The 57618-nt window shown below is 33.7% G+C and overlaps 9 protein-coding genes across 12 annotated transcripts; 6 read left to right on the top strand and 3 right to left on the bottom strand.

Annotated features, from left to right (window-relative positions):
- Positions 1-278: 278 nt before the first annotated feature.
- Positions 279-4232, top strand: DND1 (Cyclic nucleotide-regulated ion channel family protein). Its single transcript, XM_022278573.2, has 8 exons — positions 279-755; positions 838-1396; positions 2156-2371; positions 2453-2766; positions 2840-2951; positions 3038-3274; positions 3357-3443; positions 3524-4232. The coding sequence occupies exons 2-8, from the start codon at positions 857-859 to the stop codon at positions 4007-4009; spliced, it is 1992 nt and encodes a 663-aa protein (XP_022134265.1). The 5' UTR covers positions 279-755; positions 838-856; the 3' UTR covers positions 4010-4232.
- Positions 4233-4448: 216 nt separating this feature from the next.
- LOC111006569 (PPR containing protein (DUF179)) lies at positions 4449-5587 on the bottom strand. The gene is made up of 2 exons (XM_022278574.2): positions 5402-5587; positions 4449-5330 (listed from the first exon to the last, which is right to left on the bottom strand). Exons 1-2 carry the CDS (start codon positions 5493-5495, stop codon positions 4594-4596), a joined length of 831 nt encoding a protein of 276 aa, XP_022134266.1. The 5' UTR covers positions 5496-5587; the 3' UTR covers positions 4449-4593.
- Positions 5588-9036: 3449 nt separating this feature from the next.
- Positions 9037-11744, top strand: CM1 (chorismate mutase 1). The gene is made up of 6 exons (XM_022277818.2): positions 9037-9576; positions 10126-10348; positions 10434-10520; positions 10868-11011; positions 11099-11191; positions 11290-11744. Exons 1-6 carry the CDS (start codon positions 9395-9397, stop codon positions 11524-11526), a joined length of 966 nt encoding a protein of 321 aa, XP_022133510.1. The 5' UTR covers positions 9037-9394; the 3' UTR covers positions 11527-11744.
- A 279-nt stretch (positions 11745-12023) lies between these two features.
- Positions 12024-14882, top strand: LOC111006745 (glutamate NMDA receptor subunit epsilon-1, putative (DUF3598)). 2 transcript variants are annotated; one of them, XM_088123100.1, is made up of 7 exons: positions 12024-12366; positions 12635-12729; positions 13083-13200; positions 13299-13417; positions 13932-14124; positions 14194-14349; positions 14495-14882. In XM_088123100.1, exons 1-7 carry the CDS (start codon positions 12097-12099, stop codon positions 14783-14785), a joined length of 1242 nt encoding a protein of 413 aa, XP_087979226.1. In that variant the 5' UTR covers positions 12024-12096; the 3' UTR covers positions 14786-14882. The 2 variants fall into 2 exon arrangements, with proteins under 2 accessions (XP_087979226.1, XP_022134524.2); XM_022278832.2 differs by having other exon boundaries at positions 12026-12366; positions 14206-14349.
- Positions 14883-24231: 9349 nt separating this feature from the next.
- Positions 24232-29334, top strand: LOC111006496 (putative WRKY transcription factor 3). The gene is made up of 5 exons (XM_022278472.2): positions 24232-24745; positions 26314-26987; positions 27093-27251; positions 28405-28708; positions 28818-29334. The coding sequence occupies exons 1-4, from the start codon at positions 24341-24343 to the stop codon at positions 28685-28687; spliced, it is 1521 nt and encodes a 506-aa protein (XP_022134164.2). The 5' UTR covers positions 24232-24340; the 3' UTR covers positions 28688-28708; positions 28818-29334.
- A 1784-nt stretch (positions 29335-31118) lies between these two features.
- On the top strand, positions 31119-35640 carry LOC111006328 (cyclin-dependent kinase C-2 C). 2 transcript variants are annotated; one of them, XM_022278195.2, is made up of 9 exons: positions 31119-32239; positions 32949-33233; positions 33329-33646; positions 33749-33976; positions 34130-34227; positions 34309-34414; positions 34489-35007; positions 35099-35234; positions 35308-35640. In XM_022278195.2, exons 1-9 carry the CDS (start codon positions 31859-31861, stop codon positions 35313-35315), a joined length of 2079 nt encoding a protein of 692 aa, XP_022133887.1. In that variant the 5' UTR covers positions 31119-31858; the 3' UTR covers positions 35316-35640. The 2 variants fall into 2 exon arrangements, with proteins under 2 accessions (XP_022133887.1, XP_087979167.1); XM_088123041.1 differs by having other exon boundaries at positions 31120-32239; positions 34495-35007.
- Positions 35641-37678: 2038 nt separating this feature from the next.
- Positions 37679-43545, bottom strand: LOC111006557 (DUF1336 family protein (DUF1336)). Of its 2 annotated transcripts, none has more exons than XM_022278563.2 (10): positions 43060-43545; positions 41634-41999; positions 40970-41053; positions 40309-40761; positions 39833-39965; positions 39556-39718; positions 39248-39376; positions 38831-39025; positions 38360-38482; positions 37679-38096 (listed from the first exon to the last, which is right to left on the bottom strand). In XM_022278563.2, the coding sequence occupies exons 2-10, from the start codon at positions 41914-41916 to the stop codon at positions 37986-37988; spliced, it is 1674 nt and encodes a 557-aa protein (XP_022134255.1). In that variant the 5' UTR covers positions 41917-41999; positions 43060-43545; the 3' UTR covers positions 37679-37985. The 2 variants fall into 2 exon arrangements, with proteins under 2 accessions (XP_022134255.1, XP_022134254.1); XM_022278562.2 differs by lacking the exon at positions 43060-43545 and adding an exon at positions 42539-42696.
- Positions 43546-50452: 6907 nt separating this feature from the next.
- LOC111006028 (transmembrane protein (DUF872)) lies at positions 50453-52677 on the top strand. The gene is made up of 3 exons (XM_022277764.2): positions 50453-50612; positions 51069-51390; positions 52463-52677. The coding sequence occupies exons 2-3, from the start codon at positions 51120-51122 to the stop codon at positions 52540-52542; spliced, it is 351 nt and encodes a 116-aa protein (XP_022133456.1). The 5' UTR covers positions 50453-50612; positions 51069-51119; the 3' UTR covers positions 52543-52677.
- A 147-nt stretch (positions 52678-52824) lies between these two features.
- On the bottom strand, positions 52825-55052 carry LOC111006577 (uncharacterized). Its single transcript, XM_022278583.2, has one exon. The coding sequence runs from the start codon at positions 54703-54705 to the stop codon at positions 53455-53457; it is 1251 nt and encodes a 416-aa protein (XP_022134275.1). The 5' UTR covers positions 54706-55052; the 3' UTR covers positions 52825-53454.
- Between the last annotated feature and the right edge of the window lie 2566 nt (positions 55053-57618).

Raw genomic sequence — 57618 nt, 5'->3', positions numbered from 1 at the left:
GAGAGAGGTGAGGTGATTTGACAACTAGGTGTAAAGATTTAAGAACTTGATCGAGGCTGTAAAAATTTCCAAACTAAAAATGTATTATTCTCTTACAAATTTCATCCCAGAAGTTGGAGGCAATTTCCTACCAACCACGTGTCTACATTCTACAGAACAATAATGTTAAATCACCATGAAGGAAAATACATTCAAGTGATTGCACCTCTAAACCCACCAAAGAGTCCGAACCGATACAAAAGACCGGTCGAAATCTCCATACGGACGCTTGAGTTAACAGTATATCTGGCACACTCTACGATAATATGTTGAGACTTTTGGTCGCTTATACGAGATTATATTCTCTAATCTATTACTTGAATGTCGGACTACTTATGATAACGATATGACATTGTCCGTTTTAGATATAATCTTCGACTTTACTTTAGTTTTCACGGGATCTCGTACCAGTAAAGATTTATATAAGGCAGATCATGCTTTGTCTTAATCAACAACCAATGGTGAGATTTAAGAAATGAAATATAGAGGATATGGGAAAAAGGTAGAAGGTTGGGGACGGAAGCGACGAAGGGTGTGTACAGTGCTGTAGTGGACGGTAGCGGGCGAGTTCTTGAGCAGTGGACCCCCATTTATGTGAAGCCACAGCCACAGCACCGCCTCCACCTTCTTCATTTGATCATCGCTTTTCCCTTTACATCCAAATTCCCATGCTTCCTTTTTCTTCTCCTGCTCGCCGTGCCCACTTCTTCTCCCAGGTCTCTAAATCTAATCTTAATTTCTCTCTTCTCCCACCTTGGCTTTAATCTAGTTTTGAATCCCATTATTTTATTGCTGCAGTTGGATCCAGCTCCCCCTCATGCCTCCACCGCCGAATGCCGACGACGCCGCCGTCGAATGCTACGCCTGTACTCAGGCCGGCGTTCCCGCGTTCCACTCCACGAGCTGCGGCCAGTGGGAGGCCTCCGCCGGCTCCTCCCTCGTCCCCATCCAATTTCGCCCCACACAGACCAATCCCCCCTCGGGTCGATTCGGGGGCGTTCTCGACCCGAGGACCAAGCGGGTCCAGACATGGAATCGCGCTCTCCTCCTCGCACGTGGCATCGCCCTCGCGGTTGATCCCCTCTACCTCTACGCCCTCTCCATCGGGAGAGGCGGCTCGCCCTGCCTCTACATGGACGGCGGGTTGGCCGCCGTCGTCACCGCTGTCCGTACGTGCGTGGATGTGCTCCACCTGTGGCACGTGTGGCTGCAGTTCCGGCTCGCCTACGTGTCCAGGGAGAGCATGGTGATTGGCTGCGGCAAACTCGTGTGGGACGCACGTGCCATCGCTTCCCATTACGTCCGCTCCTTCAAGGGCTTCTGGCTCGATGCCTTCGTCATTCTCCCAATCCCTCAGGTTTACCTTCTCCTTCCTTTCCATTACATAAGTTAAATAATAATAATAAAACAAAACTAGTTCTCACTAACGAGGATAATATAAAATTTTTAATATTTATTATGCACTTTATAAGAAAAAATTATAAAATATTTTTTTGAAAATGAAACCACCAACGAGAGAGAATATTTTGTTATTTCCCAAATTTGTATATAATTTTCGGAAGCTTCTAAAAAATAGAAAAATAAACGGTTATACATAATGCTTAATTTTCAAAAACTGAAAATAAAAATAAGAAACCAGAAACATAAATATTAACTAACTTTTAATATAAACTCGGTAAATGATACATATAATTTTTTAGAAAAAAAAAGTGCCATTTTTTTCTTACTAATCCATTCATAAATATTTTAATCACAATTTTGTGTAATTATATCCTGTTGTCGCTCTTTCCCCAGCTTTAGAAAATATATTTCCCACATGAAAGCAAAAAGAAAACTGGTTATCAAATAATTTTATTTTTCTCTCTTGAAGTTCTTAAAAACCAAAAACATGATGAACAACAGAGTAATTAAGCAAGTTTCATATGTCTCGCTTAAAAAAGCTAAAATTCTGCCTAAATTCAAGAATTACCTTTGTGTCAACTGAATGTTAAAAAAAAAACTGAATGTTCTTAAATCAAAAGCTCAGATGTCTGCATCTTGCTTTGTTTAGCTCTCTGCCATTCCAATCTGAATTTGCTCTCTCTCTTTCTGCTCTGCTCAACTTTTCTTATTGCAGATTGTTTATTGGTTGGTTTTACCAAAACTGATCAGAGAAGAGAAAATCAAAGTTATAATGACAGTAATCTTATTAATGTTCTTGTTCCAATTCCTCCCAAAAGTCTACCACTCCATTATTTTAATGAGAAGAATGCAGAAGGTCACTGGTTACATCTTTGGCACCATTTGGTGGGGCTTTGGCCTCAATCTCATTGCCTATTTCATTGCCTCTCATGTAAGCCTGCCAAATACTTATCATACCCACTTCTTTAAACTCTGTCTTCCTTTATCCTAAATTCGCTTTTCCCGCTAACAGGTCGCTGGGGGCTGCTGGTATGTTCTTGCAATACAGCGAGTTGCTTCTTGCATCCAGCAGCATTGTGAGAGGAACAAGTGCAACCTATCTCTGTCTTGCTCCGAGGAGGTCTGTTATCAGTTTCTTGCAACGGCTACGACAGTTGGAAATCCGTGTGGTCGACATTCGACCGCAACATTTAGGAAGGCGTTATGCTTGGATGTTAATGGTCCGTTCCGCTATGGTATCTACAAGTGGGCTCTTCCAGTCATTTCTAGCAATTCGGTTGCAGTCAAAATCCTTTATCCCATCTTTTGGGGCTTAATGACTCTTAGGTAAGCATGGAAGCAATGGTAGAGATTTTTGCACTGTATATGTTTCTTGATAATGATGCTTTGAATGTTGCAGCACCTTTGGCAATGATCTGGAGCCGACGAGTCAGTGGCTAGAAGTATGCTTCAGTATCTGCACGGTGCTCAGTGGATTGCTGCTTTTCACTCTTTTGATTGGTAATATCCAGGTGAGTTTGGTTGTTAATATGTGAAATGTAGCTGAAAGTTCTCTTCATCTGTTGACAACAACTCTTCCCATTTCTTAAAAAAAAAGGTACTTTTGCACGCCGTCATGGCGAGGAGGCGGAAAATGCAGCTGAGATGTCGAGATTTGGAGTGGTGGATGAGGAGACGACAATTGCCATCTCGTTTGAGACACCGAGTTCGACACTACGAACACCAGCGATGGGCAACCATGGGTGGAGAAGATGAGATGGAACTAATCAAAGACTTGCCTGAAGGTCTTAGAAGAGACATTAAGCGCCATCTTTGTGTTGATCTTATCAGAAAGGTAACTGGAAGGATAGGTATTCAACCAAATGTCCTGTTTGAGGTTCTGTTTCCTTATTTAACTGTCATCAATATATGTATAGGTACCTCTGTTCCAAAACCTGGATGAGCTTATTCTCGACAACATCTGTGATCGAGTCAAGCCACTTGTATTCTCCAAAGATGAAAAGGTACATGTTCGAACCAAGTCGTCGGTGATCCGCTATTGATGTCGAGATAGACTTATAATGTTGATGTTTCCACACAACAGATTATTAGAGAAGGAGATCCTGTTCCAAGGATGTTGTTCATAGTGCGTGGATGTGTAAAGAGTAGCCAAAGCCTGAGCAAGGGCATGACAGCGACAAGCTTGATCGAACCGGGAGGGTTTCTTGGTGACGAGCTGCTATCGTGGTGTCTTCGACGCCCGTTTCTCGAGAGGCTTCCAGCTTCATCAGCGACATTTGTTTGCATCGAACCAACAGAAGCATTTGCCCTGAATGCAGACCATTTGAAATACATAACCGATCACTTCCGCTACAAGTTCGCCAACGAGAGACTTAAGAGAACGGCGAGATATTACTCTTCCAACTGGAGAACATGGGCGGCCGTGAACATACAATTTGCCTGGCGTCACTACAGAAAGAGGACGAGACGTCCAGTGATTGCTGTGGTGGAAAACGGAAGCCATGAACGTCGACTTTTGCGGTATGCTGCAATGTTCATGTCGTTCAGACCACACGACCATCTTGAATAGTAAACTTGCCTCCAATTCTTCAATTCTTTTCTAAAGCCATTCATCCATATCATTTTCATATTATTCTATCTCTATCCATGTCTCTCAGGAAAGACATGGAATTGAAAATGAATGTTTAGAGAGTAGTGACATGTAGTTAGGTGTTTCTCATTTAGTTGGAAAATGAGATGTATTTTAATGCCAAGATGGAGCTATCTATATATATACAAACATTTTCCACCTCGATTATCTCTTATGTTTTTCAAGAAAAATATAGAGTTTAAAATGAGGTGAAAATTCGAACCCACGACTTTACCTATATCTTTAATTAGTTGTTGAGTTATACTTAAGTTAGCCAACAATCTCAATTTATCACATCACAAGTTTAACATATTTTTGCATAGTTATTATTGTTGTTGTTATTATAGTCATTGAGGGTAGAAGGTTTCTGAAGATTGCATTAAATAGAACTGCTTAGCAAAATCATATGATAAGGGAAGTGTAGATTTTGACAAATAATAGTTTCAAATTTATACATTGGTCCCTCTTTGTGGAAAATGTTAGAAAATTTAAAAGAAGCAGCAATGCATGAATTGGGCCTCACCTCACCAAACTTTTTTGGGCCCCACAAGGCCAAGGACATCCTCCCAAAGGCCCACACTTGACACATCCAATCCAATTACACTAGGACTACAAGCTGCCACAGTCCAATAACCAGCTCTGATTTCATCCTTCAATTGGACCTTCTCCCACCCACAGTAGCCATCAAAGAACCTGAAATCTTGAGGCCCAACCAGATTTCTCTTCACCATTTCTGATGCACACCCAACGCTCTCTTTGGTCCCATAATACACTCCTCTCATTACTTCCTCAAAAACCCCACTCTTCCCAACCCCATCTTCCTCTCCCCTCTTTGGGCTCACCAAAAACAGGCCCTCTTCCAATGGCCCACCGAAGTACAGAGGCCGGTCCGAAAACGTGCCGGCCACGTCCAGCGCTGTGGACCTCGCTTCCTTGATGGACATGAGCGATGGCCGGTTCAATATGATTCCCAATGACCCCAATGGCCCGTTTGACAAGAGAAGGACCACCGCCTGTTCGAAGATGTGGACGCCGTCCAGCTTCTCCGTGGCAATGAGAAGACATCCTCTTTCAGGCTCGTGGATGACGTGGGCCCACTTGTCGCCAATGGAGATGGCCGGTGGAGGATCGACCACCGTGTCAAGACCTATAAAAGAGGAAGAAATCTGAGGCGTCCATAGATTCTGTTTCTGCGTGGCGATCAGCTTGGCTCTGAATGATCTCCAATCATCACCATCTACACTAGCCTTGAATTGGCAACCTAAAGAAGCAAATACAGGAAACGCTAAGGATATGAAACTAAAAGAAAAGACAGAGAATGAAGGGACTTACATGATACTTTGAAAGATTGGGTTGGGGACTTCGTGTTGAAGAGAATTTTGGGCTTGATTTCAATGGGTTTTGAGGTGAGAGAACAAGCTTCCATTTGGATTGAACAGCACCTTCAAAGTTGAAACTTTGAAATTGAATTGGGATGAAGGAGAAGAGAAGTGGAAGAAGCATTATAAGGATGGAAGAAGGGTGAATTTGAACCACATAAACAGGAAGGCCTCTTCTTTTGGACACCCATCTCATCCAAAAGTTGATTGTCCACGCTGTGGGCCCCAAAAGGGTATGGACAATTGGATATCATATTACACGTGGCTTGATTACAGACTGCCATGTCACGGCCTTTTCTGGCTTCTGGATTGGTGAAACCCTTTTGGATGACGTGGCGTTTTGGTTGCCAATCACTGTTCTTGGTGCAAGTAACTCTATGCTGCCTCACTGTTAGAGCCCAACAACTCAAACTTGTGAATGTTATAATTTTGATTTTTTTTTTTTTTTGTATTTGTTAAAATTTTAGAGGATTTTCTGAGTTTTTTGTTTTTCTTCTTTGAGTACAACATGTGAAAGTGGTGATTCGAACTCTCAACGACGTCGGGATGCTGAGTTATGTTCTAATTGGCATTTCTCTTATTTTTTTAGTTTAACAAGAGATTGAGATTTTTTAATAAAATTATTAATGGTTTGATTAGCTGTCCTATACTCGTGTGGAAGGTTCAATTTTATATATATGGTAGTATGTTGGTGAATCCATTTTAATCTTAAATTTTTAGTTTCATTAATTTTAAATCCTAAGTTTGAATGTGTTTGCAATTAAAATAGTTAACTTGAACAACTAGTACAACACCCTTAACATTTTTTTCCCTTTTTTTGGTGGATTCATTATTTTTATGTGATACCATTTGAGCATTGACATGATCTTCACTGTTTTGGTGAGTTGAATTTTGTATGATTTGTTTGTTCGTACATGAGATTTCTCTTTTAATTTTAGTTTTGAGTAGATATTAAGTGTCGTACTTATTCAAAATTTTAATTGACGAAATTGAAAGCTTACGGTATGAATTGACTCAACCGTCTAAGTTTAAGGTAAAAATTGAACTTTACCCTAGTTTGGGAGTAGTGTTTCTTATATTTAAAAGTAAAAAATTATTTTTTTATAATGAAAAAAAAAATGTTTGGTAGAATATTTTTTAAAGAAAATCTTAAAGAAAAAAGGTTTGATAAAAAGAAAATCATGTGTGTTTGTTAAGATTGAACTAAACAAAATTTATAAATTAATTAATAATATTTTTGATTCAACTACATATTCAGTTCGTAATTAAATTTACAAATATATTACTAAAAAAACAATTATTTAAATTGAAATTTAATTCTCACATTTGTTAATACAATTGTTTTCATTGAATTAATTATTTTCAGATTTCCAAAATAAAAAAATCATTAAAAGAGAACGCTAATACAACTGAGGACTGAATTTGAATTTTCCCACAAAAAGGGAAAAAAATTGAGGAAATCGACGCTTCGTTTGGGCTGTGGCAACCCTAGAGAATTGGACTTTTATTGAAGGGTTGCCCAATCTAGCCTTCGGCAATTTTCTACAAAAAGGCAATTGAAGAATTCAGGTTTCGGACCATGGAAGGCCAAAGGAAGTTGGAATTTCACGAGAATCATGAGATAATAAATTTTCTATAACTTTCCTTTCAACATTTAATTGATTGAGATTTGATGAATCAATATGTTTCAAATTCCCTTATTTCCCTAGATCAGCTATCAGGGACTGAAATTGTGGCTCGACTAAATTAATCACATTTAATTTTGTTGGATTCCTATGAACCATTAGAAGTTTCCGACGATCGCTCACTCTAGTTACTGGAAGCTTCGCTAGTTCGAATTGTCATAGATAGTTTCGTAATCTTTTATCGTGTGACTCACATTGTCTCAGAAGTGCAGAAATTTGGTAACGCCTCCTACTTGATTGAGATCCAACAACCTTCCATTGGACCAACTTTCACCGAGCAAAAATTCCAAAACATTCTCAGTCAACGTGCTGTCAAACTAGGTTCTTTCATATTTGGGATGGGAGTTTGAAGTTTGACGACATGTCGACTGCAAATCTTAATCTTTTGAAATTCTCGATTTTCTCACTAATATATCAAAATTCTAATTTAGGTTATTTTCTATAAAAAGTTTTTATTAAAACTTTCATATAAAAAGTTTAAGTTGATGTATAATTAAATTATTAATTAATTAATATATTTGGACACGTGGATATATTACATTTATAAATAAAACTTATTCATCAACAAAGTTCATTTCTTAATCTAAGTTGCATATTTAAGTGGCATGTCCACATATTCAAATATATTAATAAAACAATAAACTAATAGCACGCAAACTTTCGATTAACATTTTCTAACCAATAAAAGAAAAAAATCTCGATATATTTTTTCTACCACATGACCTAATTGAAATTTTTTAATACATTAAAAACATAATTATGACTTTTTGTTCTATTGAGTGAGGTACATACATAATCCTTGAGGTCAATAGTTGGTTTGACTACGGTCTCGTACTTGTTATTGTACTCATCTGTGTCGCTTTAATATATGTTCATGTCAACGCATTAGTATGCATATATTTAGAGTCATATTAATCTAAGTATAGTTTAATTTATTAAAAAATTTATATTTGGAAAATATTTAAATTTTGACTGGTGAGGACTTATTTTTATCGTGACTACAATTGGTAACTCATTATATTTTTAAAAATTTATTTACTTTCATATTTCTTTCTTTTAATTGTCAAACATTTAATGGTAGTGAGCACAATATAGGTCATTAGATAGGATTAAGTATTTTTCTTTATATTTATCTTATTTTATTATTTTTTTTTCAAATGTTAGATATAGTGCAATGAAAAAAATTGGATCTCATAGTTTGAGGTCAAGGCTCAACTGGATCAAAGAAATCTGGCAATAAAAAATTAGTAGGAACACAGAGTTCTCTTTAAGCTTTGTGTGTGCGTGTCTATATATATATTTGTAAATTGAGATGGATTGATTTTCACTATCGTACATTTTTTAACTACATGTTGATGCTGCGGTAGTACCTAATATGAGTTTATTCCTGCCTCACACAATTTCAAAATTTGCATCAATTGATTACAAAGGTGGAAACTACTAAACTTGTTTATACTTTCAAGTGTCATCTATATAGAAAAGATTGAGTAAAAGAGAATGAATTCAAACTCATGATAACCACCTCGGGATATTCACAGATATCAATTATAAAAAAAATAAAAAAGATTGAGTAGGAAAACGTCAAAAATTTCTTTGGCTTATGAGGTACATAAAAAATCAGCCTAAACATCTTTTCAATCAAAACTGCAATCCAAGACAAAAGGTCCACCAAATTCGTATGTGCATCATAATTAAAAAGTAAAAGCAACTTGTTAAGAAAATAAATCTCAAACGCAAAAGTAGACCTTATCAAAGTACCTGACAAGTTGGAATTCAAAGTAGGAAAGCATTATTTAAAAATTGAAAAAGTTGAAGAATTTGGCTCCACCCCCAACAACCGAAGCTTATAAAATTACTCCCGAGATTGAGACCTCATTCGTGGTAGGCAGGTATGTCGTATGCGTAAAGGTGAGGGATTCGGTAAAGGAAAACGAAGAACAAAATTAGACGACTTGGATTGGACCGACGGCGGTCGTTGGCTTCCCTTGCCCAAAAATTCCTCCTTTCCAGATGCCAATGGGCTCCGCCACTCCGTGACTGTGTGTAAAGTCTTTAATTCACCAACCCAATCGACCCCTTTTCTTTTCCCCTGCCTGCTCCTTCCAACTTCCACGCAACCAAATCAAATACTACATTTCCCCTCTTCCCTCTCATTTCCCCCCTCAAATTCCCCTTCTTCCCCTCCCTCTTTCATCTGGGTCCTTTCCCCTCTCTCTAGATTTCTTCTCCATCTCGTGTTTTTCAGCCGTGTTTGTCCAAAAATGGAGGCCAAGTTGGTTTTTACTGCTGCCCCTGCTTGTTCTGCTACTCGTCTGTCCAAACTCTCGAGACCCACTTGCGCTTTCGTCTCCCATGGTGGGAAGAATCAGGGATTTTCGGCCCTGAGTTCCAGTTTGCCTGATGGGGGCGTCCGTTCTGTTCGAGCCTCTGTGGCATCCGTTGGGTATCTTGCTTCCGACCCTTTTTCTTTTGCTACTGCTTCGATTTCTACTCTTTTTCCTTTCGGTTCCTTTTGGCGACTTCTGTTTTTCAGCAAACTGATTTTGGACCGAACGTTCTTGCTTTTGTCTGATTTCACTACCATCTCTTAAACTTATTGTCTCTGATAGATGCTGTACTCATAATGCATTGTACTTGTTTTTGGACGGAAACTTTTTGAAGTTTGGATCAATTTTTCATGTTCTGATGTAGATGATTGAGGGTGTCGACAAAACATTAAACGTATCTTTTAAGTTCTCGAGTCTCCCTAATTAGAATTGATAGTCTACTCATTGGGTCGTGTCCTGATTTTTGAGTCACAAGTGGAAAGTTCTGTAGTGAATTTAGCAGTAGTTTATAGAGGGATAGTGTGGAAATTTTCTGTTTACAATTGTGTTTGATTCCAAAATTTCTTCTCCTGATAAAACGGTTTATTAATTAGAATTCCAAAACTTTTCTGCCAATATCTTGTGGAACAAGCTGTAATTTTAAAGGATTTGTTTGTGCATTATAGACCATCTCCAAAACCAAGAGTGGACATAAGTGAGAACTTGACCCTAGAGGCAATAAGACACTCATTAATCTCCCAAGAGGACAGCATTATCTTTAGTCTTTTAGAGAGAGCTCAGTACTGTTATAATGGAGATACATATGACCCCAATGCTTTCTCCATGGATGGCTTCAATGGTTCTTTGGTGGAGTACTTGGTCAAGGAAACTGAAAAGCTTCATGCTCAGGTATTTGAATGTTCTGAAAGGAGAAACAAAAATGGGAGAAGGCTAATATTTTAGGTGTTTGACTGACAATATTTTTGCACTTCAGGTGGGAAGATACAAGAGTCCTGATGAGCATCCTTTCTTCCCTGATGACCTACCTACTCCGATGTTGCCTCCGCTTCAGTATCCGCAGGTGAGCGTTAACTTCCACAGATGCTGAGAAATGTGATTCATGGCTTGTATGTTTTTAGTCGTTCTTTAAAATGTTCAAAAGTTCTAAAGTCGATGTCTATTATGAGAACAACTCGACTAGAAACAACTATCACAAAAGAAACTTAATGGTTGGAATTAGAATACTAAATGAAGATTAGTCTAACATAGGGTTGATGTCTCAAATGTGTAAAAGTTGTTTCTATGAACCATAATCTATCCTCTTCAAAGGTTTCGGACAACCATTCTATCTGTTGTGCTTTCTAGCATGTATGAGCAGAATGGCGTACCGGGTGACATGTTCTGATCCTCGATTTTAACTGAAAACAGGTACTGCATCCCGTGGCGGATTCCATTAATATAAATAGCAAAATATGGAGCATGTACTTCAGGGATCTCATACCAAGATTAGTCAAGGAAGGAGATGACAGCAATTATGGATCAACTGCTGTCTGTGACACCATTTGCTTGCAGGTCTGCATCCAAAACTTCCTCAACCATGTAAATATTTCTTTAGCAAAACGATCAAGTTTTCCGATTAGTTTCTTTCGATCATCGCAGGCACTTTCGAAGAGAATTCATTACGGTAAATATGTAGCAGAAGCCAAGTTTAGAGAATCACCGGACGCTTACGAGGCTGCAATTAGAAAACAAGTAAACCTTCTCCTGTTACTATATATTACTTGATTCTGGTGTTAATTGTCTTCTTTTGCAATCAAAGATTAATATGATTCTGGTGCTGGATTTTAAAGGACAAGGAGAAGTTGATGAAGTTGCTGACGTACCTGCCCGTCGAGGAGACGGTGAAAAGGAGAGTCGAAATTAAAGCCGAAACATTTGGGCAAGAGGTTCCTGTGAACATAGAGGAAAAACATGCTGCCCCAGTTTACAAAATACAACCCAGTTTGGTTGCTGATCTTTATGGAGAGTGGATCATGCCATTGACAAAGGAAGTTCAAATTCAATACTTGTTGAGAAGATTGGATTGATTTTGGGTCAGTCTCCATAGTGTCAATGTTTAAAATGGTAAATATAACGAGGGAATTAAGAAAGTCCTGTGATTATTAGTGAACAATGCTACAAGTTCACTACTGTTCCACTAGAATAGAATCAAGTATGAATTTTGTTGATAGTTAAGTGTTGTAATCTCTGATAAGAAACAATCCCATTATTTCCTTTGAATATATACTTCTATAATTCTACTCAAGGACAAAACAATCTATTCTTGTATTATTATAGAGGTTGATTCTTTGGTTTGTTTACTTGCCAATAAATTATTCAATCGGTTGAAATATTAAAACTTCAATACTAAAATTATTCATAATTTTTTACCACTATAATTTGGCCGAGTGATCATTAAAAACCAATGAAAAAAATAAAAAGCTTGGAATGAGTTGAAATCATGGTAATTTAAAATTAGAGTTCAAATCAGAAAATAGTATAAATATATTTGGTTCTCTATTTATTATATTTTTAAAAATAAAAAATGTGTTGGCCATTGGGAATTGGGATAAGATATTAATACTCTATCGTTCTTCAAGCTTTGGGGAAATCCGGCAATGGCCTCCATTTGCCATTCGATTTCGCTTCCTCCTTTATCCAAATCCACAAAAATCTGTAGACTCCGACCTATCCACGCGCTCCTTCGCAACTCAACGCCGCATTCCAGTTCTACGCTCTCGTTTCGGAGCTGCAGAACTCAAGCCACCAGCTCAACGCCGTCCACCGCCGTCGGAGATGCTCGGGGATCTAACGAGGAGTCGATGAGCATCGATAATCTTCGCCGTTTCTTCGAGCTGAACTCGGGGAAGTGGAACGGTTCTTTCTTTGTGAGTTTGAATTTCTTTCGCTTATGCTAATTTGTTCTGCTTCCGTAAAGCTGATAGCTTGATATTGTCCATGGGATCAAAGAAAATTCTTAGAAAAGAGGTGGTTGTTCTCGATTTATTTGAGATCACTTGGTTTCAGCTCAAGAACCAGTGAGCTTTTATTTTCGGTTATTTCCCTTTTTATGCCTTTTTGTTTCCAGCAACCTATGGATGTGGGATTTATTATTTGGTGATTTGCTTGAGGTTGAAATTTGATTTACTTGTCCAGCAATTTGACGCTCGAGGGAAGTTGCTGCATCAGATAAGTACAAAGATTGCTGCGAGCTCTTATGGAGAGGATGAACTTATCAGTCTCATTCAAACGTAAATTCAAATCACTCTTGCATATAAGGAAAAAAAGAATATCTAATCAAGTAAGACACGACTATGTGATTAATCAATGGTTGTTAGTCTAATGATTACTAATTTAGGCTTCCAGCCCTTTCCAATTTCACCGTATGATCCCTAAAGTAATGGAAGGACAGAGAGAATAACAGCATATCTGACATTTATTTTCATTCTTGTAACCTGCTTTTGTCTGTATATATTCCTACATGATTGAAACTGAAGTCAAGGCTTGATAGTTAATGCAACTTTTTTACTCAATGTCACTGACTTACCATAACAAAGACATGGGCTAATATTGTTGTTCCCCCTGATCACACCATGCTTTATAGATTATACATTAAACAGCCTCCATCAAGCTTTTCATTTTCTGGTAATGACGATGAAGCCGAGTGGGCGGAGTACAAAATAAAAGAAACCAATATGTTCACTGTGGACAAATACCAGCAGGTGAGTTCACCCTTCCAACCCGAATAGAATAATTTCTTGGCATTGTTTTTTGTAGTGCTATTATTGTTTCCTGAATGTCCATTACAATTAGCTTGCAGATTGGATTTTTCCCCAATGTGAAAGCATTTTCTCTAAGGTACCAGACGGCTGGGATGTTGGAAACTGTGCTGAGGCAAGGGGTGCTGGGTGAGGATGATACTGGTGAAGAATTTCCGAAGTAAGAGTTCATCCATGGTCTTTCTTTGCACATAAATGGATTAAATGCAACAATTTGCTACTTTCTATGTATTCATGTGATAATTTATCTACATCTGCATGAATTGAATACGCTGGAGCCTATCTGCTCTAAATACCGTGTCATACTCATTTTAGTCCCAAAAATAGTGAAGGAGTATTGAGAAACCTTGATAAGTTTTTTTTACTCAGTATTTGCCTATGGGTTTAGACTCCAATTGGGTGCCTGGTGCCACCTTCCTGTCCTGGTTCGACCAACAGAAATTATTTTATTGAACGTTCATAATCATCATGAATGTCATTTTATATGAAGCCCTTTATCGGTTTCAATCATGTCTCTCATGAACTGATGTGGATATTGCTTTAATCTTCAATTTATACTTTTGCCTCGGCCATTTTCTTTTCTAGTTCTCTGTGTATTAAACTTTCTTTTCAACCGTTTAAACTTATACAAAATTCTTATTTATAGTTTCTTTTCCACCCTCTTAAACATGTAGAAACCTCAAACTTCCTTCACGCCGACCGTCCATTGTATGCGAGAATTGCCTGTATATTCCAGACAAAGATCTGAGGGCAAGAGCTTTCCACATAATGGACCCAAAAGGAATTATTGAAATGCTTCTTATCTTTCTTGAGGAAAGGACTGACGGAATAACTTTTCAGCCTCCTCCTAACTCAAATTTGGTAAATGTAAGTAGCAGTATTGGTCGAGTAACGTGATGGACTTGGTTTTCCACTATATCCTTTCAATTTCTATAGTGTTTTTTGCAGGGTGAGGAAAACAGGCTTCTGCCATTTCTTGGTGACTGGAAAGGCCATTCTAGTACAAAAAGAAGTGGTGTTTATGGATCCACGATTGCTGAAGCGGACACCCTTTCATCCCTTCAAATGGATAATAATGGTCAGATTGTCCAGGTATGGTTGCATTGCAATGAAATTCTCCCCCATCTTCAGAGCATCAACCAAAATTCTCTCTCCACCATCAAATGAGGTCTTTAAATCCCTGATTCATTCTTTTGTTTTGCTTTTTGAAATCTGGAACCTGTTCTTGTACTTACAGGATATCAGAACAACATCAAGCAATGGAGATATCACCACATACGTGCACTGGACTGGTACTAAATCAGAAAATCTGGTCACGTTTGATGGAGGGTATCAGATGACATTATTGCCCGGCGGAATGTATATGGGATGTCCATGTGATGTAGCCAAAAGTGTAGCAGAAAGCAAGTCCTTTCACTTGGAATTCTGCTGGCTCGAAGCTCCAGGCAGAAGACAGAGACTGGTTCGTACTTACGATGTGGAAGGTTTGGCTGTCTCATCGACCTATTTTTCTGAGATTAAACTGTGAATGCTCCTTCCATCCATTCCAACTACACTAGAACGAGTGAATGTAATTTTTCAAACAGAAATAAGAAATAAGAAATAGAATCGTTAGGTTCTTCTTATCTATAAGGGTTGACGTGACATTTTTTATATTGTTTTTTATTTATGTGACAATAACTAATAAATTTTATGTTTTGTCAAAGCGAGCATACCTCACTGTAATTAGCATATATCTCCCACCAAGAGGTTGTGAGTTCATTGTCCTATCTCTACATGTTATACTAAAAAAATAAATTTTAGGTTTTAACTCAAAACATAATAATAATAAATTTTGGGTTTAATTGCTATTTTGATATTTGTGCTTCAAAAAGTCCATCTTTGTTCTTATATTTTCAAATTTTGTTTGTTTTATTGTTTGCTTCCAAATCCATTTTAGTCCTTATATTTTTTAAAATGACAATTTTAGTCCATTCAATTTCATTTTTATCTCATTTCTTCTATCACAATTTTAGCATGATACTTCATCCACTAAATTTTTTCAAACGCAATCAACAATTTTGTTTTAATGCATTTTTATTGAATATAAAAATTTATGTTAACATTTTTCTTAAATGTATAGGATCAAAATAGACATTTTGATGATAATATAAAGACTAAGAAGTACAGATTTTAAAATCAAACCATGTACTAAAATAGTATTTAAATCTAATTTTTTTAAAATTTTCATAATAATTGAGCATAAAGATCAAATGGTCAGTAATAAAAAATTTAGCAAAAGAAAGTTTAATTCATCTTAATTACCCTCCTCCCTCGTCTTCCCCCTCCTCTCTACTTCTCTCTCTTCTCCATTCTTCAATTCTTCTCTTATAAATATAAATAAATAAATATATATATATATATATATATTTTAATACTTAAACTATATTATATATAGATCATATTCTCTGGAATATATGAAACACTATCATTTTATTCTCAAATTAATTTACATTCTCATTCTCGGGACCATCATGAAATAAAAGACATTCCAAAGATGACGTCAGAAATATGATTGGCATTGGCCAACTATTGTGTCACGTAACCTAAAAACAATTGACATTAAATAAACTTTGGTACACCACAACACAAAACTCTGGAAATTTATTTATTAAAATTTTTGACTTTTTTTTTCCCTTTGTTCTCCTCCCAATCTCATTTGTTTACTGCCCAACTTGGCTCATAGTTGAGCCCACGTACTGTCCTCACAACGCCAACCATGGGATCATAAAAGGAACAAGTTCACTGCTCATCAATCAAGATTCTTATTGTAGATTTTGTTATATATATGTGTGTGTAAGAAGAAAAAAGATAACCTAAATCTCCTATGATCCTATCCATCTTAGTTCATAGATTGTAGAAGAGGTATGACGTGCTTAATACTTTCACTAATGAGTTTAACTTAGCAATAATTGACATCTGTTTCTGATTACGAAGTTTCAAATGTTAAATATATCTACACGTGTGACAGAATCAACAAAACTAAACTTTCTAAAATAACATTGATTGAGAAATACGTAACTCCAATCAATGATTTCAATAGTAGTTGTTTTTAAAATTCTATAGAATTTTGTTTCCTATTTTTAGATTTATTAAATGCTACTACTTTTGTTGATCATAAATGGTATGATTTAATAAAATCCACAAAATTCAAATAAAATGGGAGCAGTTATGTAACTCCTCCTTCCCTAAATCTCTCCGCTCTTCTGAAAAGAGGGATATTCTTGAAAAAACACAGAGAAAGAACCTAGAGTTCGATTGTCTCAAAATTATTCAACACTTGGTTCGAGATCGGCCAAGCAACCTCGAGGGTAGGAATAGTGAAAGAAAGATGAGAGGAAGAAGCAGGGTAGAGGAATTGGTCGACTCATCAAACCCATAACCTAAAGACTGCAGGTTCGAATCCTATCCTCGTCTAATCACTTGAGATGCATTTTTTGTAACGGTGGTACTTGACAAGGAGAGACGGTGAATCGTGAGATTTTTCCGTTGGTGATCGAGTTTCGACGTGACTCGAAAAAACCCAACATAAATCATAAATTTCATTTCTAATATCAAAAAGCAAGCAACAACATAAATTATTTCTAGAATATTTTATCCTCAAACTCAGACAAAAAGAAACCAGAAATATTAGAAAGTCTTAGCTGTTTTATTTTAAAATAGAAAGTGAGATATATACAAAAACATTTTCAAAATGCTATTATATGGCAAATGGGGAAGGTGGGTTAAGCTTGGATATTTGATTTTTTCTTTTTTTCTTTTTCCTCTTTTTGCAACTATAAGAAATATCATCTTTTAAGATGTTGACTTCAAAACATAAAAATGCATGAGCCTGCCCTTTAAAGCACCCACTTGACATTTTTTGCATTTTGGATAGTGATGGGAAGGAGAGGGTGCCCCAATGTTTTTTACTTTGATCATTGCAACTACTCCTTTTATTTTAACCTCATAATGGAATCGAATAAAGTTTTAGATTTAATTCAAATGTTCGGGAAATGTAATTATATTCAATTAAATGAAAATAGATAGATTTTAGATTGGATCCAAACTAATACAATACAAGGTGTCAAGTATAATATTTTTAATTCAAATAACCCTTTAATTATTGGTTTGACTTGGATTATGAATATAGATCTAATTGACTAAATTTATTGATCCAAATCATCCGCATTGAGTTGGATTTTTCATGTTTTTCAATTGTCGGTTATTTTGGAATGTTTGTACCCATGATTCTTTAATTGATGATGTCACAAATCACGTTCTCACCATATTTAATAGAGCAATAAAAATACACGTCCTATTTTTCAAATTTTATTCATTTTAGTCTATAGTTTCAAAATTTCTATTTTAGTTATTGTACTTATAAAAGTGTTCCTTTTGCCACCTTCATTTTCATTTTTATCTCACTTCTTTCGACCATATTTTTAACACGGACACTTTACTCACTAAATTATTTTAGATGCAGTCATAAATTTACATTAAATTAAAGGATTTCATTATATATAAAATTCAGGTTAAATTTTGCAAATAGAGAAAATAGTGATCACTTCCTAAAAGTATAAGAATTCGACCCTAAATAAATACAAAGGGATGGAAATGAACTAAACTAAAAATAAAATTACATGAATTAAAATAGAATATTTAAACTTGAAAATGATTGTTTTGAACTTAAAGAAATCTTGTGAATGCTTGACAAACCAGGAAAATTGTAGCTTAAATTTTGTTTCCACATTTTTTTTCTCTCTCCAACCACAAACAAGTTTTCGTTTCATTCTATTTCTTTCCCCAGCCGTCAAGAACAAAGCGAGAAAAATTAGGAGAAAATAAGAATAAAAGTCAAATAAGGTTTCATTTTCAAGATTCAAGTAAGAAAATGATCAATTTCAGATGGGGGTATCTTTGGGAAAATGAATGGGAGGCGGGACCCACATTCCCTAGAAAAATAAAAATAAAAAATCAATTTTAAAATTTTCTGAAATCTGGTATACCAACGTACACGACACGTCGTCCCGCTGGTGAATTTAGATTTCTTGTCTGTCGTAATTCTAATTTCTGCGGTTTCAATTATACAATTTGAAAAAGATATTCCATAAAATGTAAGATTTTTAAGGCAGGGTGGAGATTTTAATTCACGATTCTTTGATTAGACTTTTAATTAGAGATAGTAAAAATGTTTATTTTCTTTATAGGAATCGGCCCTATAGACTCACCCCAAACAGGATAGGAAATTCGTGTTTAGATTTTCGAAAGAAAGGGGATGGGGGACATTTTTTTCCTATTACCTAAACAGAGACAAGGATAGGAAATGCATTCTCCATCGTCCTTCTCCATTTTCTGCCTCGCCACAATTTTTTTAAATATATATTTATATATTTACTAAATATTAATATACATTTTTTTCTCATCATTTGAACGGCGGGAAAGAGGATGTGTGTGAAAGGTTCAAACTTGGGAAATTAAATAATTAATAAGAAAAAATTTTTAAAAATTATTTCATTGAAAAATAGTTTTGAAAATTAAAAAAAATAAACAAGAAAAAATTCTTCGTGGAGAAATCAATCCCCCTGAAATGGAAGAATTTTGCGAGCATGGGGAATTAAATAGGAGACAATGACAAGGATGGAGAAGGCTTCCTCGTCCCCATCTCATCGATCATGTCACGAGAGTAGATTCAGTTGGTTTCATCGGTCATCCTGCGAACCTGACAGTTCGTGAACATCTTTATGTATTTTAACTAGTTGAACTATGTTGGTAGATAAATTTTGAATTTACGACCTATAATATTGTAAAATTGGTTGAATATTAAAAATAAAAACAATTTAATGTAAACTTTTCTTTTAAAATAAGAGACCAGTAAGATTGATCATGAAATTGGAGTGCCTTCCATAAAATATTAAATTTCTAGTCAGTTGAACTAGGTTAAATTTTTCATCCAAGTAACTTCTATGAGGGTAAGATACACAATTTATCATATCATATTTATGATATTTTAGAAATAAAATAAATTTATGGAATATATTTTATTAGTTAAAATGGAAAACTTATCTTTTATCAGAATTTATGAAGTAATTTATTTGGTAAAATCAAGATATGCACCCATAGTCCATACCATTATCTCTCAATAAGGGATTTAAATTCGACTAAAAACAATGAATGATATTTTTTCGTTGAATAATTAAATTAAATTTTTATATTTGAAGTGATTTTGAATATAATTTAATAAATTAAGGCATTAATAACCTCTCATAAATTATATTTTTCATATTTTATCAGGTATTATTAAGATAACTTATTTAATGGTCGATAATCTAGAGCAGTCAATTTCAAGTTTTGTAAATCTAATTTATAAATTGTATTTTAAGATCATTTCATACTTTTGTAAATAAAAATTTTCATTTTATTTTAATAATAAGATTTAATTTCTAATCTTTTAACCCATCAAATTCATAAACTCCAAATTTATTAACTTTACTGACATATATTTACTTGAAAGTTTTTATTTTTCAAAATTCACAATTTTCAAATATTACAAAGAACAACATAACACGTTAAGAATAAGATAAACTATCAAGTAACCGAAAGAGAAAAAAAATAAACCTAAAAGTCAACATTGATGGGCTCATTTTAATATAAATATGTCTTTAACTTAATTAACATAACCTAGCTTAACTTATAAACAAATAATGATGAGATAATATGTGATTAAAATTAAATAAATGTCGCTTCCAAGTAATTCAGCTGCTTTGCAAGTCAGACCAGTTTTTGCAATTAACTATTTATATTGCAATTAATTACTATAGCTTTTTAAAATAAAAATTGTGAAAGTTGAAAATGTTAATTCATTTTGCTTTCTTTAATAGAGATGTCATCCATATTTGAAAAATAGCAAATTAAAGACAATAAATTATCACTTTGGTCTTTATAATTTGGGAGTAGTTTCACTTTTGTTTTTATAATTTTATTTTTTTAAAATTTAATATCTATATGATTTTTCAACTTAATCTCCATAGTTTCATAAATGGTACTTAAACCATTTTTTACCCCCTAAAAAATTTATCTTTTTTCTCTTATTTTTTACTACACCTTAAAATTAATTAATTAGCCAGTATTAAGGGTAAATAAATGAGTAGTTGTCTTAAAAGTAAATCAATTGAAATTTTACACCGAATGAAATTTTGAACTTATAACTTATAAGAGAGGTATTTATATCAATAGAGCTATATTTTGGTCAGTCAAAACTGTAACTATATTTCTTTAAGAACAAAAGAAAGCGAGAAAAAATTAATATTTAAACATCAAGTCACATTTTTTTAGTACAACATCTGAAGTGGGGATCGAACTTACAATCTCTAAGTTGAAGATATATGTCAATTACCGCTAAAATATTCTTATTAAGTTACATTTAATAGCAACTAAACAACAAATTTCATAGTTTTATAGACATAGGGTTAAAATCATATTTTTAAATGAAAACATAATGACGTCTTCATACCCATAAAAGTAACTTCCACGTTGGGTCTATGTATATATTTCATTGTGTGTGATAGTGCCTGATTATTTACTCAATGCAAAATATATATATATATATATATATATATATATATTAAATTAAATTAAATTAAATTAATAATTAATTAATAAAACAATACAAACCATCAATAAGAAGCCACATAAGCAAAGTTACATCGTCATAAATACATGCCTAATTACGTTTTCCCGTCATTAACAAAACTTCGATTGCATCCAAAAACAAAAAAAAACTTCATATTTAAAGACTTAATTTTGAACCATTTTTCTATAAACATTGCATAAAAAACTAATGTAGTAATTAGCGTTCATTATTAATTATTCAAAATCTAAAACCACTCGTCATGAAAAAAAGAAAGATTATTTACACCCATATATTTAATCTCACAGGCGAATTTCTATAGGTTCGAGCTCGAAATTTCTTCAACTTTGAAATTATCTATTATTACTTAATAGTTTACTCTAAACTTGTCCCTTTGCCCCTTAGTTCAGTGACACGCTCAATCTAGTTTGAGTTTTCTTTAGTTTTTATTTATTTTTATTTTAGTAGAATTTGCTAAATATACAATATACAATTCTTTTTATTCATTACAACAAATATATGAAAACTTTTTTATTTAAAGTAAAGAATTTAAATTTTTATATTTTGTAAATTTACTATATTTCTTTTAAATAATTGCATTATATCCTAAAGTATTTACAAATATAAAATAATAATTAATATATAATATTATATTTTTTGTTTTAATTTTTATATCAAATATAAATTAAACATAAATATTGTAAATTTTTAATAAGTTATTTTTTACAAAATTACTGGCATAAAAACTATGACTCAATTTGATAAGATATATAAATTATATTTCATATATATAAAGTTTTAGATCTGCTATGAGCATGATTTCATAATATGAAAATTCGTAAAGAACAACTTCATTTTATAAATTTTGAGATTGTTAGCTTACAAGTTATTTCAATTAGGTTTTAAGTAAAGTCTTCATGAATTAAAATTTTAGATCCGTCATTGCATCACTTATTGTGATGAATGATGAATTCTAAACTTGACACATGTCATTACTGAAAGAGCACAATTATGTGTCTCTAAACTATAAACTAAATGACGGAATTAAAGCCTAGTTAGCCGAACTCTTAATGCCTTGGATGGAAACTACCCAACTGCACTGTTAACCACTAAGCGGATTCTACGTCGAGTATCCCGTGGTATGGTAATGTGCGTGATCTTCGAGTGGTTGCAACCAAATCTATCATTTTTATAAATATCAAAGGTAACAGTAAAACGAGGTACACGCAAATTTGATTATTCATTTGAATTTGACAACAACGAATAACTGATTGAGACATTGCAATGCCAATACTCTATTTTGGAGGAATCTAATTGCTTACTACTTAGATTAGGTTTGAGTGCTTTGATCAAAATTTGGCCGAAACATATTGCACAAAGATTGAAACAAATTTTCATGTCGACATCTATTTCCTAAGGTAAATGAACAGAAGACGGGTTTCTATAATATATTTTTAAATAATTTATTAAAAATTAACTACAAATAACTTAAACAATTATTTTAATATAAAATGAAGATATTAACGAATCATTTGTAGAGAGAGAGAGAGCATTAAAGATGAGCAGAAAAAAAGTCATATGGAAGAATAAATGGGCACCGGAGTGGGCGAGTGTGGTTGTATATGGCCCCAAAAGTCAAATTTACTTTTTTAACCAACCCCCCCAAAAAAAAAAAAAACTACATTATTTTTTAATAAAATAAAAACAAGTTCTACAACAAAACTTATATGTTATGGTTGAAAAAATGAGCTAAAATTACAAATTTAGGGTAAATTTTCAATTTTATTTCTATGATTTGTGTTTAGTTTTAATTTTGTTTTTATGGTTTTAAACCTTTCAATTTTATCTCTATAATTTAAGCTTAATTTTAATTTGATTATTGGACTAAATCGCATCTCTATATTATGTTTTACCTACTAAAAATGTCATTTTTTTTAATTTTTTATATAGTCATAAATTCTAATATAGTTAACTAACCTGGTTTACTCAGATAAGATAAAAAATTGTCATGTGAAAAAAATGGTCAATATGGTAATTGAAATGACGATGGGTAAAATTTGACTAAATCATAGTGACTAAATTGAAAATTTTAAGATCATAGAACCAAGTTAAAACTTCGAGCCAAATTTGTAATTTAATAAAAAAAATTACATAACATTTGTAATCTTTTTAAATATTACGCAAATGTTGTTAATGGTTGATATAGTCTTTTTGAAATATGTAATTTCATTACGTCATTTGGTAAAATTTTCTAAAAAGAACCCCCCTTTTATTATTTTTCAATCTTCATATTTGAATGGGGTGATTATTCAATTTTGTTATTGGACCACTTGAATGACTACAGTGTTATATATGATGTCATAAAATATATAAACAGTGACAATTAAATTCAAAATTTTCGATAAATAATGCTCTTAAATATACATCGTCAAATCCTTTCTTTTTTCTTTCAAAAGAAAAACCATTTTTTCACTTATTAGAATTTCAGCCTCTTCATCATAACACAAACATTTTTTTCCCTCTTTTGTTGGTCATTTTTGTCATTAATTAAAAAAAAAAAGTAGTCTTCGGAGTTAAGCATATTTATTTATTTTGTTTGGTTGAAAAATATTTTAAAGGATTCGTCATAATTCTTATTCTTTAATTAAATAATATTCTAAAACATTCATTTTGTGACATTAGGTTGAGACAACTAGTTGACATTTAGTTTAAAAGTTGTGTCAATAACCAAATAGTTGACTATTAAAAATTTAAATTAAGTAAAACAATGGAGGGGATCACAATGAAGAAATTGAATTTTTAGGTAAAATTATAAACAAGTTTGGATAAGGAGGATAGAATTTTACGGATTAAGATTTTTCAATAATAAAAGAAGTATTAGTATTGAAATGTCATTTGCTATCTACTTACTTTTTAAGAAATCAATAAAATACATATATTTCTTTATACAAAGTTGACAGAACTTGTCCATTTTCTTCGCGAGATTGAATAATTTTAAATTTTTTTCCTATAAACTTTTATCTTGCAAAGTAAATTTTTATCAAGATGAATCCGCGCTAAATTTTGAATAACACTGCATGAAAAATCCAATCCTTCAAACCAATTTATTATCAACATATCATTAAAGCCAGTGTCAAGTTGCCAACTTATTGCCAAGTTGGAAATATGATGGGCAATAAATTTTATTCACATCTTGTAGCTATATAAATGTATAGGAAACAAAAATTAAAATTAAAATATTTTATTTCTGAGGAAAAAGAGAAATGTAAAAAAATTGAGATTGTAATAAATTAAAATGATATAAATCGTCAGCTACGTGGACTTTCCACTGAATATGAAGATAGCACGAAATGTTCCGCAGCTGAAAAAGCCCCAAATACGGAACTTAGAGAGAAATTCAGACAAGACACACACAGATACGCTCCAATTTTATCAATGGCGAAGAAGGAAGACTCTGCCAGAGCTCCGCTGCAGCGCCCCACCATTACTCTGCCGCCGCGCCCTTCCATGGAGGCCTTCTTCTCCGGCGGACCTACCGGGGTTAGCCCTGGCCCTATGACGCTCGTCTCCAGCTTCTTCGCCGATGGTGCCGTTGACTCTCCCTCCTTCTCTCAGCTTCTCGCCGGAGCCATGGGGTCGCCGATGGCTATGGGTTTCTTGGGGAGCGGGTCCACCCCCAATTATTACGCCAAGGATGGGGGCGCCTCCGAGATGGAATTCGGCTTGAACAAGCACACCAAACCGCTCAATTTGGTGGTTGCTCGCTCTCCTCTGTTCACCGTCCCGCCTGGCCTCTCCCCATCCGGATTGCTTAATTCGCCGGGGTTTTTTCCTCCTCAGGTATAAAAGTACCAATTTTCTCTTTATCGAGGGCTTTTTCTGTGTTCTGCGGCGGGAAAATTGGTCTTGAATCCTTCATTATTTATCTGTCCTCTTCCTAATTTAATGGTGGGCCTGGTTAGATGAACTGGGTATCTGTTAACCAGTGGCGAATTGGTAAAATATATTGTTCATGTTTTCTTTTCAAAATTGAAGTTCCTTTTGGAGGGGTTATTCAATCTCTCATGTTGAGGTCGATTGTTTGTTGAAATTGAAGTTCCTTGTTTTGAATTGAGGTGGGATTTTTGCAGAAATGAAATTGCCGAAATTTGCGGCAAAACTTGTTGATTTATCCCTCTCTCTCTCTATATATCTTTCTACTAAAGAAAAACATGTTTGGATAATGTTTGAATTCATGAAATCTTGCATATAGGTAAAATGTTTTATTATGGTGGTAACCTTTGAGTTGGATTTGGGATTATGAACAAAAAAACGGTATCAATGGAGCTTAGAGAGTCTATTAAAACTAACCTTCAGATATCTATATTACCTCAACGATGTTAATTTTTGTTTAGTTAAATTACAATTTTGGTCCTTTAAAATTTAGGAATGAGTCTATTTAGTTCTTGCACTTTAAAGAGTTACTATGCGTGAAATATAATCCCAAATTACCCGCCCAAATATAGTAAATCAAGAAGGCGGTCAGATTGAAGTGAAGTTTCCCAACAGCGTAAAGCTTGGGAATATGCCCTTAAGCTTTGAAGGTTGTATCTATACTTGTATTTAAAGAATTTCATACCAAGTTTTTGAGCTTTTGATTATGTATCTGATAGTTCTAGGTCGTTAACTCCCTTAGTTTGACCCTACGTGACACATTGACTATATTATTTAAAGATTATGCGACAAGCTGATTTTAGGTAGTTGGTGGCGTAAGCGATAAATTGATGGAGTTAGCAACAATGACATATTGGAGACATAATAAAATTTAAGTTCCTATTAGAATCTTTTCAAAGTATAGAGACTAAATAGACACACCTTTAAAAGTTGAGGGGTCTATTAAATTTTTTTTAAAATATAGGGACTAAATAGACAATCTTGTAGTCTAGTACATCTTTTAATTTAAGCATTTTTTTTGTACTTCTTTACGAGTATTAATTTCTTAGGTGCTTAAACTACAAGAGGGTAATCACTTTAAAACAACTTTTTAGATAATCATCTTGTTTCTTCAAAAATAGATTTTAAAGCAATCCAATCTTTCTAAAAGTGTTTTTTGTTTATTACCAAACAGTGTGTATTTTTAAAAAAGTGTTTTTAGTTATCTAAAATCACTTAAAAAACAATAATAAACACACTCTAAATTAGTAATTCTTTCAAAGGTACAGGTAAAAAAGGTTGTTTTCTTTAAAAAAGTAATTTTCTCAATAGTCATCCTATTATAATATAACATTTTAGTTATAATAATATCTTGTTTCGTGTATCATAAAAGGATAATCAGATTTTGAATTATGATAGTTTGTTGAACTTACTACAAAGGCAGTAACTTGTACTGTTTGAGGCTTTTATTCATCTGTTGATTGAATTCCTTGCAGAGTCCATTCGGAGTGTCGCACCAGCAGGCATTGGCTCAGGTTACTGCTCAAGCGGCACTGGCGCATTCTCATATGCATATGCAGCAAGCTGAGTATCAACATTCTTCGGTGCCAGCTCCTACAGAATCGTTGAGACGTGATCCATCATTTACTCTCGATGAACCATCTCAACAGTCAATATTACCCTCTACATCAGACACAAAAAGTTTCATTGCGGAATCAACAGAGGTCTCTCATTCTGATAGAAAATATCAGCCTCCTCCTCCTTCCCATGCCTCTGATAAACCTGCTGATGATGGCTATAACTGGCGTAAATATGGGCAGAAGCTGGTTAAGGGCAGTGAATTTCCACGAAGCTATTACAAATGCACACATTTGAATTGCCCCGTCAAGAAGAAGATCGAGCGTTCACCTGATGGTCAAATAACTGAAATTATTTACAAAGGCCAGCACAACCATGAACCTCCTCCAGCCAACAAACGTGCTAGAGATAATAGTGAACCAACTGGGTGTACAAATTCTTCAATGAAGCTTGAATACGGTTCGCAAAATCAAGCTGGAAATTTTAACAAGTCAAGTGAAAACGTGCAATTAGGGTCTAGTGACAGTGAAGAACAAGCTGATACAGAGGTAACAGATGACAGAGGTGAAGATGAGCCAAATCCAAAGAGGCAGTATGTGTGAAAAATATTTATAGTTGATTTGTTACAGTGTATCTATATTGATTTTGTTGTAGGTGAAAAAACTAAAATCTTTGCGGTTTTGCCTCGCGAGTGCAGGAACATCGATGCAGGGACATCTGCTGTTGCTTTGTCACATAAGACGCTCACAGAACCAAAAATCATTGTTCAAACGAGAAGTGAGGTTGACCTGTTAGATGACGGTTATAGGTGGCGCAAGTATGGGCAGAAAGTGGTTAAAGGAAATCCTAACCCTAGGTAGTTACTCTATCTTCTAGTTTTTGTCTTGGTTCTTTTCTTTCTAATTTTATTTTTTAAAATAGTGGATGGTAATCGAAAATTATTAGACTATTCATATTATCTGCAAGCATAAGCTCACCCCTTGACATATCATTACCTCAGAAATCACTATCATTCCCTATGATAAGCATCCTATTTTTCTGCTCTGAACTTTTTGCATTCTTACATCTCTGATCTTGTCATCTTGACGGTTTTGAAGGTCATAAGATGATCCATGGGTCATCATTTTCTTGTAACTTCTATTTTTTTATTTGATGAATTATGATTGCTATAACAAAGACTGGCTGAAACTTCAATGTATCATGTTATTGGCAAATGGAAGATGGTTCTGATGTAACTTGTCATTTTTTTTATTCTATGCCTTTGAAGTTTGACCAACTTGCTTGTTTTGAAGGATCCTGGATTCTCCTGTTGGACAGCATCTTGTTAGTTTTTATTTTGAGCTATCTTTGTCTATTGGCTCCCCACAACTCCAGCTGGCTTAAATTTTTTCTGTTCAATTGAGCAAATAACTTTTCTGTTCAATTGCCTCCTTTTGTTTGTAAAAGATTGGTAAATGGTAGTAAAATTTGAAGTCTTTGCATGGATATCTGACCTTACCGATGGACGTCTGGTGAAAGACAAGACTGTCTTTTTCCTGATTCACGTTTCTTATTTTATTGAGGCAATTGGATAAATGTATAAAATAAATATTCATTTTTAAATATAGTAGAAAGTTTAAAATTTTATAAAAATAACACGAACTCGAATGTACTGTACAACACGCTAAAAGAAGTATAACTTATACTATGTTTGAAAAGAATGAAAAGTTGTGACATTTTAAAATACATATAATTTATCTATTTTATTTTACTTCTTTAAAAGTCAGACCCATTTTCTTGAATCCTGTTCTGATATCCTATTTAGGATGGAGTTGTGATCATGTCATGTTCTCTTAACATTTTTTTTTTTAATTCGTTTTTGGGGTTTCCTTCTGTCATTAGTGTTTGATCAGCCAACAGACTTCTGAGGCGAAAAGTCATCTGTGTCAAAATTTTTACAGTGACCAAAGTTTGTTGTTTATTGCAACTAGGATGACAATTTCTTCTGACACATTTTAACCTGTCAACAGGAGCTACTACAAATGCACCAGTGCCGGGTGTAACGTGCGGAAGCATGTCGAGAGGTCTTCAACAGACTCAAAAGCTGTTGTAACTACATACGAGGGGAAACACAACCACGATGTTCCTGCAGCCAGAAACAGCAGCCACCACACAGTCAACAATACTGTACCGCAGATCAAACCACATAAAGTTGTAGCTCAGAAACACCCATTACTTAAAGAGAGGGAATTCGGAACCAATGACCAGAGACCTGCTGTTTTGCGGCTTAAAGAAGAGCAAATCACCGTGTAAAGTGCTACGCCGTGCAACCAGGTCAGTAGTCGATTTCAAGTGACTAACCAGTTACAAAAATGGAAAAAAGGAAAAAAATTACTGCCAGTCACGTGGAATTCAAATTTGATAGTCTGTGTATGTGTTTTAGTTGAAAGAGCTAGCCATTTTCCTTATGCCTTCCTGCAATTTACATCCCAAAACTGTTCTCTATAATGCTGATGCCAAGGAGATACAATACAAGGAAGGACAGTCAGACTGATATATTATATGATGAAAACAATGTTCTTACTTCTGTTTATTTCTGCTTCCCGAGGCTGTTTCACCATTGGAGCTGAGGTGAAAAGTATATATACTGCATCTTACAAGGTATAGGAAGTGGAGTAACCTTCCCCTGTAATTTTAGAAACCTGTTGTGTAGTGTGACTGCAAAATTCAAACCAGACATTGTTATTATATTTATGTACTGTAAAATTTCATTGTTTTTGTAGTTCAGTTTATACCAAAATATGAACTGTACAAATTGTAGTTGTGTGTATAAAATTGAGAATCTTGATATTGTTTCTTGCAAGACGAGTAGTTTTATACAGTTGCATTGGGAAAGATGCTGTATACATCTCTGCATTTGGTTGTGATTGTGAAAGACAGTGAAAAGGTTGGATTTTAAAGTGGCCCTTGTTGCATTTTGCCTATTGCTTTATGTTCCATCACAACAGATTTTTTTTCCCCTTTTTCTGAATGTTCAAGTGGAAAGAAGACCTGGTTTGATTGATGACAGATGGTCATCATACCTACTTTTAATATTCTTGACTGGCTCATGAGTCAGATTTGTATAGTTTTGTGATATGAAAATGGAACCTTCATCTAAATAAATTTGCTTAATCTAAATTATGGGTTTGTTAATCTTATGATCTCGACGACTACATACACCTAAATTTTTTATATTTCTCTGGGTTTCTTATATCTTCACTTTCTCGACGGAGAGACAAAGGAGGGGATTCCTAAAATGTTGTTCTCTTTGTTGTAGATGTCGATGGATATTTCCATAAAAGTTGTAGAAATTAAAAAATTGTAAAAAATATTTAAATTGACAAGTAACCATTTTTCTATTTTTAAATAAGTTAAAAAATAATTAATATTAATATTATATATATGTTAGTGACATTTTGTTGATATTTTTCATGTTTTGTCGATTTTTTTATACTATGATGGAAATGTCGATTTACCCTCTCATGACGATGTCGAACCCATGAAAACATGGACATGTCGATGGAAATGTCGACGTGTCGACGAATATTTAGAATAATGATGTTAGCATCATCTTTTAATAAACAAAATCGATTTTTATTCTCCTTCTTAACTTCAACTTTCTTTGTTTTCTTTTCTAAGCTCTTAAATTGTTGGCTTATTCTATATATTAGCATCATCTTTTAATAAACAAATTCGATTTTTGTTCTCCATTCTTAACTTCAACTTTTTAATCTCATCAAATTGGGTCTTAAGTTTGGATAAGAATTCCATTTAATTTTTTTAAAAATGGAGTTGGTGGGTTTTACAAAAATCAAATTGAGATAATAGTATTACAGTTGAAGGTTAAAATTGGGATGGTCTATAACTTCCATTGTTCTATAATAGATGTATCGTTGAAGTTTTTAGGAAAAAAAAAAAAACTTTAGTAGGAATTCTTGCTGTTGTAAAGCTCAATTGCATCTCAATTTTGGTGTCTCATTACATCTCCATCACATTTCGGAAGCTTTCTTGTAAAGAAGACAACCTTCATCAAATTGGATTAAGATTTTTCCTGAAATAATTAATAATAGAAAAGAAATTGCCAGTTTGTCCGTTTTTTTTTCCTGTCTTGGAATGTTTACCAATATTTGTTTGTGCTTGAGAGTGAATTTAGGAAATTTGCATGTTTTTTGCCAAATTTTTTATGTTGTAAAACATGATTTTTACGCGTATGACGGTTGGGTTACTATAAATAAATTGCATTTACCCAAAATATAGACCAGTTCAACATAATACCGATGTAATTAATATCTCATGGAAGTCACTCTAATGACATAAGATTGGACACAATAATATGCTTATCTCGTCTAAAATTAACCATTCATAAGAAAAGACAGTGAAAATGAAAATGAATATGACTTAGCTGTAATGGACATATATCTCAAATCAATTTTATCTCGTGCTCAAAAAATAAAAAAAAAAAATCATAAAAAACACGTCTTATGTTAGGAAACAATTAACATATTTTGAAAATTTTCATGCACAATGGAGAAGTAGTTCCTGAATGATTGAAATCAATCTCCAACCTGACTTGAAAATCTCGTTTTAACAACTTACCCAACTTGATTAAGGATTTAGGTCCAAGTAAAGAAAAAAAATAGAAAATTTTGAGTAAGTTACAAACTTTTTTTTTTGTCTGGTGGTATCAGTCTAATCTATTCAACAACAATACTGAGAAATAGTTGAGAGAGGACAGGGAAATATAGTTAAAGAAAAGTATAATGTTGCAATGAGGGTGAGTGCAATGGTTGTAATGATTATCTGAAAAGATGTAAAAGCAACGAGTGAAACTGAGGAAGGAAAAAGCAAAAAGGGATGAGCCGAAAGAGGGTTTTTGTGTGTGATTCTCTGTTCCTGGTTTCTTTCTCCTTCAAATGAATGAGTGAGAGCAGAGGCACCCAAATCCAAGTAAAGGAAGAGAAATGGAAAGGGTTTTTTTGGTGTGGTGGTAAATTTGTAATGGTGGAGTAGTGAGAGGAGTGAGAGCAGAAGGAACAGGAACAGAAACAGGAAGTGGAATTGGGAACTGGGGAATTTGTTAAGAGAAAGAAAAGGGGCATGAAACGGTTAGAATTGGAATTCCGAGAAAAAGAAAAAGAAAAAGAGAAAGGGGGAGAGAAGAAGCAGTTAGGACCCACGAATGTTTGTGTCTTCATCCTGTGGTTTGGGGGCGTTTTGTGAGGGAACCCATTTGGCCAATTCCAATTCCTCCGCAGATCTCGCAAATGGAAGGTCCAAAAATGGGTGTGTATTTTCTTTATGGGATTTGAAGGAATTTCCCCGTTCTTTTTTTCCGCCCGCACCTCCTAATGCCGACCCTCTTCAGCTGGTGGATGTAGGGGTCCCATTCCCCCTCGCTGAGCCCATTTCCCGATCGTCGATGCTATCGGGATTTGGTGGTTCATGGGTTGCATTAGCTCCAAGAGCGTAAAGGCGGCGGCGGCGTCTCCCGTTCACCGCTATCCCACCGCCACCGCCCCCGCCACCGCCGGTAATGGCTCCTTGACCCTGGATCCTTCCTCCAGGAACCAATCGGCGACGGCGCTCGACCATGACAGGAAAGGGGAGGACAAGCCGGAGGATCGGGGTCGAGAGCTCAGAAAGTCGAAGAAAGAGAGCTCCCAAGGGAAGGGTTCTTTTAGCTTCAGATTAGGCTTTTCTCAACGGTACGTCGAAGCCGAGCAGGCCGCCGCCGGGTGGCCCTCCTGGCTCAGTAGCGCCGCCGGCGAGGCCATTCAGGGATGGGTTCCTCTCCGGGCTGATTCCTTTGAGAAGTTGGAGAAGGTAGGAGACTGCTCTCTTTTTTTTATTTCTTCTTTTTCTTTTTCTGGTGCATGCATGATTCTTCATTTTTGTTGTCCTCAAACCAATACAAAAGTTCTTTATAATTTTACTCTCAAGGCAACAAAATTTCATACATTGTTTGTTACTGTATTTATCTTGCCTGTTTTAGTAGGAAGATGGATGTGGTGGATTGTTGAGCGTTCTAAGAGGGGTAAAATCCCATTCCCAGATGACATCATAAAGAAGGTTATTTGAATTTTTCCTCAAGAGTTAAATCATTGATCAATATGAAGAGCCATCATCCCATTGAAAAAAATTAGAATATTACCATAAAAAGGCTCAACTTCCTAGAGATTGATTCTTATTCTACCCAAAATAAGGTTAAAAGGGCCAACTTCTTAGAGATTGGTTCATTCTGTGCAGCTGTTAAAATGGTCAATATGCCATCCAGTTATGGCTTTTGGAGTGGAGGGCTTCTGGATCAAGGTCTCGATTATATGAAAACATCAATAGAAATACCCATGGACAAAAATTCAATAGCATTTATAGCTCTGCAAGTTGAATAACTACAGATATCCAAAACATGTGCAATCTGTAAATGATCTTTGTAATGCCTTTTTTCTTCATGTTCACTGGATATACTGAAAGCGTCTACTTGTACGCATATTTGCCTGGAAAATATCAAGAAAGTTCTGTTTTTTTGAATTAGATTGGACAAGGTACGTACAGCAGCGTATTCCGTGCTCGACAAGTTGAAACAGGAAGGATGGTTGCGTTGAAGAAGGTTCGTTTCGACAATTTTCAACCAGAGAGCATTAGGTTCATGGCACGAGAAATAATGATTTTGCGCAGGCTTGATCACCCAAACATCATGCAATTAGAAGGCATAATTACTTCCAAAATGTCTAGCAGCATATACCTTGTATTTGAATACATGGAACATGATCTTGCAGGGCTAGTCTCGTGTCCTGAAATCAAGTTCAGTGAGGCTCAGGTTGGTTAGTTTCTGCATTGCCAATATTCTTTTGTGTTCTCCATCTGCTGCTGACTATAATTACGAAATTTCATTGAAAATAATCTCATTTGCAGATAAAGTGTTATATGAGGCAGCTGCTATCTGCAATTGAGCACTGTCACCTTCGGGGTATAATGCATAGGGACATTAAAGCATCCAATATTTTGGTAAACAACGAAGGAATTCTCAAGTTGGCGGATTTTGGATTAGCAAACGTCATCAACTCAAGAAACAAGCAGGTGCTAACCAGTCGAGTAGTGACGTTGTGGTATCGCCCTCCTGAGCTTCTGATGGGTTCGACAGATTACGGATTAACTGTGGACCTATGGAGCATAGGATGTGTATTTGCGGAATTGCACCTGGGAAAGCCTGTACTTAAAGGAAGAACCGAGGTAATAATAATGCATGCTTGTTCTACATCGAAAAGTCCATATCTTTTTGTTGTTTGTTGTTGCTTAATGTTTGATCTGAACATCAAATGAACAACAAAACAGGTTGAACAATTGCACAAAATATTCAAACTTTGTGGTTCCCCAGCTGAAGAGTTCTGGAAAAAAACAAAGCTTCCTCATGCAGCTATGTTCAGACCCCAACATGCATATGAAAGTTCCCTTCATGAAAAGTGTAAAGATTTTGCACCATCTGCAGTGAGCCTCTTAGAAACTTTTCTTGCCATAGAACCTTACAAGCGCGGGACCGCCTCATCTGCTCTCATGTCTGAGGTAACTCTTGCCTTCATACTCAACTCCAAAAGTATCATTAAATACCCAAGCTTTGGGTGATGTTGTTATGAATTCTTAGGCATTGAGACTTGCCCTCCAGAAAACTATCACTCAAATATACAGTTGGGGCTCATACTCAGCGTTTTTTTCCAGTATTTCAGAACAAAGCCATGTGCTTGCGATCCGTCTACCTTGCCCAAGTATCCACCAAACAAAGAAATGGATGCTAAGAATCGTGAAGATGCACGAAGGTAATCTATTCACTCTCTAACAGTACTTGATTATAATATCTTCGACCTACACCTATCATATCAATATGCATATACTTGCAGGAAGAGGGCAAATGCAAGAGCAAAAGAGACTGGAGCAACACAAAGGCCTAGAAGAGTCAGAAGAAATTTGCAAGAATTTAACAGCCATAAAGTCACAATAAAAGAGGTTTCCTTATCAACTACTATTCCCCTTCCCACGTTACTCTCAAATCTATTACTAACTTTTCTGGCAAACTTAAGCTGCAGGAAACCGATGAAAATATTCAATACCAGCGAAATGGCGGGAATACTGCTAATCTTCCGAAAGAACATGGCGACGTTTTCAAGAGAGAGCCGCAGAAGCCAACATATGATACAAAATCAGAGGCTTCCCAGGCCCTGACTGGAACAAATCAAGGAGATAGTGCATTCACAGCCCCATTACCGGTTTCAGCTTCTAGTGGCTTTGCTTGGGTAAAGAAGCGAAAAGAGGAAGCTACGTCCACAATATCAGATGGTCTCAAGAGCCAAATAAGTGCTTTGGATCCATCTTTTGCAAATTACACCATCGATTTAACAAAATATCAGAATGGATATAAGAAAATTCCAGCCAATTATGAAAGCTATGGCACGCAGGACTCTACGGCCTACGAAATTCAGAAGCAGCAAAGGAGAAAATATGATTTCCCCGATTCTTTTGATGCAACTGTAGACTACCCATTCCTGGACATGTCCAATGAACTCTCTCCGAAGCCACAGTCCATTCTCACGACCCATCTGGTAAACAAGCCTCCATTAACAGATCAAACCTATAATGGGCTTAAAACTTCCTTCAGAGCTAACAGTTGATGTTGTTCTCGTAAATGAACAGGGCCACGATGATGATCAAGAATCGCACATTGAATTCTCAGGACCACTGCTAACACAACCCCATAGTGTAGATGAACTCCTGCAGAGAAACGAAAGCCACATCCGACGAGTGGCTCGGAAATCCAGATTCGAAAGAGGTATTGTATTATAAGGAATTTTCTTCTTTCTTGCCAAATTAACGATTGAAGAGCCTTTTACTCTTGTTTCCAGATAAATGATGCACGAATTTTCCGGCGCAATAGTCAGATAGAGGTACATAAACCATACTTAGCAGTTCCAACAATCTCATGTGGCGTCCACAAGGAGCTCAAAAATGGCATTTGCTACCGACACCAATCCAACACAAAAGGAAGCAGAAGAGAAGAAGCTTCTACAGATATACATACATTTGTTTGAGAAACTCAGACACGTTGAATGAAAAATTCCGTCGGATGCAATTGATCAATTTTTTTGGAATCGTGATTCTACTTTCTGCTTCTTTCCTATTATCTGAAACCCGAAAACATATACATACATATATAATACCAATTCCAATTTATTTTAGTCCGATTTATAAAATTAAAACACAAAAAAAAAAACAATCTTTCATATAAAGAAGAAAAAAAGAAAGAAACCCCAAAAAATTTCCTTGCAGATATCTAAGGAAGCGTTAAAAAATCCCTAATTAAAGAACGGACTCGTATTTACAGCAATCAGGGTAAAATCGAGTTCCGACTGCGAGTTGTACAACGATTAAGAAGTGTGAGGAAGAAAAATGATGGGAAAGGGAAGAGAAAATGGAGGATTTGGATGTAGGGCGAAACCCATCGCTTTGACTGCGGATGCTGGAGCAGTAAAGCGGCCATGGAAGCCCGAAATGTAAGCCCAACGCACTGGTGGTGCGCCACAATTTGAAAAACCTCTCCCTGTGGAATACCACGCCACCCCTAACTCAAGAGGGAAGCGCTCGGCCTCGGGCTTTTTTTTCTGCTTTCTTCATCTCCGTCTCCATTTATTACCAACCTTCGAAACCCTAATCCTCGTAATTCCATTTTTGTCCTTTGCCTTTTCTCTTATTCGCCCATTAATCCTCGTCCAATTCTTTTGTTTCTTGCACAGTCCTACCACGCTGCGGATGTTTTAATTTGATGTCAACGTAGATGAAAATTGTAAAAGATATTTAAATTAACAGATAAATATTTTACTATTTTTAAATAAGTTAAAATTTATTAATATTAATATTATGTATATTTCGGTGATATTTTGTTTATATATTTTTTATTTTGTTGATTTTTTTTACTATGATAGAAATGTTGATTTACTCTTTAGGTCGACGTTGAACTCATAGATATGACATGTTGATGGATATTTAATATAAAGATTATATGTGATTTTATATTCAAAATTTTTAGGTTTATTTTTAAGATTCAATTTTTAATTTTATTAGAAGGTATTAAATATTTGTCGACATGTTAACATTTCTATAGATATTTCTATGTACTCATGGATTCAAGATAGATTGACATGTCACAATATTACAAAAAAAATCGATAAAATATAAAAATATTAATAAAATATCACTAATATAGGCATAACATTAATAATAATCCTGTTAAACCTATTAGAAAAGTGTAAAATGCTTTGTTATTATTTTTTTTTTGAATTTTTTTTTTCATAATATTCTTGAAAACATCCTCAACATTTTTATCAATATTCCCATCAACATTTCTATGGAAAAATTGAGGCCTAAATAATTCGACCCGAATTTGAAATTTAGAACCTTTATTCAGATGTATGTATATTTTCAACGGCACATGTAGATTGATAATTTTCATTCGGATATGTACCTCAAGCCATGAGGTTCTGAGTTCGATCCCCCAACATGAAACAACTGATACTAATGGTTACATTGAACTTAACTTGACAATCTGATTATTGGTACTGATCAAAATATTGAGTTTGATATTTAAACATCTTTTAAAGTTAAAAAGTTTAGGTATCGACCTTATATCTAAATTGAAATCAATCACTAATAGCCGTATATTTTGCACGTCCACAAAAAAAAAGAGAAAAATAGCCATATGTTTTGATAATAACTTTCTATTTATTTTAGAGTGGAAAACTTCGCGATCGGTTTAATTGAAACTACAATAGAAATTTTGAAAATTGAAATTCTGTTTTAGTAATTTAACTTTCATATTATTATGCTTTCAAATATTATATTCTGGAAAGGTTATTAATCACTTAAGCATTGGTTATATATTGCATTTAGCAAACATACTAGAGTTTAAAGCCACATATATTGAGTTTGACATCAAATTAAAGATATAGAATGAACCAACTGTTTAAAGAAAGAATAATGATTAACAAAACAAACGTATAAGTTCTAAAATAAAATCCATGTCAAATTTTATTTGTAGACTAAATGCCCATGATTAACTCACAAGAATAATAATAATAATAATAATAATAATAATAATAACACATAGGTCATTGCATACATTTTTTTTTCAATATTACAATTCAAATAAAATGATGAGAATTTGAATATGCTACTCATAAGGAAGATTATTGATGTCTTGAGTTGAGTTATGCTCTGATCTGCATTTCAAATAAATTATTGGCTCTTATTATCAGGACAATGTAATAAACATATACAGTGAGAAAAGGGGTGTAAACTGTTAACATGGCATCGAGGCATTGCCCAGTGCAGGCTTGCTTCTGGGTTGGGAAGAAGAAGAGTGATTTACTGGCCAAAAACTCGAGGATACTTTCGTATTATATAGAAGAACCAGAGGGGCGGTATTTCGGTGTGTTGAAAACAGATGCCATCTACCTGCTTTTGTAGAGCAGCTCCAGTAACGACATGTCGTGGCAAATCGAGAAATGTACTGTACTATCGATCAGTATCAATCTTCTTCAGGGGTCACTAATGTGGGAATGTCATGACCCATAAAATCAATCTTATTCAGCCTCACACAACACAGAACTTGCTCTGGCAGTTCTTCAGGTTTTTGTGCCTGTTATAATTGTCAACACAGAAGCAATTCTAAGTACAAAAAAAAGACTTGGTTTGACTGAGTAACACTATTTCTTCCTACTCTACCCTATCAATGCATTTGTAAACTGCTGTCTTAGCAGTGCACCATTTCTACGTGAGTGGTGAATTTATATCTCGTGTAAAGGATGAACATGAACTGCATTATTCTCTCCCTTTCTGATTGATGTGGAAAAAATACTCCATAACTAGAATAGAAAGAGTGCAATGGTGTCGAGTATATACCTGGATGGTTAGACCAAGATCGAGTATTCCATGTTTCAAACGTTCTCGGAATGATTCAAGTCCCTTTCTTGATATGTAGCTGAAACGATGAATGTCAAGATCTATCTCGAAGTAATTTTGTCCCTGCATTTGTGAAAAGATGGTTTAAAAATTTTGAAGTACTTCCAGATAACTTACAAGAAATATGGCAGTTGAGAATTACATCCTTCCTTCCTTTCTATTCTCCTTTATTCGACATTTTATGTAATGTACTTCTGTTTGAAACGAAACTCATTACACATCTTACTCTACTACCCTTAGCTCAAAGTCTCTCGGAATCTCAATCCCATTACAAAATACAAACATATTAAGGACTATGCTTCAAGGAGAAACATCCAGAAGAAATATTGTCATTTTTTCCTTGATCTAGATGAATCAGATATTCTTCAGAATATTCATAGGTCATATGTTCAAATGTTTCTTGATATGTACCTTGTAAAAACTGTGCTGAGGCCGTGAAAGGACAGGTTTTTCGTTATAAGCACTAACGAGCTTCCTTTCAGTAGAGCTCAAATGGAGCTCCTCTGGATTAACCACCCCTGCCATAATTTTTAGCCTTTCCCTGAATGGAACAGTAGAATCTTTCGTAAATCCTTTGATTTTTTCCATCTCATCATCAACCAATTTCTGTAGAATAAGCAAAGAGTATCTATGCTGTGAGATATCTTGAAAACCCATGTTGAATGGGAGACCCATTTGGCAACTTAAGAACATAAAAAAGGAGAAAAGGATAGAAAGAGAATGGAGGTAATAAAATTGAAAAGCTCAATGCTTTAGGTGATTATGAAGATTGAAGCAGGAGTATTAAAGCTAATGAACTCAGCAGATTAAAGTAAAAAAGGAATTTACCTTGATACTTTCCTGATAATGAAGAGAGACGTCCTTCTCAAACTTCTCAGAAACTTTGAAATACAAAACAAGACTCATTCCCTCCCCATCACTATCACCAAGGAACATTGCAGCAGGATAAGCGGGCAACTGCAACAAATAAGAAGGATTTTAACTGCTACAAAATTTTAACCTAGAGGAACAATAAAAAATGGAACTTCAGTCGTAAAAGTATAAGTCATGGAAAATGAGTTGAGGAAAAATATTCAGCATAAATGGATTTTTAAGGCAGTATCATTTGCCATAGAGCCGACTTACAGAAAATTTACCTGAATGTTTACAATTAGTAGAGTAGGCACTTTTGCATCAGATTTCACAGAAGGAAGCTCCAGGTGTTGAGCAATGTGATTAATTTTTTTGGGACACATAAATAAATCGACACCAATTGGAACATAAGGACTGGTATTTGGAGCAGGATATTTCTTCTTATCTCTACATGTAAAGATCAGAAGAAAATTATAAGATTCGCAAAGTAAATAACAGACAAGATACAAGTCAAAATCCAGTCACAGGAAAGGATGATATTGAACAAACAAAATGGCATACTTGAAGTAGCTTTCACTACGGAGTTTGAAAGTTGATGGTGGAATCTCGGACCAGCATCCTGGGGTTGGTTTCTCTCCTGAAGAACATGGTATATGTCCGGCTCTAGGACGGTACAGATACTTCTTTGATTCGCCTGTTGCATACCATAAATTAGACAGGTTGTAATTGCTACATTTCGATATACATAGAAAGCATGGGTCCAGGAACGTACATTTTGTATTATTTCCCAAAAATTCAAGTGTCCCAGTTCAAAACAAGCAATTGCCAGCTAACCCTATAATATTTGACAGTTATTTCTTGAATATACTGCCTCACGCTCTATCTAATTCTATGAGATTTTAGTTAAATTGAACTGCCTTTATGACTAAGCATCGGTAATGGAGTTATTTCTGATAAATGTATTTCAACTTTCAGAAACCGAGACGAAGTATTGAAGCCAAAAGGGTATGTGAGGTTTAAATCATATGAACACTCACACTTTTCTATGGTTTCTTCTCCTTCGCATGACCGTCTCTTTAAAGAAAGCCTGAAAACTGCTGACTGCTTTTTGGGTGCCTGAGGAGCCTGAGAATTCAGAATCTTCTCATTGAAACTGAGAGAGGGAACCATACGAGGTAAGGCAGACTTAAACGTATTCTCTTGATTCTTCTCTGTAGAAGTACGCCAATCCTCTTTTATACCTTTGAAGCTGCCATAAGAATGATCTAACATTGACCTCCTCTTGCTGCAAATTTCATGGCCTTGGCTACTTATCAGACCCAATCCGTCCTTGTTCTTGATATTTTCTGATTTTCCTCCATCTATTTTTAGAAAGCTTTCGTGGTATTCTTCATACTTGCACCTATTTTCCAGAAAGCATGATCTTTCGTACTGAACCACTTGGCCACTTGAGATGTTCCCGATTGCATTTCCCACTAATGGAAAACCATCTGGGAAAAACAGATGATGAAACAGTCAATACTCAAAAGCTGAGCCTTAAAATGCTTAAAAAAAGATAAAGAGAAATATAATCTAAACGGTTATGTAAAATTGTTAATCAAACACAGGGCTCCGACTGGTTGTAAAATATTTTCCATAGCCAAAAGCTTCTACCTTACTACGTATATATTTAGAAGAAAATTCCACCATTCATATTACCTCCATGCAAACTACTGAATTCATCGTCTGAATCAGACTCCAGAACGCTGACAGAGTCGAACCAAGCTTCGTCTTGGCCAATTGCTGAAACACGATTTGTGAAAATCACGTTCAATAAGTTAGTAACTTTTTTTTTTACATTGTTCTTAAAATGCTCGAGTGAAATGGCCTGTATTTGAGTTCAGACAAAACAATAGTGAGTCAAACATGGGTCTCAATTTAGACTATATGCTCAGGAAAAGGAAGCATAAAAAGAGTATTTGTGCATTGATATGTTATGGTGCATTTTGAAATCACTATTCATAAGTCCTTGTTTTTCAAAAGAAGCACAACGGAAGCAACTTTTTGAAGGAAAAAGAACCGCTTAAACAAGTTTTCACCAAGTTACTGTTCTCAAAAACAAAAAAGTGCTTCCAGAAACAACTCCCTTACAGCCTTAATCCTAATTTCAATTTTTACATTTAAAAGGTTCGAGAAGATCATATAATAGTTCTATGCATGGTGATTATTTTTTAAAAAATAACGAAATATCATTAACTTGTCAGATGCATTTTAGAAGATCATATCAGAAACCCCAACGACATAATAAGATGTTCTGTAGGAGGGTTGCATAAGTCCAATGGCAAAAAAATTATATAAAATGCTAAAATTGGAGGGAGCATACCATTTCCATCATATTGACTGTGGAGCCATTGTAGCTGGGTGAGGTGAAATGTTGAATTAGAAACCTCTGATCTTCTACAAGTAGTTGTTGTACCACTCTCAAAATCCAAATGAACAAACTCACTGACAGCATAATCAGTTACCCTATTTCCTGCACTGCTCTTCCTTTTTTTGATAGCTCTTGGGATAGAACTCGAAATCTTTTTACCATATTTTCCAAACTGATGATGCAGTTTTTTCCGAGTTCTAATTTTTTTTGACGGTGTTGATACACAGCCTCCCATGATAGCCGTCCAAAGATTGAAACGCGCAATAATTCCAATAAAGAGAAAGGACTTCCTCAAGCTCGATTCACCGAACAAGACACCTGAAAATGGTGCATTCAGTAATCAATTTTGCTTACATATTACATTGTGAGAATGTAAATCTCTTCATATACCTGTGTAAGTGTGTGAACATGTGTGAGTGCACGAGATAGAGAGAAACAGAGACAGATAGACTGAAAAGATCATTAGCCAAATGACTCAAATCTCTGCTACGTTCATTTGTAAAGGACCACAAAAAAATATGTATTTAAAATTTTATGAGGCTCTATAATCTTATTGCATATACTGAAATCCATCCATGTTTATGAAAAGTTGCTCAAAAGTAACAGCTCGTAAATGCAGACAAGAAATAGGCAACACACTATCAAGATTTAAAATCATGATCAAATTTTAAATGTGCATAATCTGGATGAGAAGAAGAAATTTCTTAAGAGAACATCTAGAGGCCGGAAAAGTATGTAAATTTCAAATTCTAATAGCTCGGGAAGGAAAAAAAAAAAAAAAAAAAAAAGAGGGAAGGAAGAGTCGGAATCTCAAAGCTTTAAAAAGTTGAAAAATCAGAGAAGTCAGAAATTTCAACCTTGCTTCTGCGTTCTGGAAAAGTTCCAAACTAGAGAGAGACAGAGAGAGAGAGAGAGTCTTCTTCCCCAGTCTATGCCTTCTTGAAAGAGGAAAACTAAATATACAGAAGAACAAAGAAGTTGAAAAGGAAGTTTGAGAGAGAAGGTTTAAGAGGGTCCACTTAAAGAATTGGAGGACATTATGTTCCATGAGTAAGAACTACAGAAAATAACAAAAGGACGAAAACAAAGTCCATGTATGATGTACCAAGGTAAAAAAGAAAAAAAGAAAACAGAACCATTTCACAGAAGAAAACAAAACACAATAGCGTTTTACTGCTCCCCCTGATGAAGATAATGATAAACAAAAAACAACAATAATAAATATTATAAACATATTATAAACTACAATTTTTTTTTCTTTACTTTTTTAAATCGTGATTCAGCACATAACCAAACAGGTTGATGAATCTTCAACAAGAAGATTTCGACAACAGAAAGGGCATTGGAAATGGAACTTAAAGAAAATGCAGGAACTAACCAGAACTGATAAAGGGATTACACAGATGAAGGTCGAAAAACGATTCCGTGATGCCGCCCAGATCTCGGTGGAGAGGGGAAAGCGTGGAGAGGGGTAGGTGGGTGGGTCCGGAAAACAATCGGATCGAGGAGCAATAAACACCCAGATGGCGATTCTTCCTCGAAATGATAAAATAGAAAAAAAAATGCCAAAAGAATTGCTGGAAGGTTGAGATTGAGATTGAGATTGAGAGTAAATTAAATACAATGGAATGAAGAACAGAATTGCAGAAGAAGAAGAAGAAGACGAAAATGGGATCTGTTGTAGAAACGGAACGTGAAACGCACAAATCAAAGTTTGTATTTGGTGGAGTATCTTCGTAAATTTCTCCTCCAATTTAGGTTTGTTTTTTTTGTTTCGGATTTGGGTGCCACGAATTGAGAGAGAGGGTTCTTGCTGTCGTATTAGCTTCAGCAGTTGCCTTCCATGAAATTCCGTATAACAAATCTTTCAGTCGTTGGCTGATGCCACCGCGTTTTGTTTCCATTCTTACTATTTATATTTACAAATTTAACCATAAATAAATAATAAATAAGAAAAAAAAAAACCCTTCAACACGTCTTTTCTTTTATTATTTTTTTAAATATGCAATTTTTTAGTTGGGATGATGTGTGTAAAAATGGAGTTTTATATAAATATATATGTTTTCTATGGTCATTTGTATAAAGATGAGATATTTTCTGTGGGTATTTCTATACGGTCATGCATAAAGATTAAGAAAAATTTTATCTAAATCTTATCCAACGATTGAAATCTTTTGATTTTTATAAAGTTTTAAAATTAATATCCATACAACATTTAAATCTTATAGCAGCGTGAGTTATGACCTATATTATTGAATATTTAGACTGCATTAAACACTCTATGAAGAGGAAGGTTAAGTTGGTCTACGATGATTGGACTAAATATAGTTACAATAATCTCTTATCGAGGAAAATAAGAAAGAATAATAATGAGATAAAAGTATGGAAATTTGTTAAGAAAATTAAAATCTTAGCTAAAACAATTAATTAAAATTTTACCCTAAAAATTTTTTTGAGGGAGGGGATGATAAAAGTTCTATGAACCACTTAGTCAGTTTTGGGATGAAGAATGATTGGAAGTTATAAAGATGATGATATTATAATTGTAGGATTGTGGAGCTTAATCATTAAACATATTACTGCCTAAATCTGAATTGAAGTTTATTTGAAGCTTGATTAATTAAATATATGTCTGAAAGATACATAAAAAGTAATTTAAAAGATAGTGAGCAAATACTTTGATTATTATTTAGACTTTTGTTCGGACTTGGGGCATCCATTTTATTCTTTGGCAACCAAAAAAAAAAAAGGAAGAAGTTTTATTATTCCTACTTTTTGTCCATACATACAATAATTATTTTATTTTTATCGTTTTAGTTTTAATTTTATTTTAATCTAATTTAGGTGTTGATGATATAATAAGAATCCATTAATTAATTCTCCAACTAACAACTTACAAGTAGGTTGTTACCAACGAACTTTTGCTATTTTACAGTTTTAATTGAATTCTTAATTATTTATTACGTCATCCGCTAAATCGAAATCATAATTGTTATTGATATAATCATAATTTATAAATCACTTAAATATGAAATCTACAAGACGCGCTAATTACATTTTTAACCTCACTAGATTTTGTGTTGTTTTAAAGCAACTTGGAATAGAAATTGACAAAGGGAACAAACAAAGACTAAATACAAATAAGAGGGAAAAAAAGTATTATTTCCAATTTGAATTTTTGCATCATTACTATGCTATTAGTTTCCATTCGGATTTCTATACTTCTCATAATTTTATTATTCATTCATATATTTTTATTGAAATTTACACACGTCTCTACCATTAATGAAGAATATAATAAATCTAATATGATAAGTTATTTGTGAACGTAATAAGCTTCATAATGTTGTTTTATTGACACATGATGGATGTGATTGTGAATTTAAGTTAGAATTTAAAACATAAATTTTAATTGAACATTAATGCATAAGGATTAATCGTATTGGAGTGCAACTAGTAAACATAATGGTAAATTATTTAGTTTCTATAAATAAAAAAAATAGTAAATTATTTAGTACAACCCCAAATAAATATTTAAACCTATATATAATTATTCATTGAAGTGATAAATTGATCATTATGATCCTTGACTTTACAAAGTCAACAGTTGCATTGAGATTTGGTCACCAAATCCCACCCTTATGTTCAAATCTTCCGTTTTTAAGGTCATCTTATTCATATCTTATATCCAATCTAAAAAAAGGAAAAAAAAAAAAGAAATAAGAGTTTGCATAACTTATATTTAAATTTTATCATTAATAAAAATTAATATGTAGCTTAAACTTTAATTTATAACCTGACACCAAATATTGTAAAATCATGTTTCGTGAGATTAGCCGAAGTGCATGTATGTAAACTAATTTAGATATTTACGAATAAAATATTGATTTATATAATTGGAAGACTAATAAATAATAAAATATAGTTCAGGGTAACGCTCAAATATGGATTCAATTTCTTAATTCTATTATAATAAAGCCGTATTTGCAGATCAAACCAGTGAGTGAGAAAATTCTCCACCAACTTTTGGTTTGGTGGGTCAATATAAACAATTTTTCAAATTCTCAAATCAAAAAGCAAACAAAAATGGCAGGGGCATTGTGGTCATTTTGGTAATGTATCACTTTTTTGTGAGTGGTGGGCTGACAAAACATTTTCCTAATTGATCTCAATTACAAGGAATTTTGATAAGAAAGCCAATGATTTTGTCTCATCACACAATCTTTTTTCCATTATGATTGATTTAATGGAACCCAAATTCTTCTCTTAGTAATTTAACCAATCAATCAAATCTCAAAGTTTGAACGGAATTAGATGGGAGAGTTTTGATTTTGCCCATATAAACAAATATACTTACATTCTATTATTATATATTTTCAAAATTATCGAATTATTTTAACCCTTTGCAATAATATCATTATAATTTTGTCAAATTATATCTAGTTCAATTAGTTAAGACATCCATTTATAATTTAAAAGATCATGAGTTCAAACCCTTATCCACGTATCTTACCAAAAAAAACATATATATTATTATAATTTTATTCATCATTTTCATATAATATCTAACTTAGGAACGAGATTGATATAATTTTTCTTAAAACTGTATAAAGAATTTTTGACTGATTAAGAGTTCATTTCAACGTGATGTTCAACTATATATATGATAAAAAAAAACTTTTGAAATTTCTAAAGATGTAGATTTAAATTTTGCTCAACTCATGAACACTACTCTATATATATAAACTCAAACTAAAATGTAGAGTTCAATAAAAAGAAGAAAAAAAACTTAATGTAAGATGTCACATGTAATTGATCAATGTAATTTTCTCACAAACTTATATTATATGACCCAAAAAAGAAAAAAATGAAAAGGTTTTGAAAAGGAGTGGGAAAGGCAAATAGAAACTATGTAGAAAAATCCAAAAAGACATAGCAAAGTGGTGGCAAAGCATGTAACACATTATTTTTAGTGACATATTATATGTCTGATGGCCCAACCCAAAAATATATATATATATATATATATATATATATATATATATATATATATATATATATATATATATATATATGGTAATGCTTCATTTTCAAAATAAGCCAAAATCCAACTTCAATATAGCTGTATTGCTCCCCCAATGTTTTTTCTTTGAAATAAACAGTTTAATAAAAAGAAAAAAAAAGGGTTCTAAATACACCCAGTCTCTAACCCCACCATTCATACCTTTCTAAAATTTGAATTGGCATTAATTTGTTTGATTTGAAATGTGTCCAACTTTATTCTGCCAAAGGATGAACAAAAAGTGTGGAAATTTTGGTCAGATGCAATCAATTGAGCCCATTATAGCTATAAATATATAAAGATATGCAATAATTCATGTTTCATGTTTATTATTTTTTGTGTTTCTGTCAGATCTTGGGTTTTTATCCCCATATTTTAGCTCGTTCAAATAAAACTGGTAAACAAATAATAATAAATTTTAAAAATTAAGAAAACAGAAAAAAATCGTTTTAGTTTACATGAAATGTATACGAACTGTACCTTATTTTTGCTGATTTTTTTTAAATATTTTATTTTATATATTATCTTTAAGAAATATGTTGAAAATTAAGATAACTCAATTTTCATATTCCTTTCTCTTTATTCTCGATGCTTTTACCATCGTTTGGATTAACTTTGTATATGAGTTTTAAATTTTGATATTTTTAACTTTGAAGTTCTAAAAATTCTCCAAATTTATGTGAATTACCATATGTTAACTATAATAATAGAAAGCTAGCAATTTTTTAATTATTAAATTTATGATATTCTTTTGGTGGATATGACATTTTCTATTTTGTAAATATTACCAAAAAGATTATATATTATGAAATTCTCATCAATTTTAACGTGTTATACAAATTGATCAAAGTCCGACAAATAATTAGACCAAGAAACATCTCAAACTTAATTGGTGTGTCCTTTTCATTTACTTTCATTAAAATATTGAACGATAGAAAGCAAGATTCATCAATAGAATAACAAAATTGCATTTGGTGAGTCAAAGTTGAAAATGAAATCTTCGCCCCAACAAAAATTTTTCTATCCTTATCTCTGAAGAACGAGTCTCTCTAAAAGAAATTTCTGAGGTATATGTCAATTACCGTAGAGAGAAATAGATAATATTAATATTATATTTTCTAACACCAATTTTAATATTTTAATATTCATTTGTTCGAATAATTATTTCTAAAGACAATCTAGTGTTTTTATTAACAATTTATTGAAGGACTCTCTTTTTTGTTTTAAATGAGAATCTTCCATTTGCATTGCAGCTCGATCCCACATAAAACCCTTTTCAATCCAATAAAGGATGCTTCATTCCATTACTGATCATATACTTTCCTTAATTATTTCTTTAGAAACATTTATCGTTCCTATGCTGTAAAAAAGGTGCCTCATTAATTTCATTCCCTAATTCAACCAAAAAGCAAAATCGGTTCATTAAAATAATAATACTCTTATAATTTTGTATCATTTCAGGATATTTTAAAAATTACATTGTTCAGATTCAAAATATTTGTGAATGGTATGTCTCAAATCAAATTTTATCCTATTAGTTCGGATAGTTCATTTTATACATGTATCGTATATATTGATTAGAGTAAAAATAAGTAAACAGTAATAGTTAAAATTTTATAGCCAAGTTTAGTTTAGTGGTTAAGGTAACTTGCTCCTTTCCTAGAAGTCGAAAGTTCAAATTATCACCTCCCCACATTTATTGTACTAATAAATAGACCTTATTATTATTATTTTTTATTATCGGCTAGATTTATCTATTTATTTTTATCTTATTTTTTTGAGTTGAGTTGAAAGAAGTGTCTCATTTACTTAGGATTGCTGCACTTGGAAAAACTTAGCCCTCATAATTTTTTTTTTAGTAAAAATTATTTTAGTCAATTTATTAGATAGAAGATTGCTTGGACAGCATCTATATCTCATATTCGAAAAGAATGCCATTTTAGAATCCATGATGATATCTACTGTTTGACTTCAATTATCTTATATCTTGTCTAGAATGATTTTTATACTCGTGTTATCACTTGGCGAGATAATGTTCATTCTAGAGGCTAAATTTTGATGGAGTCTCATCGAGGATTATCTTCAGAACTGAGTTCTTTTTCTAGTTTAGCTTTATAATTATATGTGTGTTTTTATGCTTGTTCTTGTTTTGGTTTGTTGTTATCTTTCTTCTTCGTGGTTTTCTTATTATGTCTTGATCTCACAGATGAAATCTTTTTTTTTTTCTCTTGAAAAAAGAAAATAAAAACAATCTTAAAAATAGAATTAAATAGCAAATATTATTTTAGTTATTTGTTGTATTCGAAAATGATGAATACTTGGTAGAGAGCATCTCTTAATTCTTTTTATATTGCAAAAGATGGAACATTTTTTAAAGTAGTTGCAAGGCATAAACCTTAAGAAAATAAAAGGATTTTGAATTCGGCTTAATTAATTAAGATGCATTGAACAAAAAAGGAAAAAAAAAGGAAAAAACATACAAATGAAGCAAATAAAAGGAGATTCTTTCTCCAAATTTTAATTTAATAATGAGGGAGTGTTGGCATATGCAATAGAACTTTCTTGGAAATTGAAAAAAATTTCCAAACTACCAAGCGCTCTTTTTCGATTATTCAATTTCTAGGGCTTGGAGAATTTACTAATATTTTATTATCATTACTTCTTTTTATCGGTGCACTAAAATCAATATTTTAAAAGAAGCAAATTAATGAAGATAGAGGAAAGATGACTTTCTCCAATTGCATTAATGGCTTGATTAATTTAATATAATCTTCAGAAAATAAATAATAACGGCGAGATAAGTGTATTTACTGATTGTATGTGAATGGGGTCATAAACTATTGAAATGCAATAATGTCTGAAAAGAGTAACGTTATTGCCAAATAAATCTAATTCTTTTCTTTTTTTTTTCTTTTCAAGGTCTTTATTTTCCATTTTTAAATATAATTAATATCTCAGTAACACTATAATTTTGCTTGAATTATAAGTTTGCACCGCTTCAGTTTATATACTTCAAAAAATTTAAGATAGATATATGAGTTTTCAATTTTTCTTTTTGTCTAATAAGTCCATGGGTTGACCTGGCTAATTTAACCATCAAACTTCTAAATTTATTGACAAAGATTTATGAAATACAAATTTTACTGATTTATTTCCATTGCTATATCCATATATCAATTAAATTTATCAAATCTATCACTGTAAACTTTTAAGTCATCGGTAATTTATTATTGTTTAATATAGTAGCAGAACGAAAGATCTTATGTTCGAATCCTTTTGAGTTCATTGGTGATTTATTATCTTTAATATTTAGAGTTAAGAAACAAGTATACCTAATCTTGAAAGTTTAGAGACAAATTAAAAGTTTTAGATGAACTAAATAAATACAACAAACAATAACAGTAATTTAACCTAAAATGTTTAACACAGTCAGTAACACAATCAAGCAAAGTTTCTTGGTTTTTTCCTTTTACGCTTCAAAAATAAAAAAAAAAGGTTTTTTTTTAATAAAAACATTTAAAATTAATATTTACGAATCGGTTCGAATTATTTTGATTTTACAACGCCTAAACCGGGCTGAATTTCTTCTTCTGCCCCGTAAAAGAGGATGATTAAGTGGCTGGCCCGGCCCAATAACTGCAAAGGCTCGGCCCAACACGAAGCCCAAGATCCTCCTGAGACCCGGTCAGAGATCCTCCCTCCTCCGCCGAATCAAAGAAACGACGACTTTCTCGAGCTTCAGCCTCCGGTCTCTCTTCGACCGCCAAAGAATCAGAAACTTTTCTCTGACTCTTTTAACTCCACGGGATTTCTGAGATTTCACCATCACTTTCGCCTCTTCCATTGTGTATTTCGCCTTTCCTTTCCAGGTAGAGCCTCTCACTTAACGTTGATTCAATCGACACATTTATGGCTTAGATCTTTTAAATCTTTGTTCGCTGTTTGTATGGAAGGTGGTTAGATTTTTGGTAGTGGAAGTTTTGAATGTAGAAGAAATTGATTGTTGCGTCAAATTGGATTATTTAAAATAGAAGTTCTTATCAGATCTTTTAGAGATTCAAATGGAGAAAATTTATGACGCGAATCAATGGATCGCGTATCCTTATGATAACAAGTACATGTTCTATGTTCGCTCATACATGGTTTAGGTTGAACGCATGAGATTTTCTTATCTTTATTGCCACTTTTGCTTCGTTTTTATTTTGGGCGATAATTATTGTTTATGTGCGGTTTCGAGAAGGGTCAAAATTCTCACTGTCTGTGTTTGTTATCGACAATCATGTGAATACTCTAATTTTTTATCCTCCGCTTGATGTATTTTAAAGGTGGCTCGTTTTGGTTGGAATTTGAAGACTGCGTTCTTGCAATCTGCTGTCATGGCATCTAGGCGGAATGTTCGTTACAGCTCCCTTCCCACTGATGATAACGATCTTGATTATGAAGGAAGTCAGTATGACCCTCGCTTTTCTTATACACCCAAATCTTTTGACAAGGTCCCCTGGAAATCCATCGCTCTTGCAATCTTCCTGTTACTTCTTGGATCATTGCTTCTCTTTCTTTCGTACTTTGTATTAAGAGGTCACATGCCAGGAGAGAAATCTCAAGCCTATGGTCTTCTAGCGTTGGGGGTTCTGACCTTCCTCCCAGGTATTGAAATTTCTCTCTTTTATATGGTTTTTGACATGTGGCTTTTGTTATATGTTTATAAATGTTAGCTGTTTATTCCGATGCTGGATATGTGAATCTTGGCTGCTAGGTCAAGCCATAGTTGACGTAATGGAATCGATTTTGTTGATCTATTACAAGTAATAAGGTGTGAGCTAACATTTTGAAAGAGAGTTGTGAGTGAACTGGCTTCTTGCTTTTCTAACATTTGGAGGGCCTGTAGCATTTATGAGAGCTGAAGAAAAATAACAGAAAAGAGCAGGGACTATATTTTATTATGCTGTCGATGTTAAATTGGATGACTCTAAAGCCCCTCCAGTATTAGTTATCCTGATTGTTGTACTCCTTTTTGAAGTCTCGCTCTTAATTATTATTGTAGTTGTAACTTTCGTTCTTTTTCTTTTCTCAAGTAAAATAGAGACACATCTAATGGACATTTCTGTTTCATGTCTTTGTGAACACTTTTATTCAATAGATGTGCATTTAATAGCCATATTTTATATCTCTTTAAGAGAAAAAACACAATCTTTTGAATTTTATGTTTATTTGAATATTTGAATATTTTTAGTATTTAAAATGGTCAGGATCGTCCAGGAAAGAAACATTGAAATAATGATAAAAATATATACGAACAGGAACATTCCTGGCCCATAGGACTTGTAAAAAACACTCAAATTGCACAGATGGAGGAAGAATATATTACAACAAAATGTGAAGCGTACCAAATCTCCAGAAAGAAAGTACTAGTTAATACTTGTTAGTGTTTTGCTATTAAGCTGCCCTGACTATCAATTTAATTTATTTGGTTCGTACATCTCATACAAGTATGGTACTTGTTTCTGTCATTCTGTCATGGACAGTTTTGTTCTTAGAAATTTGATTCTTATTTATTTTCTTATTTTTCCTTTAAACAATACAAAATGTATCCAGAAATCCAAAATGGAGTGTGAATCAAAGTTCTATTTCTATTGAAAATGATGTCGGTAGAAGTGCTGTTGGCTCATCCTATCCTAGAATTTTGATAATCTGAGCAACTATTGCTTTTTTGGTGCAGGCTTTTACGAAACCAGGATTGCATATTATGCATGGAGGGGAGTTAATGGATATCGCTTTGCTTACATCCCCGATTACTAGTTGTGTTCCTATCTCGATGGTGCATGGTTGTTTCGTTCACTCTTTCACTGTAAACTAAACTATCATATAAATTATGGTGTGTACAGAATCATGTCTCTTGAGTTTGTAATTTATTCATCTTTTATTCTTCTTTCATAGCTTGTTTTTTTTAGGTTAGAAAAACTTGATAGATTTGTAGCTGAAACTTATGAACTCTGTGCCCATGCAAACACTTCGAGTGAGATTATTCCATATGACTAAATGCTTGGAGCAAGGCTTATGCAACATCGCTGCCTTTGGATGGCTTGTGTTTGGGCTCAAAGCAAAAAGTTGTAGATTTAAGAATTGTTTAGCATATTGTTGTTTTTGGAATGGACAAAAGTAAAAGATTTGTCCTCTGTCTTGATGGGATCTCTACAATCTTACAAACTTAGATTACAACAATTTGATTCCATTGTTTAATTCTTGATGGTGAAGCCAAAGCAATATTTGAAAATAGAAGGGTAAATACATTTTTCGTTCTTGAAGTTCTGACTTGGTTTCTATTCGAGTTCAAAAATCTATTATTTTTTTCTGTAGAATTTACATTTAGTTTAAGTTTAAGTTGTTGAATTTAGTTTTGATTGTCCCTTTGATTATGTGAGATTAGGATACTTTCTTTTACCATCATACTTTAGATTTTAAGTAAAAGAGATAAAAGAAAAACTAGATTGAAAACTAATGGTAAAATAATTATTTGGTGGATTAAATATGAATTTAACAATACATCCCAATTGTTCTTCTCCATCCATTTAATAGATATATGGTTAATCGTCAAATTATATGTATATATAGACTCAACTTCTCATATTAAAATAAAAAAAAAAATCCCAAAACCCAATTTTCTCTCTGGGTTTCCTGCTGTTGATCATCATGGCATGGCGAAGGCAAAATTCAATTAACGAAGCAAATGGGTGGCAGATCCAGTGAACTCCAAATTGACAAATCAACATCACTGCTTGAAAAAGACTCCATTTCATTTTCAGCTGAAGAACCCTCTTCTTTCTCTTCCTCCTTCTCCTTCATCAATTTCTGATATTCTTCCTCTTCTTCTTCTTCTTCTTCAACCTTCTTCTCATCTCTCTTGATATCACATGCCCTTCTCAAGCTAGTTACGAGTTCAGTGGAAGATTTGCCATAATTTCCTCCCTCAAGCTTCAATTTTAAGCACTCAGGTATCCCATTAAAGGCATAGAGAGAAGCTGAAATTTTCCTCTCATATTTCATCCTCTTCATGGCTTCTCTCATCATTGAAGAAGGCTCATCCTCACTCCCTTCTGATCCCTCCATTGCCTTCCCAATCTCCTCAGCAATCTCAAATGGAGAGTAGTAACATGGTGGCCCAATATCATCAAGAAAATGGAAATCCACAACACTTGCAGCTTCTTGATCTTCTTCTTCTTCTTCTTCTCCCACTCCTCCATTATTTTCATCAATATCTCCACTACTTGATTTCACCATCTGGGTCATTCCCATCCAATTGCTCTCCATTTCTCCACCATCACATTCATCTTTCTCAGTCAAACATGACTCAAAACTTCTACTGATTTCCTCAATATTGGGGTTGCTGGCTGTGATATTATTGTGGCCAAAGGTGAAAACTTGATCATGGTCGTTCAGCAAATCACTTAGAATAACATTGTTGTTGTCTATGAAACATGTTGTAGTTTCTGATTGTAATTCTATGCATTCATTTGGCCTTCTCCTCTCGTGGGCTGATTGATCTTGATTGTTGATAATGGAGTTGTTTCTTGCATTGAGCCTTTGGAGGAGAAGATTGGTGATTTTTGAAGGAAGGGCAGGTGATGAAGATGAGGATAAAGTGGAGCAAGGCCAGAAGTTGGTTCTTGTGTTGGAACCACGGAGCAAACAAGCTGCCTCATCATAAGCTCTAGCTGCCTCCTCAGCTGTGTCAAATGTGCCCAACCAAACTCTAATTTTTTGTATGGTGTCCTTGATCTCCGCCACCCATCGTCCCGACGGCCGTTGTCGAACTCCGACAAATCGCTTTCGGGCCCTCCGAGCTCCTCCGAGCGCTGCCGCTGCTGCAGCCTCCTTCACCATCTCATCCCACCCCATGGCTCCTTGTTCATTTGAGCTGATCTTGTCTTCCACTCCTTCAATAGCCTTTCTCTTTCTTGCCATCTGCAGGTATAGCAAGTAATTAATGTCTTTCTTTTAGTGAAAATATAGTTTGATTGCTTGACTTCAGCTTGAGTTGCTTCAAGTGCATATTTATAAGGGGGGAGATCAAGAGGAGGACTTTATGGTGGGAATTTGAAATGGTCTTCCATGAAGTTTTGGTCTCTTATTTTTGTTGTTTTTAATAATTGGCTCTTCATCTTGAAAGGCCACATGTCAGCTGATCAAACTGCAAAGTTCAAAGCATGTAAGTTAGTGATGTGATTTTTCAAGTGAATTTTCTGACTCATTCAAAAGGGTTTTGTTCTCTGTAGCCAAATTAATTAATTTAATCCATTTGTTATTTTACTCCAATCCAAACCCTTCCAATCATTAATTTCAAGTATTTTTGTATTCATACATTGGGAGGAAGCAAGATCTGATCTCTTTAGCATCTAGAATAATACATACATACATACTTTGAAATTATCACTTTCAAGAAAGAGAATATAAAATTTGTTACCTTCCTACCATTTCAAAGAAAGAAGTATTTTTTTAAGTGCTAAACAAATAGGTAACCCTATGTGAGATTGATGAATAAATCATTATACACTATTTTTTGTTCTTTTGTGTCTTGATAGAGTTGGAATTTGTTGCACTTTTTACTATCTGGCATTGGTTACTTAGGTTAAAGATACAGATTAATTGTTAAATTACATTTTTCGTTGATATCAATATAGCTAGTTTCTGAATTTTAAAAATTAGTTTAATTTTGTCATCTAATTAGTATTTGTACTTATCAATAATTAGTGTCATTAATACATATTTTTAAAGAGAAATTCAAATTTATGCATATCAAAGGGACTAATTAGAATGAATTTGTTTGGTTTAGTAATCTTAGGCATGTATAAAACACCAATTTAACCTTCAAATTGATCCTAACGCTTCGTGAAGTCTAAATTTGTGACACTTGAATTTCAAGGACATCAATTTCTAAGCTTTAGAACTTACAAATTAGCGAACTCACGGTCTAAAATAAGAAAATTTATATGCAAAGTAATATTGTCTAATACGAATGTGATACAAAATTCAAAATCATTTTCAGATTTAAAATCACAGAATTTAACCTTGTTTCTTGAACTTTCTTTTTAACGCAAATAATGGGAGGCTATTATTGTACATTTATGTAACAATATATCTCTGCATGTCATTATCAAGATGGAAGTGGCCTCCAAAACATTTACTTTGGCTGATTAACCATATAATAATTAATAATTAGTAATACTTATAATTATTATAATAATAATAATTAAAAAAGGAAAGCCTGACCATATTGCTCTCTTAAATTAATGATTGTAATTTGGAGATGAACGTCAAAAGAAAGCGATTCATCCAATGTCCCAATGCCATATATTTTATAAATATTCATATTTATAAACCTTGTCCAATTTCAGCCCACAAATGGTGACACCAGAAATTTAATTTCAAGCTTTATAATTATTCAATCATTCCATCATCATCTTATTTATTTAATTAAAATTGGGGCTACGTCACCCTAAAAAGGTCCAGATGTTGACATTTATTTTTTTAAAATAAAGTTATTTAACGTTGTGCAACAAACACATGCAAAAAGTCAAAAGCTTTGTTACTTTTTCGTTTTTAACCCTCAATTTTAAAAAATCAAGACAACCAAGTAAGACGAATTTGATGAGGTGTATCAATTTTTACCTTTAACATATATATTTTTACCTTGATAAAAAAAATGATGCTAGAAACTAGAAAGGACAAGAGAAGATAATTTTTAAAAAATGGGTGCAAAAAAAGGCATGGAAATTGGAGAGAGAGATTTGATGAGATATGGCAAATTAAATGTAGGGGCAGTGTTCATTTATTTAATTTCATTGACAAAAGAAAAGACAAAGTTGAGAGCGATGAGATTTTACATTGTTTCCAATTTGTTTGTCACTGTTTTCTAAGTTATGCCGATGGATCTATCACACCCTGAATTTTCCTCTTGAAATTAACCAAATCCACAACTTGTTTAATTTGCCATTTGGCTTTTACTTTGGTATTTTGTTGATGAGTTTGAACCAATCAACCCAACCTACTTGTAAGCCAATTCTTGGCTAGTTTACTCAATCGACCACTTACCTTATCCATCAAGAAATATAAGTTTTTCTATAGAGAGTTTATATGATTTTAATAGAGTTGTAATAACTAAATTTTCAGAGTGAAGTTTGCCTTTTAAGATATGAATGCTTAGTATTTAGGAGTGAAGAAGAATGAATGTTGAGGGAATCAGTTCAAATGTCTTGATAAGCCATCAACCTTAGGAATTAGTAATTCCTATGTGTTTTTCGGTATCAAATGTTGTAGGGTCAAACGATTGTCCGTGAAATTAGTCGAGATGTGCGTAAGCTAGTTCGGACACTCACAGATATTATAAAAAAAAAAGAATGAACGAACGAATTTTGTAGCAAAGGCAGAGTGAAAGAAGAATGGAGGAAGAGCAATTGCTCTCTATCCTAAAGCTCCAATCCTCTTAGATTATAAAAACTTATGTAAAAGAAAGTTAATTAATTAAAGTTTTTTTTTCTTTTTCCTAATTTGCCTTTGGAATTGAAAAAATTATAATTATATTTTAAAAGTTAGAAGGTAAAATTTTGTCCCTTGGGTCTCTATAATTTATTTTAGTAGTAATGAATATATATATATACATATTTGTGATACAACATGTTGGGGAGGGGATTCGAACTTACAATCTCTTGGTATATGCCAATTATCGCTGAACTATGCTTATTTTGGCTTACTAATAATGAATATTAATGAATAAAATGTGAAATGAAATATCTAAATTTGACATCAATATATATATATATATATATATATATATATGCCAATTGAACCAATTGAGCTATCCCTTCAAGACTATGTACA

The sequence above is a fragment of the Momordica charantia genome, assembly GCF_013281855.1.
Source record: "Momordica charantia cultivar OHB3-1 chromosome 4 unlocalized genomic scaffold, Mcharantia_2.0 BLBB01000004.1, whole genome shotgun sequence".
Classification (NCBI taxonomy): Eukaryota; Viridiplantae; Streptophyta; class Magnoliopsida; order Cucurbitales; family Cucurbitaceae; genus Momordica; species Momordica charantia.
The sequence above is the reverse complement of the archived record's forward strand: the minus strand, read 5'-3'. Positions and strand labels throughout refer to the sequence as shown.

Bases quoted from the DNA above. Each gene is read 5' to 3' on its own strand.
- DND1 (XM_022278573.2), top strand. From the start codon at position 857: ATGCCTCCACCGCCGAATGCCGACGACGCCGCCGTCGAATGCTACGCC. The intron at 2,372-2,452 runs GTAAGCCTGCCA...TCCCGCTAACAG, and splicing joins CCTATTTCATTGCCTCTCAT to GTCGCTGGGGGCTGCTGGTA. The intron at 3,275-3,356 runs GTAACTGGAAGG...ATATATGTATAG, and splicing joins GTGTTGATCTTATCAGAAAG to GTACCTCTGTTCCAAAACCT.
- LOC111006569 (XM_022278574.2), bottom strand. From the start codon at position 5,495: ATGGAAGCTTGTTCTCTCACCTCAAAACCCATTGAAATCAAGCCCAAA. The intron at 5,331-5,401 runs GTAAGTCCCTTC...TTGCTTCTTTAG, and splicing joins CCAATCTTTCAAAGTATCAT to GTTGCCAATTCAAGGCTAGT.
- CM1 (XM_022277818.2), top strand. From the start codon at position 9,395: ATGGAGGCCAAGTTGGTTTTTACTGCTGCCCCTGCTTGTTCTGCTACT. The intron at 10,349-10,433 runs GTATTTGAATGT...TTTGCACTTCAG, and splicing joins CTGAAAAGCTTCATGCTCAG to GTGGGAAGATACAAGAGTCC. The intron at 10,521-10,867 runs GTGAGCGTTAAC...AACTGAAAACAG, and splicing joins CTCCGCTTCAGTATCCGCAG to GTACTGCATCCCGTGGCGGA.
- LOC111006745 (XM_088123100.1), top strand. From the start codon at position 12,097: ATGGCCTCCATTTGCCATTCGATTTCGCTTCCTCCTTTATCCAAATCC. The intron at 13,418-13,931 runs GTAAGAGTTCAT...TTAAACATGTAG, and splicing joins ACTGGTGAAGAATTTCCGAA to AAACCTCAAACTTCCTTCAC. The intron at 14,125-14,193 runs GTAAGTAGCAGT...CAATTTCTATAG, and splicing joins CTAACTCAAATTTGGTAAAT to TGTTTTTTGCAGGGTGAGGA.
- LOC111006496 (XM_022278472.2), top strand. From the start codon at position 24,341: ATGGCGAAGAAGGAAGACTCTGCCAGAGCTCCGCTGCAGCGCCCCACC. The intron at 26,988-27,092 runs GTATGTGTGAAA...TCGCGAGTGCAG, and splicing joins GAGCCAAATCCAAAGAGGCA to GAACATCGATGCAGGGACAT. The intron at 27,252-28,404 runs GTAGTTACTCTA...ACCTGTCAACAG, and splicing joins AAAGGAAATCCTAACCCTAG to GAGCTACTACAAATGCACCA.
- LOC111006328 (XM_022278195.2), top strand. From the start codon at position 31,859: ATGGGTTGCATTAGCTCCAAGAGCGTAAAGGCGGCGGCGGCGTCTCCC. The intron at 32,240-32,948 runs GTAGGAGACTGC...TTTTTGAATTAG, and splicing joins CCTTTGAGAAGTTGGAGAAG to ATTGGACAAGGTACGTACAG. The intron at 34,415-34,488 runs GTTTCCTTATCA...GGCAAACTTAAG, and splicing joins ATAAAGTCACAATAAAAGAG to CTGCAGGAAACCGATGAAAA.
- LOC111006557 (XM_022278563.2), bottom strand. From the start codon at position 41,916: ATGGGAGGCTGTGTATCAACACCGTCAAAAAAAATTAGAACTCGGAAA. The intron at 40,762-40,969 runs GTAATATGAATG...TGTTTTTCCCAG, and splicing joins ATTCAGTAGTTTGCATGGAG to ATGGTTTTCCATTAGTGGGA. The intron at 39,966-40,308 runs GTGAGTGTTCAT...GGTATGCAACAG, and splicing joins AGAAGAAACCATAGAAAAGT to GCGAATCAAAGAAGTATCTG.
- LOC111006028 (XM_022277764.2), top strand. From the start codon at position 51,120: ATGGCATCTAGGCGGAATGTTCGTTACAGCTCCCTTCCCACTGATGAT. The intron at 51,391-52,462 runs GTATTGAAATTT...TTTTTGGTGCAG, and splicing joins GGTTCTGACCTTCCTCCCAG to GCTTTTACGAAACCAGGATT.
- LOC111006577 (XM_022278583.2), bottom strand. From the start codon at position 54,705: ATGGCAAGAAAGAGAAAGGCTATTGAAGGAGTGGAAGACAAGATCAGC.